The sequence below is a fragment of the Notamacropus eugenii genome, chromosome 6, assembly GCF_028372415.1.
Source record: "Notamacropus eugenii isolate mMacEug1 chromosome 6, mMacEug1.pri_v2, whole genome shotgun sequence".
Taxonomy (NCBI): Eukaryota; Metazoa; Chordata; class Mammalia; order Diprotodontia; family Macropodidae; genus Notamacropus; species Notamacropus eugenii.
The window spans coordinates 164504270-164576358 of NC_092877.1; the positions used below are offsets into that span (position 1 = coordinate 164504270).

The 72089-nt window shown below is 37.7% G+C and overlaps 2 protein-coding genes across 6 annotated transcripts; one reads left to right on the top strand and one right to left on the bottom strand.

Annotated features, from left to right (window-relative positions):
- Window positions 1-16723: 16723 nt before the first annotated feature.
- On the bottom strand, window positions 16724-18131 carry NPY1R (neuropeptide Y receptor Y1). The gene is made up of 2 exons (XM_072621471.1): window positions 17351-18131; window positions 16724-17230 (listed from the first exon to the last, which is right to left on the bottom strand). Exons 1-2 carry the CDS (start codon window positions 18044-18046, stop codon window positions 16784-16786), a joined length of 1143 nt encoding a protein of 380 aa, XP_072477572.1. The 5' UTR covers window positions 18047-18131; the 3' UTR covers window positions 16724-16783.
- A 3697-nt stretch (window positions 18132-21828) lies between these two features.
- On the top strand, window positions 21829-46259 carry NPY5R (neuropeptide Y receptor Y5). Of its 5 annotated transcripts, XM_072621461.1 has the most exons (5): window positions 21829-22339; window positions 28520-28596; window positions 30154-30257; window positions 38169-38331; window positions 43011-46259. In XM_072621461.1, the coding sequence occupies exon 5, from the start codon at window positions 43020-43022 to the stop codon at window positions 45294-45296; it is 2277 nt and encodes a 758-aa protein (XP_072477562.1). In that variant the 5' UTR covers window positions 21829-22339; window positions 28520-28596; window positions 30154-30257; window positions 38169-38331; window positions 43011-43019; the 3' UTR covers window positions 45297-46259. The 5 variants fall into 5 exon arrangements, with proteins under 5 accessions (XP_072477562.1, XP_072477557.1, XP_072477558.1 ...); XM_072621456.1 differs by lacking the exon at window positions 38169-38331 and having other exon boundaries at window positions 21857-22339; XM_072621457.1 differs by lacking the exons at window positions 21829-22339; window positions 38169-38331 and having other exon boundaries at window positions 28490-28596.
- Window positions 46260-72089: the final 25830 nt, after the last annotated feature.

A 72089-nucleotide genomic window follows, 5' to 3' on the forward strand; every position in this document is an offset into this window, starting at 1 on the left:
TTTATATCAGATCACATGCGCTTTCCTCTGTCTGAATTATTCATATTTGTCATTTCTTAATGCCCAATAATATTCTATTACATATCCCATAATTTGTTCAGCCATTCCCCCAATCTGTAAGCACTTTATTTCTAGTTTTGTTTTTTTTTAACTACCACAAAAAGTGCTGCTAGGAATATTTTCGCTTATGTGGTTCTTTTCCTTTGCCTATGACCTCCTTAGGTTATGTGCCCAGTAATATGATCACTGGGTTGAAGGATATGATAAAGGATAGTGACTTTTTTCCATAATATTTAAATTGTTTTCTAGAAGTTGGATCAATCTATAGCCCCATCAATAGTATATTAGTGTGCCTATCTTCTTACAGCTCTTCCAACATTGACTTTTTCTGTCTTTTATCATCTTTACCAATTTGATCACCCCTGGAACTTTGTCTAATAGTTTGTCAACTATGGGATTTGCTGACCTGAGTTGTGGAGGTGGTCCAACTCCTGAACACAGGAAACCATGAAGAAGGATCTTTGGAGAACTTTTACTTTCTAGACCTGCCATGGATTTTACGGTATTTCTCCTCTTCTCTCCTCCTCACCTACCCCCCAAAATAAATAAAAATTCTACTTCATTGTTACCAAAAATTCAGAAAAATGCCATGGTTGGTCTTTTTTTCCCTCCCCTTCTTTTTTAAAAATCTATTTCAGAGAAATATTATTATTTTTTCTGCTCTTTTATGAAGTGTGAAATTGTTCACACAGCTTTGACTATGCTTCTTGGAGCTCTGGCCCATTTTTAAGCCAAATACGTAAGTATACCTGATGAGAACACCTAACCACAGAAATAATTGTTCCTTTTAGTCTGGGTCAAACTGAAATTTCTATAGAAGCAGATACGACTCTCTCAGACAAACTGATCCAACTCTCTTCCTTCTCCAAACAGGAATCCTCTGATATAGTTCACCTTGCATACCATCAAAATTGCTTGGGCTTCCAAAAGAGACAAGTTTTTTTTTTCTTTTCCATGCTGTCCACAGCCTCATATTCTTTCCATTTCATGCCAGATTCTCAGTTGGGGAAAATTCATTGTCACTACTCAGCTAATTACTTTGTTCACCCCACAGGACAGTGAGAATTCTCTCCTACATTTATGAAATAGGGTCATAAGTTCTGTGGACTTAGGTATTGACAGAGAATAATTCACATAGGAAAAGAGAAAAAAGTATGAGACTAAATCATCAAGATTTTTTTAAGGAGAATCATATGAGTCAAATAAAAGGTTAGTCAAATCACGGCTAGACTTTTTGTCTTATTGGGAAGAGAGTCTAACATCATAACTTTTGAATTAGAAGAAACCTTAAAGAACACTTAGTCCAACTCCCTTGTTTTAAAGATGAAGAAACTGAGGCCTGAAGAAGTGAAAGAAATTGCCCAAGGTCATACAGATGTTGTGTCGAAGCAAGGATTTGAACCCAGGCAGCCTTCTTTGCAGATAGAAGAACAGAGAGGTTATTTTTAATGTACTTCTAGGCTCATGGAATTAAACCTGACAGGGATCTTAGAATTCCAGCTCCCTCATTTTACAAACGAGGAAACTGAAGCCAATAAATGTTAAATGACTTCTCCAGGGCAATACAAGCAGCAAATGCAGAGCCAGGGTTCGGTTCTGATGCCAACCACGGTGATCTGCTGACTGCCCGAGAAATTCTGAAAGTTTTCCTCTGGACACAAAGCTTTCCAAATGAAGTATTTCTTTGGTGGCAGAAAAATTATGTGCTTTCAGATGCTGTATGATTGTATTCAAGCCAACCTAGCAAATATTTATTGTGTCTACTGAATGCTGGGTACTGTACTAGGCACTGGTGGTGACGAAGCCAAAAATTAAAGTCTCTTTCTTTAAGAAATTCCCAGATAAGCAAATGCAGCTGCTGCACAAAGTAATACAAAGCAATATCAAGAGAAAGAACGTTAACTGATGGGGAAGGAAGAGGGGAGAATCAGGAACCAATTGATGATAATAATAGCATTTTATAGCATTTTAAAGTTTGGGAAGCACTTTATAGTTTTAATTCATTTCATTTTCACAGTTACTCTAGCAGTAGGTACAATTATTATCCTCTGTTTATAGATGAAGAAATTGAGACTTACAGAGGTTAAGAAATTGGCCCAGAATTATGCAAATAAGTGTCTAAGGCAGGATTAGAACTCAGATCTTTCTGACTCCAAGTCCCGCACACTCTACCTACTGAGTCACCTAGCCACCTCAAAACATGTCTTGATGATTTACTTATAGTCCTGAGAGCATATATAATGACAGATGGCCACAGAGTTCAAGGCTGTCCATTGGCCAGGAGAAATATGCTTTTAATTTTGCTTGGTAACTTCAAAGTAGGTGGGCATTAAGCAGAAAAAGGTAAGTCTATCTCTTTACCAAAATAAAAGGAGAAATCTCAAGATATCAAAAAGGATGTTTCTATTTGTTTCTGCTTTTCTATTCCTTTTCTGAGTAAAAGGGTATAGGATTCTGTAAGGATACCCATGATGAGCTAAATTAGATAAGGGCAGGTCTTCACTTATATTGTTTTTAATAAATCTATTTTCAATGTGCTTATTTGAAAAGTTCTCATTTAATGTGTAAATACATTTCAATCTTGATATTGAGTACTCCTAGTTTTATGGACAGCTCTGTTGCCATACCATGCCACATTGTCATGGTTTTAAATTTTAAAAGAATTTAATAATAAGTCACTCAGATTCTTTCTATGAAATGGTTCATGAAAGAATTAGGCTAAGTCAAGTGATAAGCCTCTTCCTGAATACCTAAAACATTAAGAAGAACGGAGAGCTAGAAAGGGTAGACTTCATTCATAAAAATATTAATAATAGAATCTGAACAAGGGAAGTTGTGGGAGTAGAATTTACTCTAAACACTCTAATTAAATAAAAAATTCAGCTCACTATAATCTAGATCAAGTCCCTCCATCACTGGTTTTGGTCACAGAGAGTCTATGATATGATTGATTCTTCTTGCTTCAGAATTCCAAAGGAGTCATTATTTCATGTTGATAGGCCCTCCCTCCAGTGATGGAGATCAATTGCAATTCCTTCCATACCTTAGTGAATGGTCTTCATGATTTGAGACAAAGCAATAATAATTTAAAAATGAAAGAAAGCAAACAAACAAAAAAAGGAAACGAGGTCTCCAGCTTGACAGGAATGACTAGGGCTTATGATTTGCTGGACTAGCCTTTAATGAAGTGGTCCACCTCCACATAAGAGGAGGACTGCAGTGGATGCAAGAGTTTCTCATGATTGAGATTTGAGGATCCATTCATGACTGAAATCAAAAATCCTGCTATATCACCACCATACCCCCTCCTATGATAGTGGAGGGGAAAATAAATGATACAGAGCCCATATTTTCCACAAAGAAGAATGCTCTTAACAAGAGAATGGAAAATAAAATTGCAAATTCACATATCATTCCATCATTAATTCAGAGTTCTATGATCTCTTCACTTCCCTTATTGTGTCTGGGAGTTTGGTTTGAATCAACTTCACAGGCAGCCCAGGCAAATATATTTGACTCCAGGTTGATAGAGGAATAAACACCTCCTGTGAGATTTGGCGCCAAGATAATTGAGTGAATGATGATGATTTCAAAGCTCATTGAGGGAGTCAGGGAGTGGACAACATAAGACTGGATCAAATTTATTATTAATCACATTTTATAGATAATAAATGGCCTAGCTGCCAGTCAAAATCCACTTAAGACTTTCAGAAGGAGTGACAACAAGAACAGGAGGTCATTGAAAAATGATGACCTGTTTGTTCTTTTTGGTAATTTTGTTTGGAATCAGACCAAACACATTATCAGAAGAAACCAATAACTTAAAGTAAAGTGTAAGTAAAGCATTGAGGCAGATATATGAAGGGTATCAGGGAATGATACTAACAATGATAATAACCATTACTCACATTATAGTGCACAAAGGTGTACAAAGTGCTTTCTGCACAGCAGCCTAGTGAAATGGATAGTACAAATATTATTCTTCCACTTTGCAAAGAAAGAAAAAAAGGCTTAGGGTGGGCAGGTGAGTTGGGAAATCCAACAGTGAGTTAAGTGTAAGAAAATATTCTTTCCATTACCACATATTCTGCTACTATAGTCTGGTGTGCTTCCTTTGAGTGACATTCAATTCCTTAGGAATAGCCTCTTGTTGGGGAATGTGGGTGAGTAGTCCATAAAGCAATTGGGAAAGAAGAAAGAATGACCATTTCTACAATTTGCCCCCATTGGATACCTGTTCACTCTAATCCTAATTAAATTCCAATCTCATCATTAGCCTTTCCCAGAAAACATCAGGGGCATGTCCTGTGTGTTGATTTTGTCTCTCCCATCTCTCCTACCATTGCAAATGGAAACACAATTTAAAATATGTTTCTTAAGCTACAGAACCATCTATGAACCAAAAGGATCAGACAGGCCTATTTGTTGGGTGGAAGATGCACTGGGGGGCTTGGGAGGTTGGGAACTTTATTTTATTAAAATGTGTTCATGCATTTTGTTTTGATACAACAGGGTTTTTTATCTAGGGTTAATGAATTTTTAAAACGTGATAATTTTATTTCACTATAATTAGTTTTTTGTATTTTACTTTGTGCATTTAAAAAACGTTATTCTGAGAATGTGTTCATAGCCTTCATCAGACTGCCAAAGGGAATCTGTGATACAAAAAGTTTTGGGAACCCCTGCCCTAGAATCCCTTGTTATCTCTGTTCTCAACCTGCTAATCTCCATTCCTGGGTGATGCCCAGGATCTGATTTCTTAGCTCCTCTAGAGTCACTGAGCACCACTGGAGAAAGTCAGGAAATGGATGCTGATTTCAATTAATACAAATTTCTGGTTCACAATTTCTTTTGGGTCCTTACTTCAGCAAGGCAATCTTTTTATTAGACTCTTACTGACCCTTTATCTAGTTCTTTGCAGCAGTTGCTCCAACCCTTTTCCAGTGTTCTCAATGCCCCAACTATACCATCACCTCTTCCTATTTCACTTAGAAGAAAAAACACTATATTTAAAGTCAAGGGGCTTGAATCTGAAAGCAAGTTGTGCTATTTACTCTCTTGTGTAAACTTAGACAAGTAAGTAAATGAGTGCTTGGACTCCATGATCCTAAGTATCCTTTTCTGGCTCTAAATATAAATCTATGGTTGAGGTAGGAATATTCTTAATTCCCCCATTCCTTAAAATTTCTCTCTGCTAATACCAGTTTTCTTCTAGTTACAGAAAATCAAATATCTCTATTCTATTTACCATAGAGAGACAACAGAACAACTGCTATTCAGAGGTAAACAATAGAGGATCAGTAAGGTTTTGTTGCTGGTCAATAAACATCATGAAGGCAAAGATGTGGACCATGACTGCTTCATCTAAATTCATTTGCATGCCAAAGGTGACCTTAAGAGGGAAGTTTTATTATCTTAGTCTCCACACAGCAACTAATAGGTTTGGGGAGCATAGAATCCCAATTATGGAAGTGACAAGAATTACAAGGAATTTTCTTACCCTAAATAAATAGCTGTCTGAAACTTTAATCAACTAGACACAGTTTGTAATATAATATAGAATATCATATATTACAATATTCTATATTATACACAACATAATATAGAATATAGAATATAGAACAAACAATTTTAGCCTGTTTCATTCTGTTAGTTTTAGTTGGCTGCTGCCTGACTGGGATTAGGTAGCTCATAACACCAGTTACATGTTGAAGGAGAACGAGCTATTAGATCCTATTAATCCACAGTCAGGATTAGATGTTCTGGCCATTGTAACCCAGATAGTGGTAAAAGAGTGCAGCAACTGGCCCCAAAGAGCCTAGATAACTGGTACTTATTGAATATGATAGCAGTGTATATATCCAGAGATTCCTAACAAGGAAGTGCTATCTTTCCAAATCACTAAATTAATCTGTCTCCTTGTATCTTTGATCCTCTTTGTTCTCACCTTTTTCCAGGACCTCCCTCCAATAAATATCTTTCTCATACACCTGCAATTTCTCCTTCTTGGGTAGTTCTTCCCCAACTATGCTATTATGAACCATGTATTTTATTCCTTTACAAGACTATAAGTCTATCTGAAGGCACAAACTGTCTTTTTGTCTGAATTTTATTTTTCCCACCACGTAGAACCATGTCATGCAGAGAGTTCTTGTTAAATATGTTGACTGAATTAAAGCTACAGGTAGGGACTTGGAAGTTGCCTGCATGGAGGTGACAGATGAATCCCTGGGATTAAGTGTTTCTGCCCGTAATAAATGAAAGTGTGTTTGAATTTCATAAGTTTTATCTTCTGCAAAGGCAATCGAGGTTCAATAAGTATACTTTTATCAATCAATAAACAAGTATTTATTGAACTCAACTCTATTTCCATAGTTACATTAGTCTGCTCATTATAAGCTAACAGATGAAAGACAGAAGCCAAGCTATTAGCTCCAAGAATGGGAGGCTAAACAGATGTATGTAATGTAAACAAATCTGTGAATTTGATGAGTTTTTTACTATTGACCATTGGCTAGTACTTCCTTTAATTGACGGGTATCAGTCCAGTAGTATATAAACTCCTTGAGGGCAAGAACAATGTTTCATTTTGTCTTTGTATTATCAGTACATAATACATTGCCTTATGCATAGCAAGTACTTAGAAAATGCTTATTGGATTGGAATTCCCAATCTTTCCTCAGCTAGGATCATATTGAATGAATCAAGGGAGATGTTAGTTTAAAAACAATGTACTTAGAGGTTAAAGTAAGGGAATAATAAACTGACACAGAATTAAGATGGAAGATGGATTCAAGGGCAAGTACTAAAGAATTAATACAAAAGTATAGCAGGCTGTGGTTAAGAGGAGTGTCAAGAGTATGAAATTTCTGATTGAACAGAGACAAGCCAATTTAGGGATAACAAAAGGTTTTGTTATAGTTGTTGCCGTTATTCTTGGCCATTCTGGTGTTAAGAGAAGGATTCATTAGGAGAAAGGATTGTTACTTGGGGTAGATAGAATGATAAATGCTAAAGAAAAGGCAGATGCCTTGTTGAATCTCAGCTCTGGGTTACTTATTGTTTGTGCTGTTTGATGAGGTTGGAGAAAGCCATCCATCCATGATGATTGTGTCTACTATTTATTTCAGTTATCAGATATCAGCTAGATCCTCATTTCATCATGGCAACGCTTTTATGATGCCCTGATTAACTCTCTCACATGTTCTTCACAGAGGCTCAGCCTTGTTATGCCATTTTATCTCCCTTCCCACTCATCTGAAGATCTTGCCTCCTACTTTAATGAGAAAAGAGATCTGCCATGAGCATCTTCTTTTCTTTTACTCCACATTTCAAAGTCCCTCTACATATATTGCCCTTACCCCCTGTACCCACACTTCTTTTCTTTCTTTTTTTCCAAACTTTAAGGAAATGGTGTTCCTTCTTGTCAAGATAAATTCACCTCTATGTGTGTTCTTGATATTTTACCCCTTCTGCCTCCCCCTTCTCTATCTTTCCCTCATCCCTCTTCTCTCCCTTTTGCTTCCTCCTTCACACACATACCCCCATCTGCAATATTTCTCCTTATCCATTAGTTCTTTCCCTGCTGTCTAGAAACATGCCCAGATACTCTCATTCTAAACAAAAAAAAGTCATTTCCCTTAACTTCCATCATCTCTGAAAGCAAGCATCCTATATCTCATCTCACTACCGCAAACAAATTCTTACAAAGGATGATCTAAACTCATGGTCTCCATTGCCTTACCTCCTTTTATGTCTTTTGATTTCTGACTCCAACCACTCTAATGAAAATTACCCTTTGTTACAATGGCATTTTATTTGCTAAAGCCAATGATCTTTTGCTTCCAGCCCTTATTCTGCTTGACTACTCTTCAGTCTTAGGACACTATTGATAAACTCCTTTTCCTAGGTACTCCATCTTCCTTTGATCTCACCTATTCTCATGATTTTCCTGATACTTCTGACTCTTTTCAGTTCTCTTTCCTGGCTCATCTTCTTTCTCTGACCCATTTATCATGAGTGGTCCCTAAAGCTCTGTCCTGAGTCCTCAAACTTTCTTTCTCTATACCTCCTGATCTTATCAACTCCCATGGGTTCAACTGTCATCTCTTTGTAGATGATAACTAAATCTATATATGAAGGCATAATCTCTCTGCTGAACTGTAGTCTCTTATATACAGCCATTTGCTGGACCTCTAGTTGGATGCTCCACTGACATCTCAAGCTGAATCCATGTTTCAAAAAAAAAGGAAAAGTAAAACAATTCATCTTCTTCCCTCTACCCACCCTTACTCCAATCTTCCTCATTTTTGTTGAAGATGCTACCATCCTTCCATTTACCTAGGTTTCTATCCTTAGTGTCATCCGTGACACTTGTCTTTCCCTCACTCTCACATTTGATAACTTATAGAGTCTCATAAATAAAAGATTTGGTTGATGAATGGATGGATGAATACTCAGCATTTTCAGACAATTAGCAACTTCTTTTGACTATCTTTTATTCAAAGAGCTGTAAAGACACTGTGGGGAAAATATAAAGGATTGAAAATAAGATTCTTGCCTTTGATGAATTTATGATCTTGATTCAGAAATTATATATCCACACACTGTTCAAGAGTATTTAAAGAGCAATGGAATTACATTTCCTTATGGAAAGAATGAGATAATATGAAGGACTGGATTATATCATTTGCAGGGTTCAGTCAGAGTGGTGAAGGAGAAAAAAAGAGCATTTATCTGTATCAGTGTGGGACTATACTCAAACTTTCTTAGCATGAAAGCCATTTTCCCCCTCTTTTTTCTTTTTACCACCTCAGAAAAGGTATTCTCTATATACAAGAGCTAAAATGTAAATGTAAATGAAAATGCAGTGGTCCTATATTATAAAGATAACCCTGAAATCTTAAAAGGGACTTCTGGCTTTCATTTATATTCTTGAGAGAATATGTTTATTTCAAGAAACTGAAATACAAGATAAATGATTGGATAGCAAGAATGCACTTGAGTTACCTAAATGACTTTGAGTCATCTATTCTGGATAAATTATATCCTAGTGGTTTTCAAGAACTTAAATACACTGGCTATATTTAAAGAATCATGTAGATTAGAAGAAGCACTTCAGAATTAGAGATTTCCCCAACTTTCAAAAAGGAAAAACAAGTAGATTCTACAAACAATAAGTCCATGATGTTGATGTTGAGTCCTAGAAAAATTCTGGAATAGATAAATGGCTTGTGAGACCTTAGGGAAAAAGAAATAAAAGAGATGATTGTTAGGAACCAGTGTAGTTTCATTAACAAAAAGTGGTAACAGACAATTCACATTTCATTTTAGACAGGGTTACTAGACTGGCATGTCAAGGTTCTTAGAAGCTTAATGAATGTCTGTTAAATGACTAAATGAATTAACTCAGTCATGGTAGAATCCCAAAGACAGGGCATCAGAGTTCACAGAGTACCCCAGAGAGCAGTGAATCTACTCTAAGAAGAGTAATAGAGACAACTAGCAATTCACAAATGACAACATTCAAGTGTAAATCAACAATAAAACCCATTAAAAGTTCAAACGTACATGCACAAAATACAGGTAACAGGCATATCAACTGGAGGTTTTAACGTAAGGAGGTAAATTTGACCTCAGGTATCTCTGAGACTTGATGAAATAGGATTCATGACTGAAATACGATTCTGGAAGGGTGTGACTTTGGAAGGGTATGAAATGGTGTTTTATGATGTGCAGAATGACCTGAGAATAACATGGAATTTGAAGGAGGAACCTTGCAAATAGAAATAAAAGTAATGTCGTCATGGAGATATGCTAAAGATTACCCAGATAGATGGAGAAAATAGATGAGGAATTCAAGAACTACATTATAAGCCTCCTTTGGAAGTATGATATAATAGTAAAGGGGGACTTTAGATATATGAGACAGCTAGGTGGATTAATACAATGGTATCAAACTCAAATAGAAATTGATCCTATATATTACCTTAGAAAACCAAAAATTAGCATTATCTGTTATACTGTATTTTTACTTATTTTGTTAAACATCTCTCAATTATGTTTTAATCTGGTTTAGCTGCACTGGAGAGTTTAGATCATACTTCTGGTTTAGTGGATAGTGTTGTTTGTCCTTTGTTCTTGAAGACCAATGACAGCATGAAGGTGATAGCTTGACTTACAAGTGAATAAGATTTAAGTGAGACAGAGACATGCAAAGTCATCAGCCTCACTCTCTCCTCTAGGGACATCTGAGTCCAGTGGCAAGACATAGGTCAGGATGACTGGAGATGACCCCAGATGCAGTGGGAGATTTTGAACTTTTTAAGCTAATGTTTTTCTCAGATCTCAATTTGTCTGAGGCAACAAATCATTATTCAGTGATTTAAGCCTAGGTTAGAAATGAGTCAAAAGACAATAATGAGAAGGTAGAACTATTCAAATCCCATTTTGCTTCTGTTTTCTCTTCCAAGGAAAATAACCTTTTAACTAGGAAGGGTAGAGTAAAAAAGGTTAATAGGACATCCATATCCCAAGTAAAGGAAATGGTAAGAGAATTCCTAGTAACTCTCCATAAGTTTGTCCTAGAATATGGAAATAATTGACAGATATCATTGCTGAATGATTTGGAAAGCTTGTGGAGAATGGAAGATGTATCACAGAACTGGAAGGTCTTAATTTGCAGAAAAGGGAAGGAGTCAGAAAACTAAAAACAGCAAGATTTACTTCAATTTTTTGGCAAAATTCTGTAGCATAGTATTAAATGAACAGTTTATGAAAAATGGAAGCAGTAATCTCTAACAAGCCAGCATGGCTTGGTCAAGACTATCATAACAGAATAACCTCATTTTCTATCTGAATTACTAGACTAATAGATCAGGGAAATACTGCAGATATGCCTAGATTTTGATAAAGAATTTAATGACTTTCATTCTATTCTTATGTATGAGATGAAAGGATATAGGCTAGATATAGTTAGATGGGTCCAGAACCCAATTCACACCCAAAGAGAAATTAATAATGGGTTGATGCTACCTTGGAGATGAATTTCTTGAGAAATATAACTGGAATTAGTTCTTGATCCTAGCTGATAAAACAGGTTCTTTAAAAAAAAAATCAGTCACTTTGTATAAATAACATGTAGCTCAAATGTGCAGATTAAATGAAATTGGAAGAGATAGCCAAAAGAAGACACAAAATTAGTATCCAAAAAGATCCCCACCATATATGATAGAAATTGGTAAAGATAAATACAAAGTCATTACATATCAAGAAATAGAAGAAAGTTCAGAGGCCATGTCAGTCACTCTCTTTCCCCATTATACAGCTGATGAGACTGAGATCTAAGGAGGTTATATGAGTTACCTAAGAGTCACAAAGTAGTAAAACTCAGAGATGTGAATTTGAACCCAGGTTCTCTGGCTCCAGAGCCATTGAACTTTCTGCTACACCCTAATTTCTTATTTGTGTCAAAAAATCAACTCACAAATAGAGTATTTGAGAGGATGGGCTACAGAACTAATGATAGGAAAAAGACCTAGGAATTATAATAGACTAGACTGGAGGAGTCAACTGTGTGATATGTTGACTCATGACCATATGATATGTGATATGAGTCCAATCCAATCTGGTCCGCACTAGGAGAAGTCTAGGACTCAGAATTAGGTAAGCAACTGTCCTTGACTATACTTTATCTTTCTGAGACCACCTCAGGAGTTTGTATTAAGTTCTGTGTGTCCCCTTTTAGGAAAGACATTGACAAGCTAGAGTACATTCAGAGGAGGGCAAGTAGAATAATGAGATAGGCAATGATTTATCACAGGAGGATCAATTTTAGAAACTAGAGATAGTTAGCCTAGAAAAGAGAAGGCATATGAGGGACAGGATTGTGATCCTCAAATATGAAAAAGGTTGTCAGGATTAGACTTATTCTGCTTAGTTTCAAAGGGTAGAACAAGGAGCAAATGCAAAAGTTCCAAGGAGGGAGATTTTAGCTTAACACAAGCAACAAACTGCTAACAATTAAAGTCATGCCAAGATGGAATGAGTTGTTTTGAGAAGTGGTTACTTTCTTATCACTGATAGTCATAATAGTAATATAAATTACAATAGCAATAAAAAAGAATATAGACTTTTTCTGAAATGTACACACACATACACATGTGTGTGCACACATGCACACATACACACATGCACATACAAATATATGCGTTTTTTTCTTAGCTGTTACACTAGATAGTATAGGGTGATACACAGGTAGAGTGCTGAGTCTGGAGTCAGGAAGACCTGAGTTCAAATCTAGCCTCAAACATGTGCTAGTTGTGTGACCCTAGGCAAATCACTGGATTCCTACTTACTTCAGTTTCGTCATCTATAAAATGCGAATAATAACAATATCTATCTCACAAGGTTGTTATGAGGATTAAATGAGGTAGTACTCTTAAAGCGCTTAGCACAGTGCCTGGCACATAGTAGACACAACAAATGCTTGTTTCCTCCTTTCCTGTAAGCCCCAACATGCCTCTCTCTAAAATGTCTTATCATAAGACTTGTCCCACCATAATCCACCCTCCACACAGTTGCCTAAACTGAATTTCCTAAAGTGCAGCTGTGATCATGTGTCTCTTGCACACAAACACATACATAGACACACCATTCCACAAACTCCAGTAGCTCCCCTTTACCTTAAGGATCAAATATAATTTTCTTTGTTTGACCTTTAGAGTTCTTCACAAGCCAGCCCCTTCCTCTTTTCCCAGTCTTCTGCCCCTTCATCCCCTGCCTCACATTTTGTGATACAGACATAGTGGCCTCCCTGCTGTTCCACACACAGGACACTCCATCTCCTATCATATCCCATCTCTGTGCCTTGGTACTGATTGTTTCTCAAGCCTGGAAAGAACTCTCTCCTCACCTCTGCCTTCTGGAATCAAGACTCAGCTCAAGTGCCACCTTCTTCAAGAAGTCTTTCCTGATCGTCCTAGCTATTAGCTCACCCCCTGCGAAAACCACCTTGGATTTTGAATGTATTCAATATGTGCTTGTGTGCGTGCTTGTGTGTGTGTATGTGTGTGTGTGTGTGTGTGCCCATTATTCTTCTATTAGAATGTAAGCTCCTTGAAGGCAGGAACTGTTTGATTTCTATCTTTGTATTCGCAATATTTAGCACAGTGCCTGGCACATAGTACACATTTAATAAATGTTTGTTGATTGAACAATTGATTGATTGATAGATTTCACTGATTTTTTTGGACTGAACCAAACAGCAAACTCCATTGAACAGAAGCTTCCAGGGCTTTATAAGGACTCCTTGTTGCATTTAGAATTGTACTCATGCTACCTTGGGAAACTAGAAATGAATGACAAACTGAATTTTCTAAGCAAGCAACTGGGAGAATGAACATTTCAAGACAATATCCTATCACATTTTTTTTTTCTGGTTAAGCTATTAGAAGAGGCAGTATCATATAGGGTATAAAGAACCAGCCTTGGAATCAGGAAAACCAGGATCCAAATGAATTAGCCTCTGACATAAACTTATTGTGTGACCTCAGGCAACTTTCTAGAAAGGAGTTGCTTATCAGTATTTGTGGAGGAAGTTTCCACAATGAGAGTTCCCCATAGGGTTGGACAAAAAGAAAAATATGTCTATATCTATCTACATCTATATATCATATGGAAGGAAACCAGTATCAGTCCCTAGCTGTTTTTTAATATTATTAATGAATGTTGTTGGCCAAATCATGCAGAGAAATCTCAGTAAACTTTTTTTTGACTTACTGGATCTCAGTTCATAAACTTGACATTGGTCTTTTGGCATGCTCTTGGGCAAAGAGGGGTCAAAGGGAATGGAGTGTACCAGTGAACAAAAAAGGTGTAGGGATAGGACATGATGCTACTCTAAAGAATTCAAGGATCACCCTTGCTTATGACAGAAAACCTGGGTCAGGAAAGCATATAGAAACCCAATGCTACCTTTCCACTGAGGATGCCAACTATGGCCTTGATTACTCAGCTGTAAATTAATGAAAAGCAAATTCGAATTCAGAGAGCCCCCAAATATCATTAGCACAAAGAAGCAGCAGTATTAACTCTAAAAATCTTTTCCATTTGTCAGCCTAAATTAGACCCTTACTATTTTTATATAAACATAAATGTAAGCACGAACATTTATTTTGACAACCTTTTATTGCAATCAAAGTATAAATTGCATTACTTTTTGGTGTATTGCCTAAGACCCATAAACATTAGTGTAAAGGAGAGTTTTGTTAAAGAAAATGCAGCACACTTTTACACATACTGTACAATAGGTTTTCCCACTGAGAATGTACTTCAAACCTACTGTGAATAGCTAGTAATGATTATTATAGAATCACAGTATTGGAAAATTATAAGGGACTTCAATGACCAACCAACCCATATCATATTAAAGTGAGGCGAATGTGAGTATTCCAAAACTTTTTTATTCAAATCTTCTAATTTGGGAAGGCATTGCTAATATAATTGATTATTACTGAAGTTTGATATTTTCTTCTTTGCCTCCCATAACCCATGATTAGTGGGGTATAGTGAAAAGAATAAAGATGAAAAATCGGCCATTAGTCTTCACTCTCTTGAGTAGGTCACATATAGGATACCTTACTTGGGTAAGCCACTGTTCTTATTTCTTCCCTGCTTCACAGGCTTATTGTGAATGAAATGTCTTCCAACTGTGAAGTGTGCTCATAACAGTGAGCTGATGATAATATTGATCATATTTAATTTTTCCTAAGTACATTGATGAATCTGCTAAGTCCTTTCACTTTGTTACTGGGTAATCAACAGCTATTGAACTACAGAGAAGTATTTGGTAGTTAATTGTTCAAAATTAAGCAACTAACTGACTACAGAGTGTAACTAGGAATGAGAATCCTAGAAGTGATCATCCCTACAAATGAGCTAACAAAGAAATAGCCACATTGTAAGTGCCACACTCAAGTAGCAACTTGTTACCAGAGAAAAGAAAGGAATTCCTTATTAGTACTTTAAATTAGAACTATATTAAGTACTTTCAAATTCTAGGCTTTGATAGGGAAAAATCCTAGCATGCTCCACCAGAATCAGCATGTCCAAGTCAGTACTGGGTTTTAATATCAAATTAGTCAATGTTTTATCGGAAGGCGAGATTTTGATTATTCTCTATGGGGTAAGAAAGTTTCCAGTCATTATGAAACAAAGGGATATAAAGTTTCTCCAAACTACTACAGCTATGTTGTTTAGAATGAAAATGAATGCTGTATAATAAAACAGACAGTTGACTCAGATAAAGATAAAGGCAAGGGCTTATGGAAACGTCAGAAAATAAGATTAGTGTGTTTCTGAGAAAAGAAAATTGTGTGTTCCTTAGTTAGGGAAAGAAAAAAATGCCATCAGAACAAAAGAGACAAACTACTAAGTCAATGCAACACCAATTTTATTAGAAGAACTGTCCAAGATTTTTAAACCAACACTCTGATGTTTCATAGGTTGGCTATAGAATTAACATAGGACATGTTGTGTTCTTCCAAATAAATGTTTCTTGGTTTCTTGGCATGCTAGTTTCTTAGATTCTTTATTTCTTAGTTTTAATAATCATTGCAACATAGAGATACATCAATTAGGTATATATTAATTAGATATACATCCATTAAGTATATATATTTATCAGTTGTTAACATAGTCACTTTAATATTTAATAGAGATGTTGTTTATAAGTGCATACAAGATAAGATGAATTTCAATGGATTTTATCTAACTATCATATACCCTCAATTGAATTATTGTATCAGGGGTCCTTTACTTGTCCCTTGGTGTTACATGATACTTGGTGTTTCGATGTAATATAGGCACCCTTTCATACAATTTTTTAACATTCTAGGCTGTTTAGCAAAAACTGAACAGATTCTACTGGAGAAAATCTCTTCAATTCAAATATATAAGCTTGTATATTATTTATAGTTACAATAATTTAGGTATTCTAATTCTCTGAAGAACTTTTGTAACCATGTTCCAAAATAGTCTTGAGTCATGGAAACAGTTTTTCATTTAATATGTTTATGTCTTAATTTTCTAGGTTAACAGCTAAGAAATGGTTTTGTTTTCTTTTACATGCAATGTTACATCATGTTCTAATCAATTAGTGGCAAATTACATCCTCCCTTAAAGTCATGGATATTTAGGTGGGTACTAAGACCAGTCTGAACTGGCAAGAAATAATTTATCTCCCCCCCCAAAAAAAAACACCTCACATTCTTAATGCTGATTTTGTATCTCCTCTGCAGTAATCTATTTTATATGGTTCCAAAGTCAATGAACTCTTTTTAGGTTGGCTCTCCTCTCCTTTACAGGGTGCAGAATCACTAATGAAAGTACTATATTATTAGTATATAAGCTGATAATCAAGTTTTTGTTAAATATTCCATTGAAGTAAATATAATCTATGTCTTATATATTCCTATATTTGTTTCATAAATGTTGTACAACTGTAATACTGAGACTTTGGAAAGAAACAGGTGACATAAGTAAATCCAAAGTCTGTATGATCTGATCTTACTGCAGTCACAGCCACAACTAAAACAGCAAGACAATATAGGCAAGCCATCCATCCTAGAGGAGGAGAGGGTTACAGAATTGTGTGACAGGTTGTGCTTGTTTTTAAAACAGCTGTCACCTGGGTTCTGTAACCCTCACCCACTTCAGATCCTCTTCAGACTTCTTCTTCCTCCCCAGGAGCCTGGGAGGCCTCACCACGGGCTTGCCTACGAGATGTCTTGGAGTCATCGGTATTCATGGTGGACATAGCGATGGTCTCGTAGTCTTCATTACGGGACCTGAAATCACAGAAACGAAAGAGAGCCTGCAAATCTTTCTGGAAATTCTTGTTAAGGAATCCATAGAAGACAGGGTTGACACAGGTGGAAATCATTGCTGTCAGATGGCACAGGAGGAACAGCAGGTTGTGGTGGCAGATGGAGATCAACTTGTGGTTCCAGTCAAATACCGTGTTAAAGATGGTCAGAGGCATCCAGCAGATGGCAAAGGCCACCACAATGGAGAAAAGCATCACATTGATCCGGCGGGCTTCCTGGGCTCTATGCTTGTTCTCTCTGAGCCTGTCCATCATGTCATTCCTCTTCTTCAGTCGAATATAGATCTGTAGAAAACAAAACGAAAACATACCACTGTTTACTAGCTCAGGCTAAAAATCCATTTAGTGTAATTAAGGGAAAATGTAGATTAAAATAAATGTTAAGAGAATAAAAGTATTTGTTACCTTGAGGTAGCAGACAAGAATGAACACCAGAGGCCCAAAGTACTGCAGCACCAAGAGAATTGTGGTGTAAGATAGCCTGTGCACATTGGAAGGGAACAGATCGAAACAAACATACTTGTCCTTGAAGGTTGGGACAGTGACATTATGGAATGGCTCATCAGTCAGCACCTGATAAATCACAAAAGGCAGGGAGGCAGCCACAGAGAGGAACCAGATCAGGGCAACTGCTAAAAATGCATGGACATTAGTTGGTCTCCATCCTCGGGGGTTGACTATAAGCTGATGGCGCTCCAAGGCAATGAGAACCAGAGAAAAAATAGAGACAGTGATTGAGACACATTGCACGAAAGGATTTAGTTTGCACATGGCCTCACCAAAGATCCAGTGATCCATTAAAGTGTAGACAAAAGTGAAGGGCAGGCATACAAATGATACCAGAAGGTCAGAAAGGGATAGATTAACAATTAGAATATTGGTCACATTTCTCAGCTCCTTTTGCTTTAGGATGATTCCTATCAAGGCCAGATTTCCAGAGACCCCCAGGAGTATGACAATGCCATAAGCTAATGCCATTGTGAATACCATGGTTACTGGTACACGGCATTTATTCTCTTCAATGGGTGCATATGGGGGGTGGGTGTCTGTATGGTTAAGAAATGATTCATTGAAAAAAGAGGGAAACCATGTGTAATTCATTTTCAGTTAATTGGTTATCTTTTTTAAAGAAGGTCAATCTTCATGTAAAGTGTGTTTACAAAAACTGGCTGTGAGCTCTTCATTTTCCTTGATAACTTTGCATAACCTGTAAAGAGAAAGTGTATAATTTTGTTAATAATTTAGATTTTATGCCTGATAGTCATGCCAAAGAGTGTCTTCTGCTTTTTTCCCCCTCTTTTTGGAGTCTGTGTTTAAGTAAACCAAGACCATGTAAATATCTGTACCCATATTCTTTCAAACAGAAGTTTACCTTTTGTACACTAATTGTTTGTGGGTTATTTTTTTTTTTTGCAAAGGCCATAATTCTACCATTTCTTTTTGTTTGTTTGTTAGGTTTTATTAGGTATGGGTTACTTTAATGGTTGATACAGTAGATTCTGGAATCTGGGTTCAAATCCCATTTCTACCATTTATATCCTGTGTAACTTGGGCAAGTCACTAAACTTCTGTGGTGCTTCATTTCCTCATTTGTAATGTGAGAGGGTTTTGACCTCTAAGGTATCTTTTTCCTAAATTTATGATCCTACATTTTAAGGGGAAAATGGTAAAGGTGAAAGAAATAAAGTGTATTATTACTTATTATGATTGTTGTCAGTAAAAGGGAAAGTTTATGTGGCATGCTTTGTCATAAATAACTATTGTTTTGTATTGAATGGAAGTGTATATCAATAAGAACATTTTTGCTCTACCATACCTTTTAGTACTTATCCATCTTGCTGATTAAATCAACACTGATATTGGGTTAAAGGTGAATCTTCAACTCAGGATAATTTCAGAGAGAATTATCAGGAAAAGCAGAAAGAGTGGGAGAGGGAGGGACATATTTGACCTTCCTGAAAGAAAACAACATATTCATTTAGGGGCAATTGAACAGCAAGAGAAATATGGACAGGGTGGGGAAATGGAGGGAGGTGGGAAGCTCTACGAATATCCATGACTTTAAATCAATTAAACTTCGTGATGTAATTAATACCTGGGAAATAAAATTTTAAAATTTTAAATTTTTAAAAAATAAAATTACATATGATCACATGTTGCTAAGTCATCCTGAATTTCACAGGAGCCATTTTTAATGACTACCCAAGCTGAACAGTTTGCCATTTACTTGGTTAGGAAAGGAAAGATAACAGCAAAAATAAATTAATGTGAAAAATTGGGGCTACTTTATTAGTTACAAAATACTCTGTTTCTTCCCTGTAGAAGGGAGAATTAGCTCAGCTGACAGTTGGTTATGAACAACCAAAACAGACAAGTATTTATTGTAGCAGTCAAAAAAACCCAAATAGATAGACAGTCATGATCCTTTGCAGCTGAAATTTGAGGAGACTTAAAAAAAATACCAACTGAACTTTATCTAACAAATTATAATTCTCCATCTGGGAACCCTGAACTCTATAAACTCCAGGCATATTGCCTGTATGCTCACCCCACAAATTAAATTGTTTCACCAGAACTGTAAATTTGTCAATTCATTTTCAAACCATAAAATTAAGGAAAATATCTCTTACAGTACCAACTTCCCGATCCTTCACATTATTCTCTTTCCTCATGATCCCTTTAAGCAAAAAGCGCAAACATGTAGAGCACAAATAATTCACTCACCCATCAAAAGATAAAAAGAGGTGAAAATATACCTGAGAGATTGTTTTCTGGTTGTTTTTGGAGAGCTCAGGTTTCTGTGATGACAGGGATGACACTGATGACAACAGAATAATCAGCAGGGGTGTCTGATCTGGGAAGAAGGAAAGTTAAATTCTCTCTATATGGCCAAGATTTACCCTGAAAACACCTCTGGCCCACCAGCCCATCTAGGAAGGAACACCACTGGACTGAATATTCCTGTTACATCACTCCTTAATGCCAATGCTAACTTGGACCATTCAGGAGGACACAGTTTTTCGGGGGGGGGGGGGGTAGGGGGAGGAAGGAATGGAGCTATACAGAAGCACTGGCCTTCAGGAAAACCTCTAAAAACATCAACACACTTCTCAACCAAACTCTAAGTCAACTACAGATGTCAGGTGACCAGACTTGTTCCACCCCAACACAAACACCTGCTAAATTCCTTAGAAGGGGAAGGCTCACATACTCAGTTTCTCTAGAAGAAATCAGGAGATGCTACCCTTGGGTCTTAGAGAAACGAAAGAGAAATTGGGGCAAAGTGAAGTGCAAACTAAGAGCCACGTTTAATCGCTCTAGACAGTGTTCCTAAAGTCCTGTCACCCCTCATTCCCCTCCCTCATCTGCCCCATCCGCCAGAGATTAGAAGAGGTTTGGAATAACTTGAACAAACCTTCAGGCTGGACAGCTCAGGTCCCAGCCGGGACCAAGAGCAGCGTCGGGAACCCCCGAGCTCGGGAGTCAGCAACGCACAACTAAAGGCAATAAAGCAGAAAGACCTTTAGGTTAAGGCTCTAAGAGATCCCAACTCCCAACTTCATCCTACTTTAGCTATCCTGAGGCTGTTCTATTCTCCTTCCCTCTCACCGCACCCCTTGCCTTTGTCTATCCACCCCGTCCGCCCCGCTCTCCATCAATCCCTTTTCAAGGGAGAGAGGAGGGTTACCTCCTTTTGAAGAAGATCTGTCCAGCTCTTTCCAAGAGAAGAAGATGGTGAGGACTGGAGAAGGGAGTAGGGAGCCCGGGGTATTTCTTCAGTTCGGGAGCCTAAGAGAAATTGATGGACAGGTTTTTGGGAACGCCCCCTTAAAGCTGAACTCCTCCTTAGCCAAAGAATCGCAAGCTGCTGCGCCCAACAGAGTGGTGCCAGAAGATCCCGCAACAAACACCCCACTTTAAAGTCCATATCTGGGAGGGGGAGGGTTGCCTAAAAAGGCAATCAAGTAGAGAAACTATGTTGTCAAGATATGAACATATATGAATACACGTAGGAGAAATGGGCACAAACCATCAACATCCCCTGACTCAGAGACAGCCAGGCAATTATTAGGAAGAAAATTTATGATTTTAATCAATTTTACTGTATTTCCATTTTGTTTGCAGGTCGATGCCACCTTGTGGCCGAAATTATGAAGAGCTGGGCAGCTTGATGCGCATAGTAGAGTGTTTACCGACCGCAAAATCCAGGGGAATTGTCAGACGGATAATAGTAAATCAGATTTCTTTGCTTGCAATCGCACCTCTACTTACCGTACTTCCCCTCGGCTGTCAAGCCCCAAACGCCTTTGGCTCTCCGAGGCTACCTCTCGGTCAAGGTCAGTAAGGCGCTCACACACACTGTGACCGCCGCTTCCTAGCCGAGAAAAAAAACGGACCCTGAAAAGTAAGGGCAGTGGATCCAGGACAAGACACTTCTCTTTCCCTTAGACCAAGAAGGCCGAATTGACCCTAGGGCACATTCTTAGCTGCAAAGATAGGGCACCGACTTGATTTTTGTCCTTTAGAACGGGTGTTTTATTTGGGGGGAGGAAGGGGTAGAACTGTAAATAGAAGGGGTCCCTCCCTGGACAGGAAGGGTTAACACGCTCCTCCTGGGGTCTATAATTACCAAGTATTGAGGAGAACCGAGCCGATTGTACTTTGAAGACACTTGAATCGGCAAGACCCTCCTAGGGTTAAGACCTCTTTGACTCATCTCACTGAAGCAAGGCAGACTTCTGACAAGTCTTGATTCCAGTAGGAAGTCAAAATATCTGTGTCTGCCTTGCCGAAAATGAAGCTCTAATGCCCGATGACTAAAACAAACTGCTAGGAAACCGAATTGTCAGAAAGGCTGGCTGATAAAGACATTGTAGCCCAGAGTAGCTTTCCAGGCTCTGAGAGTGAAGGGCTGGCTCTGTTATAAAAATCCTTCCAATTTTAGTGGTTCTCTAACACCAAGTTTCCACTTCTATCTTCAAATCAGAAAAAAAAAAAAAAAAGTTTCCGAGAGACATAGGACTCTTACAGCTTTGCATTGCTAAGACATCCTACTTATCTTTTTAAGTGCAGTTCATAATTAAACAACTCTCTGAGTTTCACAGCGTGTGTATATATTTTCAAAGACCAACTTAGTGTAGTGCAAAATCAGCCAGGTCCTTCCAAGGTAGAAAGGCTTGTGGTCCCAGTCCCGGACTCTGGATCTCTCTTAGGAGGACCAGCCTACCTAACTAACAGAGTTCATAAAGGCTCTTCAACAGAAGGTTCATAACCCCTGGGTGATGACCTTTCTTATCCAAAGCATCTCATGATATTCATTATTAACGCATGGAGGAACTTCAATTTGTGCTCACCTGGAAAAAGCTCCCATCCTTGATGTACTGAAGATTTTCAGTAAGTAAATCTTTTTATGTAGATAATGATGTGTATGCATGCATGGACATATATGTATGTGTTTTTCACAAGAATCTTTCTCAGATACAACAAATGCATTTTCAATTGGACAAATCTGTCATGTAGTAGAAAAATAGAATTATGAACAAGAACAGCAATAGTGTTATATATATGAGTATAAAAAATATAAATCTAGAGATAAAATAGGAACTTTAGAAATCCAGGCAAGGGTTAAACAGGTAAAAATTCCTAGCTACAGCCACAGAAGCCTTCATAGTTAATGAAAACACAGGGTACATTTGGGTACCCTTTAAGTTTTCTAAGCCCAGATGCTCCACTTTTACTTTTCCATTTAATTTTTCTTCTCAATTCATAGTCTCTGGATTTTTGAAGCAGTCTTACACCAAATTTCTATCATTAAAAGGCAAGCATGTTTCAATGGTAATTTTCAGCTCCAAGGTATAAGTTTCAAAGAAAGTAATTTACTTATTCATTAAAAATGTAACATTTTTATTATTTGTTGTCATTTCTGTAAATATTTGGGGTTCAAAAAGACAGTTTGATGATTATTTGACTTTCTAGATATTCCAATGTTGTTGAGAGGAACAGAAAACTCATTGCAGCACTGCTCTTATTCTGCCATTTCACTGAAAGTAAATTTCTAAATTCCATTGACAACTAAACAAAATGGATAAGTCTCTGATTCCTGTAGTATTAATGTTAGAGATTGGTTCTATCACTAAACTTTGGAAGCAATATAACTAGTACCAAAATGTGATTTTCTACGAATGAAATTCTGTGGTGGAAATGGAGATACTGATATAATAAACCAAAAAAATTATTAATGAGAAATTTAGTCTTTTGAAGTACTTTAGAATCCATTTTTCTTTCTCCATTGGCAATATTATCTTCAAGAGAAATTAGTCACCTAAGATTTCTCATTAGCCAAGTAATAATAATTCAATAATCGGATGCCGAAAACACAACATATCTATAACATGAGGTGGAATGGGAGAGTTAACACAAATAAAGGACTTTGAGCTCAGAAACAACAGGCTACTAAATAGATCCTCTCTTTCTAGAGCCAAATTATTCACTTCTTTAAAACTAAGGAAACATTCAGGTAAACCTTCCATCAGACTCTGGAACACCACAGGGTATAGCAACATACATTCTGGAGCTATATACTAAATAAAAACCTCTCCTGGTGCTTCTGTAAAGGGAAGGAAAAAACCTTAAAACCTCTGCATAAACCTATAGATCATTTCCTTTTGAAAGTTTATAAGAGTCTGACCACCAAACCTTGTAAAACAGAATTAGGCTGAATTAGGCCAAAGAAGTCATTGGTACCCTTAATTAAGAAGGGTTTTTTATTCCTTTTTCTATTAACTTCAGGTTCTACTGGTCTATCCTCTGTGAAAATTTCTTTTGCTGGCCATTTTTAAACTGAATCAGGATCTGCCTGAATGTCCTTTCTTGGGCAAGAATCTAACTAATTTTTATTTATCCTGACAATGGGCTTTGCCCCCTTTAATTGAAAGTTTGCCCCTGTACTCACAGCCATTATTTCTCCCTTCAACTTTTTTTTAATGTCTCAGTGATGGATCTCTGCAGCAGAAATGAAAGACTACAATAGTGTTGGACTTTGATACAGGAGCATGATTAGTCAAGGGACCTACACAGTAAAAAGCACACATGAAAAAGCTACTGATGACAGCTATATCAGTATACCTGAAGATGGTCAATGAGTCTCTCTAGACTGCTTTTGCGTGAATTGATTGTGTTGCTTCGGTCAAAAACTGCTTTGACTGACTTTCTAACTAACTTTATTTATAATGGTTAAACCGATCAGTTAGTTGATTCAAAATGATACACCAAGCACATCCATGCTCACATATTTAATCTTATGTACATGGGAGATCAAATAGTATTCACTGGTTTTATTTATAGTTGAAATGATGAAAGGAGGCTTTACTTTAACAAAATATATGGCTAAATATTTTAATATCTCACAACCATACATTTGATTATCCCCTATTCTCTTCTTTATGAGCCTGAATTAGAACTTTCAATTTTAGAATGGGTGGCAAAAGAAGACCCTGAGTTTTATTCAATAGCCTCAGCACATATTTTCTCTTTATCAAATATCTAGTCTAGCACTAGTCGCCTTGAAGAAGTCTCAACAGATATAGATATATAGATACTGTCTCCTAGGGTATCTATTTAAATAGTATGCAGAAACTAATCCTTGACTGGGGGATGGACAATCTTGTGTACTAATAGAATAAAGTCCCAAAAGGGACTAGATGTAGCATTGGGACAGACTAAAGTTAACCTCTCTCCAGTTATTTGACTTTGCTGCTTTTTTCTGTTTAAGGAAAATATCACTTAACCCTTCTTATTGAAGCAAAGCAGCAAAGAAAGTTACCTCTAGCTATCATGGAGATCTCACCTGTGGCTATATAACGGACTGGCCAGGGAGAAGCTTCCAAGGTAGTCACTTAAAATTTAGTGTTCAATGAAAAGAGGAAAGTAATAATAAAAACCTACATCTCTATAGCATTTTGCTACATTTGTAAAACATTATTTATACAATACTTAGCCTATCCCATATGATCCTTGCAACCACTTTGCAAGTACAAGTATTAACTCCATTTGAAAAAGCCTAGATTCTGAAAGGTCAGACAACTTAACTATCCAAGGGTATATCTTCTGACAAGAAAAAGTCAGATCCCATCCCAAAACTCATCTCTAGATTCCAATGCTCTGTTTATTGTAACAAACTACTTCTCCAAAAATGCAATATAATTTTGACTAGATAGTTTTTCAAAATCCCAGATTAATCTGACCTGTTTGCATTGCTTATTCAAGGACCTCGTTCTGAATGTCTTCACAGCAGTATTTTCTCCTGTGTTTATAATACAATATATCTCACATATATTTTCATTATTGTGGCTTTTGAGCTTCTCCATTTTTATGTTTCTCCTATTTCCCCCCATTACACTTGGAAACTCCTCAAACCCAGGGACCATGTTTTCTGTTTGTTTTTAATTAAGTGTACAACCTGCTGTAAAGTAAGAGAACTAAACCAGTTGATTTCCAAGGTCCCTTCCAGTTCTAAATATGTGATCTTAGCCTGATATGAGTAAACATATGTACTCAATATATTTCTGGAAGTGCAAATTGTTTTAAACAATATCAAGCTTTGGACTCTGACTTATCTTTTCAACAGTTCTTCTCTCTCTCTGACCAGGAATTTTTTTTTTAGTACTCTAATCAAAACTAAAAAAGGAAGAAAAAAGGTAAGAAAGGAAGGAAGAAAGAAAGAAAGAAAGAAAGAAAGGAAGGAAGGAAGGAAGGAAGGAAGGAAGGAAGGAAGAAGGAAAGAAAGAAAGAAAAAGGAAGGAAAAATTAATTATCTTGTCCCTTAAAATGGTTACTATTTTTAGGCTGGCAGAAATATTTAGACTTGCAAACAAATTTTTAAAATATGTGCAAATAGCAATCTTGAAAAACTAATGGGCTAAGAAAACTGATAAAAACATCTGAAAAATAGATGTTTTGATTGCTCAGTGGCAGGAATTTTTCAAGGCAATTTTGGATTTCATCTAAGAGAAATACCTTCCAAAAGCAGAGAAGGGGAGGAAAGGGGTAAAGCATAGAAATCAAAGCCAATAAGTAATTTTTTTCTTCATCAAACAACTAGTCTAGTGGCAATCCCAAACTCTAGAGAAGAAAGTATTACAATGATTCATCTTATATACATGGGCATATGTTGATATACTTTTGTATGAAATGTATAGGAAATACATGCATGTATCTTAACATATAGAGACATATGAGTAATATGATAATACAAGGCTTAATTACCTACATACAGATTATTCCTCTCCCCAATCTCTTTTATTGCACATGTATGTATATACATATATACCTATGTATATACATTGGTATATATTATGTAATATATACCAATAATGTGTCCTTTGGGGAGGGGATTGCAGAATGAAAATATTTGTAAATTGTATGTGGGAATCTTTAATGCTTTGTTTTTAAATTTTTATGGTGTTGTAAAAAGATTGACTAAGACTCACTTTTTCTGGGTTATTACTTTTTTGGGGAATATAATGCAACATATAGAGTGCCCAGTTAGATCCATAGAATTGACACTGAATTATTTAGAAAAATAATAATTCTAGGCACATAAGGGATTTTTTTTTTGGAGTTCTTTAAAAAATTCTATCCATTCCATAAAACTAGAGTAGTTGCCAATTTTAGAGGTTACATATATATGTTTATAAGATAGATTGCATATATAAGATAGGTTACATATATGTTTATAAGATAGATTGTTATGTCTCCTAGGAGTAAGTACAGCAAAATGTCTCATAAAAAACCATCTTTTGATTATGTATTGCATTGGCCTTTTCCTCACTTTTTAAAAATATTGAGGATATTTGGCAATAATAGAATTATTGGATAATGGTAGAAGTTTAATTTATATGCCTTTTAAAATACCCTTCATATTATGTGAATAGTTTGACTTTTTATCCCTTATTTTACATATTAGAAAACTCAGTCTAAGAAATTAACTAACTTTTTCAAGGTTATGAGGCTGGTAAGTGTTGAAGCTGGGATTGGAACTCATATTTCTATTATCCATTGCTCCTTTTCATTATTCTAGACTTTCCCTCCAGGAACAGTTCTTAGCCGACCAAATAATTTTCAGAGTACCATATTGTTCTGTCCAGTTTTGGTCACATAATCTCCCTAAACTAAGAGGGTCTTCTTTCTTTTTCTTCAAGTTGTGTTAAAATGCAATAAAATATTTGACAAAATTGTGGGCACTGTAACTCATAATTTTAATCCAGACATAGATTTTGAGTATATTTTCCTGAATAGCAATGTAAAAATACTGAGAATATTTTCTACTTTTCTTAAGGGTCCAAAGCTATCTTCAAAGGTAATAAGAGATCTTCCAAGTTAATTTTCCTATCTCGGGAGAAATCAGAACATCTGGAAAAGGGCTATCTACTTTTTTTTTTCTTGCAGGACAAACAAGATTCAACTTAATTTTCCAAATAAGAATTTTCTGAGCCTTGAGTGGACATAAAGGACAGAAAAAGTGAATAGTATTAGTTCTTAACTTTTTCTCTCATTTGAATTTTACTATATAAAACTTTTCCAAAATGAATTCTTCAAATGCCGAAGGTTTCCCTCAAGGAAACACAGGGGAAAAGCAAAGAAAAAAAGTTATTTGGCATGTTCTTGAAATTCACAAATTTTAAGTTTCTTTGAAAAAAAATTCTTAACAGTTTGATTCATTATATACAATAAACAAACTATACTATAGTGTCTATTTAAAGATTTAATTTGGAACCACAACTTAGATAATTTCAATTATTCAAAAGTATGTTTCTCTTTTGGGAAAAGTAGGTAAGTTAATTTATATTTTCATTATATTGACCTTTTCCTTTGAATGCTCTAATTAGCACAGAGTCGGGCATATACTAGGCACTTAATATTAATTGATTTGAATTGAATTAATTAATAACAGTTGCTTTATCTTGCAAGTTCATACCAACAAAATAAAAGTTGCATGAGAAAGGGGAATGTTAGCTTATAGATTTAATATTCTAATTTCTATGACAGAGAGTATTTTCTTTAGGTGATTATGATGAAATTGGGAAGTGAGTGGGATTAAAAAAATTTCAAATGGATGTTAAAGAGTGTTTGTTGCATATGAAGATATTTTAGAGCAGAAGAAGACATAAAGATTTCCAATTAGATTCCAGACCCCCCCCAAAAAAAAAATCTATGTGAAAGGGAAAGCAGTAGTATGCTGAGACCATGCATAGACAGGTTGCAAGCTGAATCCCCGGTCTAATCTAGTAAGAGTCTACCGGTGCTCTGTTTCTCTTTGAATATATTTCAAGCACTGATGCTGCAGATGGTTTTATCAATGCCAGCCCCCAAACCCCAATTCTCATTGCCAATTCTGATCTATGACTGTTAAGATTGTGGGAGACAGGGGGTTTAGTAGGAATAAAACTTTATAAAAGGGGGGGGGGGATGGGAGCGTCACTCAGAGATGTTTAAAAGTTCACTCCCACACTTTTGGTTTGATCAGATAGATACCAAATCATAAAGTTGGATTTTTCTGCGTGGTTTATCTAACAGGTCCCCACAGATGACCTGGGGAATGGTAACCACTTAACCAAGCAACAAGAGACTCCTTATGCTGCGACGACTCTTTGGTAAGAACGCGTAGCCGAAGCAGTTTATTTTGCCCCCAAACGTTTTGGACTTTGCATTTGTCCCCAGGGGACTTTTCTCTCGGGGTTGACAGCACGCCAGCAAGACCTCCCTACCGGAGGTTATAAACACTTGGCATATGCGTACGCTGCATAGCATGCTTTAAAACTAAAGTACCATATAGCATTCATCACTGAGTAAAAGCTAACGGGGAAAGCAACCCATCCTTTCTCATTGGAACTAAGGGTCTTCACACTCTGATGCCCGCTACTTGGGGGAGGGCAGCAAGTCACTTCAGTTCTCTGGCCTCAGTTTCCTGAAGTGTAGAATGAGGGATAGAAGAGAAGATCTCCGGTGTCCCTTCCAGCTAGAAATCCTATGGTCCCAGGATACCCACCCGAGACCCCTGTCCTCATTTTGCGCACTGACACACAGACGCACGTAAACATTATTCAAAGTTCCCGGACAAGTTCGGGCTCGCCGAAACAGCGAACCCTCACAGAGGAAAGAGTTTTCAAAGTCGGCGGACCCCTGCGAAACCCCCAGCTACAATTTTTGGTCCTTTTGCTTTGTGGAGGTTTTCCTATCCTGAAACTTGCACTTGGAAATAGTCCCGGCAAGCTTCCATCCCACCTTGGAGGCACTTTCTGCTGGACTACGCTAATGTGAGAGGTCTGCCAACAATTTGACAACAATCTGACCCCGGACCCTCATCAGAGCATGAATTATGCACCCCCGCACCCCATCTCAGTGTGTTCTAGCCGAGGCCCGGGCACTTAAATGAGAAAGCTGGGTCCCCCCATTGATGCGCTTTGAAAATTAAGAGAAAACATCTGAATCACGAGCGTTCGCTCTCGACGCCTGAAGGCAGTAGGGGATCCCGTCTTGGCCTGAGTAGTTGAGGGTATTCCATGCAGAATGTGGGGAGGCAGGGGGCGTGTGGGGGCACACAACATCACCCTACTGCAAGTGCCGCGAAAAGTTAGGTTAGCTACACTACCTGGTGCGGCGATTGAGAGTCAGGTGAGCACCTGAAGGGTTTGAACTCCCCTTGCCCAAAAGTACCCTGTGAACCCCCCGAGTGGGATAAGTGAACCATCAGCTCCTCCAAGAGCCCCAAGATTTAGGAGGAGGCTGCCGCTGCGGCTACAGCCGCAAGATGCTGGGATTTGGAAAGTGACTATTGCAAAGCGCCAGCTCCGCGGAGGGTCTCTGGGGGTCCCAGGCAGGGCAGCGAGATCGCGCCCGCAGAGACACCTTTCCAAATCGTGCGTCTCTCCCCTCCTCCTCCCTCCTCTCCTCCTCCCCCCCTCCCCTCTGCCTCCTCCTTCCCTCCTCCTGGTCCTCTCCTCCACTCCGCTTGTCCCTCCCCCCTCCCATCCTCCCTCTTCCCCCCTCCCTTCCTCCCCCTACTCTTTATCATCCCCTGCTCCTCGTCTTTCTCCCCACATCCTTCTCCCTCTCTTACCATCACCACCAATACCACTCCTCTCCTTCTTCCCCTTTCCCTTCCCCTTCCCCTCCCCTTCCACTACCTATTTCTCCGGCTTCTTTTCCAGCTGTCTCCGCTCCTGGAGAGCGCGGGAGCGAAGGCGCATTGGCCACGCTGGATCCCGTACCCGGGCAGCTGGAAGACCTCTCGAGCGGCTGGGGGCGCTTCGAGGTACAGTCTCCTGTGAGTCCCAACCAGCCAACAGGCAGGCAGGAGGCTGGGGAGATGGGCTCTGGGAAGGTGGTATAATTGGGAGTTCGGGACCACTGGGGGAGAAAGCAGGCACTGCAGCCAGGGGAAAAAACGGCTTTTGGTCGGGGAGGGGCAGAAGGAGCTCCCCACCCCTCTGCCGGTTCGGGAGCTGGTGTTTGGGCTCTGGAAGGAGGAAAGATCAGGATAGAAGGAGAACTGGGGGAAAAGAGGGATGCGACTGCCCGAGGCAAACGGGGAAAAAGCGAGAGACGGCTGGAGAAGTAACCAGTTCGCAGATCTCCCTGTATGGGAAGATCGCACCAGCCCTCAAACTCACCAATTGAGATAGCGGGGCGGGAGCGTCAGAGTTCCAAGAACATTATTAGCGCCGGTAGCAATTTTTCCGCAAGGAAGAAAGGGAGGGTTGACAGAAGTCGCCTCAGTGATAGCGGCCCCTCTTTGCAGTATAAATGCAAAATCCCAGTAAAAAAGGCCCAGGGGGGCATCAGCGGCAAGAGCGCTATCTGTAGAACCAGAAGATGGGGTGTTTTGTTTTGTTTTGTTTTTACCACCTCTGTGACCTTGGGCAAGTCATTTAACTTGAGGCTCAGTTTCCTTATCATAAAATAAACGGGTTGGACTGGATGACCCCTAAGATTCCGTCCAGCTCTTAATCCGATGACAGCCTGTATTTATTTAGCTGCCCCCCACCCTCCAGGATGACTCTGTCACATAAACTGAAAAAGCCATCCTATGCCCCTGTGCCAAGGCTCCAGGGTTTAGTCTCTAGTAGGTCCAGCTGAAAACCTGTCCAGCATCTGGATCAGGATAAGGAAGGGGCTTTCACAAGATGTCTGTCCTGCTTTACAAAGCAGCTGACAAGTGGGTCCACACGAATTCACAAGAAAATTGTGAAACAGGGAGGTAACTCGAACCAAAAACTTCAGAGCTTTTCAGCATTTCTTTAAATGGAATTAGGCAATAGCCTGTAAAAATAAGGCACACTGAAAGTAGTCCAAGGTCTTCCAGTAGAAAATGCTGCCGCCTCCAAATAAGATTGAAATGTCAAATATCATTTAAAATATGGAAGGATATACTGTTAGAAGTGGGGTGGGGGTAAAAGGGGAAGAGGAGGTGGTGACTGGTAATCCTAATTGTATAAAAATCTTTTCCAGTTTAAATGTCATCAGTTTTACCTTTTAAAAAATCTCGGCATAAGGATTTGGGGATTTCTGTATACAGATAAAGTAAAATGCTAATGTTTGGTGTTTTTATTAATAAGGGTAATTATCAGAAGGGAAATAATGAAGTATATTTTATTACTCTTGCATGTTTGACATTCTCTATGATAATAAATAATTATATCTAGCAAATAATTATCTTAATCACAGGAACCCACTTAATCAGAGTTTCTGAGTAAATTCAAGTCTGATTCTTTTCTGTGCTAACTTCTCTTGTGATATACTTGAAGCTTTTTCAGGTTCTGATCAGGAAAACCCCATTCATCTCAGTATCATATATATATTCATTCATAAATATTGAACTACAACTGTGGGAAGCCACAGTTTAAAGGTGATTTTAAAATATTTCTTTCACTTTCATTCATTCATCAACTATGTATTGATCTCTTCCTATGCCTGAGACTTTTTTTTTCTCCTCAATATCTAAAGATCTATGTAAACTGAGCAATGTTCTGGTACTAAGCTAGAATGTGAAGACTGTCGGAAGATTAAAATGATAGTGTCTGATTGTCTTGACTTTGTTTTCTCAGGCTGGTGATTGTGAATGTAGGGAATAAAAAGACATAAATGAGAAGGGAAATTGAAAATTGTATGTCAATATACATGAAGGTACTGGTATTTGTGACAAATAGCTGTTGAAGTGATATTTCATGTGTTTAAATCCCAAATTGTACAGAAAAGTTCATATATTCATCACAATATTTTAATTATCTATAAAATATCTGTATCATCATAGTTGTATTAATATATGGCAAAAATGCCCCCCACTCCAATAATTGTGACACTTCCTGGTGGTAATATAGCAGTAGGGAAGATTTTGTTTAAAAAAATTATCGGAATGACTTTTCCCTTGTTGATTTTCTAAGTTGTAATTTTCAGGAGGAAAAAGTCATGGGGTAAATTTAAAGGAAAATTTAAAATTAAAGGAAAAGCCTTTAGGTTTTTCTAAGTTAAAAGAGCAAATGAAAAACTTGTCTTTTCTATTATGATATGGTTTCCCTTGTTTAAAATGCCAACTTACAAGAAGAGGAACTTTACAATCACAAACTTTCATGAAAAGATTAATCAAAAAAATTCATGATAAAAACCTTATAAATTGAACAAAGTTCCTATTGAACAACACACAGACTTAAAAAATTATTTGGGTGGGGCTAATCAGGGAAGCCTTCCAGGAAGAGGTAAAATTGTTGAACATGTGATATTCTAGTTTCTCTATCTTTTGGGACAGATAATCCCAAGGATCTGAAGGATATGTCTTCCAAAACATGAAGGACTTGATATGAGCCTTTTCCAGTATTATAATTACTTCACCTAGAGCATTACAATGCAAATTAACGCAATTAATACAAAAATGTATTAAGCACCTACTGTGTTCAAGGTGCCAGCTATGTGTTCTGCACACAAAGATGAAATATAGCCCCTGCTCTCAAGGAGATGACAGTCTCTTAGGGGGTCATGAACACATACAAAAAGGTAATATAAAGTAAAATGTGAAGAGTGATTGGCAGGTCAATCAAAGAAAAAAGATAAACAAAGAACATGATATAAGAGTTTCCAAAAGTTCACGTCCAACAGGGGTAATCATGGAAGACTTGAGAAATGGAAAAAAAGATACTGACCGTGGGGTCAGGAGACTTGTTCCAGGCATTAGCTGTGTGACCCTGGATAAGTCATGTTAGCTCTTAGATCCTCAGTTTCCCTATCTTTAAAATGGAAATAATAACATATGAAATATCTAGCTCACAGATTTGAGAGGAAAGAGCTATGTAAAACCTGAAGCATTGTACAAGTGTGAGCTGTCGTTGTAAAGTTGCATACATTGTGCCAAATTAATCTTGGGTAAGCCATTTGATACTTTGTACCCCAGTCTCTTCATGTGTAAAATGAAGGAGTTTGGCTAGATTTTCTTTAACATTGCTTCTAGCTCTAGAGTCTATTATCTAGAATGAAAAGGATTGCTCATATGTATACATACATACATACATATATGTATGTATGTATATATATATCACTATATTATATTGATAAGGAAGCTATTAGTAACCTCAAAGAGAGCACTTGGTTCAGTAACTATCAAGCTATTGACTGTAATGAGTTAATAGAGCATGAAAAATCCCTGATTTTTACCGAGGAGTCATTTATAATTTGGAATAATCCAGTTTCATTTCCCATTATTAATTAAAAATTCCATGCACTAGTTGACATAAAAGGAATTGGTTTGGTTTAATAGTAATATTGATTTAATGTTAGCTCTCTTCAGTTGGCACCAGGGTTCTCAACCTGGCATTTAAGAAATTGTGTTTTTTTTTAATATTTTGGTAACTATATTTTAGTAGAATTTGTTATCTTTATAATCCTATGGATTTAATTGCATTTAAAAACATTCTGAGAAGTGGTCCATAGACTTCAATAAACTACTAAAGCAGACCAAAACTTTATCATGGGTTTCTTGCCCATATCTTACGGATTTAAAAAAATTTTTAAAAAAAATTTTAATTTAAGGAACTGAAACTGAGTTTGACAATGAACCCTTGATTGTGTATATATGTGTATGTAGATATATAGATATAGATGTGTGTACACACATACACACAATGCATTTGTTTTTATATTTCTTGAATTATTCCACAAGCATCTACTATGTGACAGGTATTGCATTAGTAAGTGGTCTTACAAATTAAAAACCGAGATGATCTCTTTGATTGATGAGTTTATATCCTATTAGGGCAGGTATTCATAAACTAGAGTCAGTGAACTTGGTTTTTAAAAATATTTTGGTAACTGTATTTCAATACGATTGATTTCCTTGTAATTTTATGTATTTAATTTTGTGCACTTAAAAATACTATTTGGAGAAGGGGCTCATAGGCTTCACCAGATGGACAAAGGAATACACATGTAGACACTGTACTACAGGGAAGTATTCACATTGTATAGTAATGGCCATGGGGGGGGGGGGTGCGATCAGGACATAATGCTCACTCTAATTCTTTAAGTATCTGATTTTGGAGGTGTGCGCCCTACCACCTCTGAGCAGATTGTCACTCCTCTAGACATTAGCAGGTGTTGCGAATTGTTGTGGCCTGAGAAATTCATCCCCCTATGTCCTTCCCGGTGATGAGCCTCTTCCAACTTTGCTAGGCTGGTCATTGGACAAGAGCCATACAGTCCTTTCCGTAGTGGAAACCTTTGAGGTTTAGTAGGATTTATGCTTTCCAGTTTGTGCTCTACTGGTATGATCTTTTGAAGTACATCACACATCCGGGCCACAATGAGGCCCTAGAACAGTACTTTAGTGGAGAATATTCCTCATTCCCAATTTTCTAGTATTCATCTTTAAAAGGAAATCTTAGAAAACCTCAAATAACATATGATGCTAGGATTTAGGGTAGGAAGGGACTACCTTCAATATTGGTGATTTGTCAAAGGTCATTCACCTAACAAGCAGCAAAACCAGGTTTCAAACCCAGGTTTTCTACTGATAAAAAAAAATTCAGTGCTCTTTTCTACACCATTGCAAACTGAAATAGAAGACAAGCTATTAAAATAATCATTTTAATATAAAATATATTATTCCAAATAAAAACTTGTATTGCATTCACTTGTACAAGGCACACCTAAGTTTTGAACCAGAAGTGGGTCCAAAATGGGGCAACATAACAGCCTACATTCACATAGCATTCCAGGGGTCACAAAACTCTTTCCTTAGAACCACCCTCTGAGATACATGGGTGGTGGTAATGAAGAGTTGGAAAGATGATTAAAGTAAATAATTCAGATAATGTACCTTTTAATGCTTTATATGCTTTAAAGCAACATGTGAAAGGTACCTAAAATCTGGTTTAGCCCCATAATTATGTTTCAGAAGATATATGACAGCATACTGGATCATACAGTTTATATTTGAAAATTTAAACTTATACCATTTGTTTAATAATTGTTTAATTTTCAATGTTAACATTTTGTTAATGCAGATTTTGAGGAATATAAAGCATTTCCCTTACAACAATTCTGTGATATAGATAGTGCAAGTATTATTATCCCTATTTTACAGATGTGGAAACTGAGGATCATAGAGGTAAGTGGCTTGTCATAGGTCACTCAGCTTATAGATGTCAAATTAGAATTTGTATCTACATCTTCATTCCTCAAAACACAAAGCTTTTTTTTTACTACACCATGCTAATACAAGGGAGGGGGAGGAGAGAAAGAAAGTTGAGTAGGATTGTCTTATATTTCTAAATTTTTAAAAAATAATCTGAATTTTGTAGTCATTTCAAAATAGCTATTGTCAGCCTAATTTGGGATGGCTGAGAAGCAACAATAACCATAGCTTTCATTTGTATAGTGCATTGTGGTTTTTAAAGCACACTGTTACACATTATCTCATTTGATCCTTTCAGAAATTCTGAGGCAGGCAGAAATGGCTGTTATTCATATTTTTTACAGGTGAAGAAACTGAGGTTCAGAGAGATTAACTATCAAAATTCAACAACTTGCAAGTGGTGCCCCTGAGACTACAGTCCAGGGCTTCTGGCTTGATAGGTTTTTATTTTTCAAGTCAATAAAACTAACATGCTTGCTTTTGCGTTTTGTGAAAAAAAAATTTATTTGATATATATATATAAACATATATGTATATCTATATCTATGCACATATACACACTATATATATGGACAGAGTTTCTCCATTTTTCTCCTCCATATATTAAAGCGATTGGAGCAAATAAGTTATATTCTATTATTCAAATTATTTCATTGAAAACAAAGACAGATGTATTGAAAGGCTTTTCCTGTAATAGAAAATAGCTATGTTTTACAAACTAGAGTAAAAAAAAAATAACTAGAATTCTTAACTATGAAGTTAACCATTTGAAGGGAGAGGATCCTAAGCTGGACTCTCTCCTGGACCACATTCATCAATGATAGTCTGTGCTTTAAGCCAAATTGTTATGATTACAGCCACCTTTCATTTTAATCTCCCTCCTCTACCTTAGTTATGGTGGCCATTAATGTTTCTGTGTCTGTATGAGAAACACCACTAAATCACACAACCCAAGCAGTCTATAAGTAACATCAGCAATTACAGAAATATTCACCCCACTTCTCTCTTGCTTGGCTTGGTACAAAAAAGATCACTATTGACTATTCTAGGTAATAGCTCATTTCTTTAGTGTTTTAAAAGCTAGGAAAATAGTATAAATTCATTCTATATAGTGAATTAAGAAAAGAAAAAAGGAGCAATAACCCTGTTAAAAGGAGAATTTAAGCAAAGATTGAATATCAAGCAGATCATAAATTAGTTCAAGTCCAGACTATCAGATGAATTTAGGAAATGAAGTTAAAATAGTATTCAATTCATTACTATTTATAAATTCATTGATGATCAATTAATTATGCTATCAAAAGAAACATAGAATGTTTAGAGTCTGAAAACACTTCAGATTAATAGCAAAGCAAAACACTTTTGAGATCATCTTATCCAGCTACATCATTTTATAGATGAGGAAACTGAGGCCCAGAGAGCTTAAGAGAACAGTGTGTCTAAGTTTGCAAAGTGAATTCAAGGGAGTCTACTTCAACAGAAGCAATCAATTTCTCATTTTATTCTTTTTATAGAAATAAATAACATCAGACACATGGGGGATTTAATGTTAAGTATAAACACGTTTAAAGTTGGTGTGCAGAATAAAGCCAGACCTAGTTGGTAAAAAAAAAAAAAAAGTACAGAAATAGGAATTATTCAATGAATTTGATTATATAATTTAAGATAAATATCCAGTTTTGTCTTTTGCATGACAAGGACTTGGGTTATCTTAAAACTCAAAAAAGTGAGAGTATTAATCTTTACACTAGATTAGACATATGTGGATAGAAATGTGCTTCCAAAAAATAAAATTTAAGAAATATTTAGTGTTTTAAGTTTATTTCGGCATGAGAATCAATCATACCTTTTTTTTTATACATTGAAGCAATGACAATGAGTCTAGGAGTTAATATGTCTCTGACCAGTGAGAAATTTACTTCAAGAAGGTAATTCATTATAGAATCAGTACATATAGTGTGATATCTATTACACTATTAGAAGTTTCCAAACTAACTTCTCCCAATATCCTTCTCTCCAAATGATTTCTCTTATGTTATATGTGGCAATTTTCCTGATTGCTATAGGGACTCAGACTAACTAGTTCCACACAGGCTCATCACAAGAATGCTGGTCATTGGGAAATGAATTCCTTGGCCACAAGTTGGCCCATGAAATTTTAAAAACATACAAAATAGTCTTTAGTCTGTGCAACCCACTTTTTATTCTGCAGTGATTATGGTAGAATAGTAGAGAAGGAAGAAAGAGTGCTCAGTTTTCACAGTTTTTAGACCCTTTACATAATTTAACTTTTGGTACTCTAATTGTGAAGTCTTTGTCTAAAACCCACGAGTTAATATACTATGGAGGAATTGAAACACTAATGTTGTCATTTTCACTATAAATAAAATCATGTGATGAAAAGAAATTTCAACTAAATGGAAGGATGATTTACAGGTTTTCCTTGGACAGGAAAATAAAGGAGTTGGTGGAGTTGGTTTCTTTGTGCACCACAGGCCATAAGCAACACCATTTCATGGGAAACTTGGTCGTCTTGCCTTGCAGTGCTCATGATGAGTGTAAACAAGAACACCGTGAAGATAATTGCATCTCCTGCACCAACATCTGTTGCAGAGGATGAAGAGGTAGAGAAATTCTATGAAGAGCTTGACAGGACCCTCCAAACCAAGTCACATATACCTTGATACTTGGTAAAGTCAGTGGGAAGGTAGGCACAGGGGAGGATGGTGGCAAAATAGGCTAGAAAATGTGGTTCAGGATTAGGAAACTGAAAAGCCCAGAGACTGCAAAACATGACAATAAAAATCAGCTACATGTGTGCAGTCAACCAGCAACCAATTGGAGTAAAGGTCACTATCCATGCCAAATTAAATTTTGGTTGGTGAAGGGATAAAAAGGATGAGAAGACAGTGCATGCAAATATAACAGCTCTAACCTGATCTATTCCAGAGTGTTTGACTCTGAAAACTAGGAAATGGATAGAGGTAAAAACATAGACTCTGATAATGACCGTTTCTTACAGAAGTTTAACCCATCTAACACAGTAACTACAATGAAGGACCCAAAATGCCCAGAAATTATCTGAGCCTCTTATTATCAGTGTGACCTTGGGTAAATTACCTAAACTTTCTGGATCTCAGTTTCCTCATTTATAAAATGAGTGAGTTGGACTATTTCAAGTCCCTTTTAATCTCTAAATCTATGATCCCCTTGTCTTTGCCAAGTGGAAAAACATGGTAGCCAAGGGCAATACCAGTTTAGCATACAGATTCATTTGTAAAACATTACAAGAAGGAAGGCCCAAGGTTATAAGGAGTATCACCTCGTAAAAAAAATGAAAAGCAGTGAAGAAGAAACCAAGATTGCAGAAAGCTGGTGATGAGTACCAGTTAAGACATCCAACTCCAGAGCATTTGTAGATGGAATGGGAAGGACAACACCATCTAGAAAATGGAACCAATTTATCAGTGTTTCCATAGTGACTTGTTATTATCAATGACAGTGAGGACACCACAAGGGAACTCTAAACACATCAGTACTCGAAGGACTATGTAAAGAAGTAGAAATGGTTCCTAAGAAGATGAATTCAGGAAGTGACTGGACCAGATTCAGGTCCTAATACAAATGAAATCTGTGCTGGAGGCAAAGAGTACTTGACTCAATTTTCAAGGTGTTGCATAGGATGAAAAAGAGCAAACCACTAAAAAGTATCCAACACAGGTAGTATTATTACCTCCTTTCCCCAAACAGTGGTCAGGAGCACATCAGCAGCTGATCCATATGCCTAATTTCTCATCTTTCTAAAATCCTTATGAGGATGAGCTCATAAAATTATAGAATCTCAGTTAGAAGAGGCCTCAGGGATGATCTAATCCCAGAGTTGTTAATCTGGGGTCCATGAAATTGTATTGTTAAATATAATGACATTTCAATATGATCTTTCTCTTTTGTAATCTTATACATTTTGTGCATTTACAAACATGATGCCGAAAGAAGTCCGTTGACTTCACCAGACTGTCAATGGGGTCCATGACACACGCTCAAAAAAGTTAAGAACCCCTGATCTGACCCAATCTATACCTGATTGAAAACCCCTTTGGAGCATCCCCAACAAATTATAGTTTGTAGATTTTCCTTCAAATTTGTATCAGGGAAACTCATTCCACTTTTGAATCACTCTGTCTGGAAATTTTTCCTTAGATCAAGCCTAATCCTTCCCCACTGACACTTCTACTCATTGCTCCTAGTTCTGTTCAGTGGGGTCAAGCAGATATACTTTTAATATCTCATGTATATGTTAACCTTTCAAATGTTAAAGATAGCCATTGGGACTATCTGGCCTTCCTTCCTCCCCACACCCTCAATTTTTTTTCTCCACCAGGTTAAACATCATAGGTGATTTCTGTTTATTATGAGAAATTACAGTATCAAGTTTTTACGTCTGTGTTCCATTCTCTGAATACTTTCCAGTTTTTAAATGTTCTTCCTATCAGAACCGTATACAATATTCCAGATGCAATACAAGCAGGTCACAACTGTTACCTCCCTATGCTCTCCTTAAGATTAGTTTTGACATTGCATTAGCTTTTTAGTCACCTTTTGTGCCCTATTGATGTATACAGAACTTTCAGTTCATGAAAACCCCAGATCTTGTCTTAGATGAATGAAAATGTTTATAGCATAACTCCCAGATGTTATACTTAGGAAGTTGAGTTCTTGAATGTAAGTGTAGACTTTGCATTCACCCATATGAAATTTCCTCTTTGGCCCAACAATCTAGCCTCTTACAATTTTTTGAACCTGATTATTATTCAGTGCAGTAATGAGATGCCCCAGCTTGGTGTCAATCTAAATACATATTGAAGGGATGCTTCAGAAAAAATATGAAATAGAAGCAGGCAGATTTTGCAGAGGATTAGTTACCACATTGTCTATCTTCATGGTCACACCTTTAGCTAAAATGTGACAAGATCACATTTTGTTTATTGTTTGTTGATCATTTTTTAAAAAAGCATTTGGCATAATAGTACAAAAACAGAAATTTTAAGCCTCTACTATAAGAGTATCTACTATGAATATGATAAAATCATGCAAGATTCCTTGGTAGATACAACTATAGATATAACTTTGTTTAATGATCCTCTAAAGAGCAATCTGAAGTGAGACATAAAATAGGAAGACTATATTGTGCTCCCTAAAGGTGTTCACTGTCATGGAGGATGCCTTGGAAAATCCAAATGGAAGAGGAATTACTTAAATGTGGTGAAGTCCACCAAATACTTCTGCCTGCAGGTAATGTTCTAACTGCAACAATTCACAGATGGCAGAGAAGGGCTATCTGTTCAAGAAAGAAAGAGAGAGGGATACAAGATAGATAGCCCAGGTGCTGTGCTGATACCCACAGATGGTTAAAAAGCTTACAAAAAAGTCTCTTACCTATTTTGGAGATTCTCTATGGAGGATTTCCAGGAGATCATAGACTTAGAGTTGGGAGAGCCTTTGAAAGTCTTTAAAAGTTCAACCCTCTCATGTTACAGATGAGGAAACTGAGGCCCAGAACAAGTAAGTGATTTACCCAAGGTACACAGGTAGTAAGTGGTAAAGCCAGATTTCGAACTCAGTTCCTCCAATCCAGTGCACCCAATGGACAAGAATCATACAGGATAAGAAGGCGTGGATAGGTTACCATCTTCACGATTGAAGGGAGTATCCACACTGATGAAACCCTGGATCCACTGAAGTTTGAAAGTAATGTGTGCAACACAGAAGTCTATGTCATTTGTTTATGGATATACCTATGCATCAGGGCCTAGGAGCGGAGACTTTATTGGACTAAGACTTCCGTTCTCTTTTTGGATGCATCACCGGCTTGCTTTATAACCTGAGCAAGGCCATTTACATTGGTAGACTCAGAAGTCTCTTCTTTTACAATGTTCTTGCTAGCTATATGTATCAAAATGTTATAAAAGGCAAATCACTCATCCATTTGTTTGTTCAATGTTTACTGAGTGACTTCAGTGTAAATAACGTGGAGAACCTTGGAGATGAACGCTAGCAAGGTGGTGGTGTTATAAAAAGAGAATTGTCCTTCTCCCTCTGACTCTCATTCACATTGGAATGATATGTTTTATGAAGTTTTAGTTCTCCACTTGTCAGGATTACTTATATGAACAATGTATACAAAAATCAAAAAATATATTTTAATAATGTACCATTATTAACTTAACTTGGAATCTTAAAAAAAGTATTGGAATCTCATATTGATGGTAATTTTGTATCCAGTTTTGTGATGGCCTGGTTTTCTTATACCAAGTTCAAATGAAAAGCATAGGAATACAGCTTAGGAATATGCAGAGTTTGTTAAAGGCCCACTAAGGCCTCAGATTTAACTTAGTAATCTTTTAACTGATTGAAATTGATATATAGACAACAAAAAGACTACTATATTACAAAACTATCGTTTATGGATCATACTAACACATGATGTGATTACAACAAATCAAGATGGATTGAGTAGACCAGTCATGGAATGGTTTTGCCATCTTGCAATCTGTTTTTCAGGCCTTATTACTGACATAGCCTAAATCTGATATTGTTTATGTTATTGGTATTTTTATGTGATTCCATCCATCCATCTACCCATCCATTCATCCATTTGTTGCACAAGACATTGTTGGGCACTGGGGGAAACAAAGATGAACAAGACTCTGTTCCTACCCTCAAAGTGCTTATATATTTTAGTAAGGGGTCGAAGACAAGCACATGAAAAAGCTATAATACAATGTAGAATGTGATCAATGTCATATAAGAAACACCAAGTGTTATGAGTTCAATGGAGAGAAAGATCATATCTGATTTGGGAGGATAACAGAAGGTTTCATGAATTCAGTGCAATAAACATTTGCCAAGCATCAATTGTGTGCAAGGAGGTGACATCTGAGTGAGGTCCTGATTTAAATAGATATTTGCTGATTTTCTATAAGTCAGTTTCTCTATCAGGGACCTATAAGTGTGGGTTCTGTTGACCATGGAACTATCTTAATGAGTTTCTGAAAAATCTCTTTTTGTATTACCTTCCTGCATATATGCACACACACATAGACTCAGAATCATTTCCTGTATAATTCAAAAGACAACAAAGTATCTTACAGTGTCACACATTAGAAAAGATGAAAGACTTGAACTTACTATAATTTTTCTTGGCATAGTAGTTCTACACTTAGAATGAGTTAAAAGTTGTCAGCGATTTTGCCTGCAAATTTAACAAAGCAATTGAAGGAGAACTGAACTAAAAAGTTTTGCTTCACTCTGTGGATTTAGATTTGTAGTCCCATAAGCTTTTATCTTGTCCACATTACTAATTAATATCTTTCTGGTTTTAAGCAGGGCTACGCCATGGATTTAGAACCCGAGGACTATGATAATCGAACTCTCACAAGTGAGAACGGCACCGAGATGGCCACGGCATCCTACGATCCTGATTGGGGTGGTGGTGATAATAAGACACGCATAGATGATGTACAGGTCTTTGTGATTGGGCTGTACTCGACCATAAGTTTGCTTGGTTTTATGGGAAACATGCTTATCCTTATGGCTCTTATGAAAAAATGCAAACAAAAGACGATTGTAAATTTCTTCATTGGAAACTTGGCCTTCTCTGATATCTTGGTCGTGCTATTTTGTTCACCTTTCACACTGTCTGCTCTCTTGCTAGATCAGTGGGTGCTCGGTGAACTCATGTGCCGTCTTATGCCTTTTCTCCAATGTACATCGGTGCTGGTTTCCACTTTAATCTTAATCTCAATTGCTATTGTCAGGTACCAAAGGATAAAATATCCCCTTTCCAAAAGCTTGAGCATCAGACAAGGCTGTTATTTAGTTGGCCTCTCTTGGGCCATTGGCTTTGTGATTTGTTCCCCTCTTCCCATCTTCTACAGGCTTGTAGAACCCAATGGGAATAATGGCACAAACACTACAGCCCCTAAGTATGTGTGTATTGAGGCATGGCCAAAGGAGTCATACAGAATTGCCTTTTCTCTGTGTTTGCTGGTGGTTCAGTACATACTGCCCTTGATTTGTCTGATTGTGAGTCATACTAGTGTTTGCCGGAGTATTACTTGCAAGATGTCTACTAGGGAGATGAAAAGGAGGCTTGAGGAGAAGGAGAAGAGGGAGAGGAAGGAGAAGAAGGAGAAGGAGAAGAAGGAGAAGAAGGAGAGGAAGGAGAGGGAGAAAAGGGAGAAGAAGGGGAAGAAGGATATGGTTGAGTCAATGGAGATGAAGGACATGAGAGAGACAGGAGAGATGATGGGCAGTGATATGAGAGAACGGAGTGACATGGAAGATGACTTCGATGATGACTTGGATGACATAGAAGACTTAGAAAGAACGATGGATGCAAATGAGATAATGGAATTAAGGCAACTGAAGAAAGAATTGAGAGAGAGAAGAGACAGAAGAGAGAGGATGGGTAGGAGAGGGAGGAGGAAAATAAGAGAACTGGAGAACATGGATGATGTTGAAGAAGTGATGGACTTAACTGAAATGATAGAAATGAGAGAGATTAGTACCCCAAGGAATGTGAGGAATATGAGAGACATGAGGAACCCGGAGGAGATAGAGGACATGATAGAAATGAGAGAGGTGAGAGACATGGAGGACATAGAGGACACGAATGAAACAATGGAAATGAGAGACATGGGGTACACCAGAGGCATGAGAGACATGAGGCACCCGAGAGACATGAGGAACCTGAGAGACATGAGGGACCCGAGAGACATGAGGGACCCAAGAGAGATGAGGGGCAGGAGAGACCCGAGAGAGATGAGGGGCATGAGAGACCCAAGAGAGATAAGGGGCATGAGAGACCCGAGGGATGAGATGAGAGACACCAAGGAAAGGAGAGGGAGGAGTTGGAAAAGGGGAAGAAGGGGAAAAAAGGGGATGAGGGAAATGGAGATTGAGGAGATTGAGGAGATTGAGGAGCTGGGTTCAATGTACGGGATGTATGAGATGGAGGAGATGGAGGAGATGAATGAGCTGAGTGAGCTGAGTGATCCAAACAATGGAGATGATGATTTGGATGACATGCAAGGCTACGCAGCCAAGAACAGTGGACACCATATTCAGCTCCCCAAGTTCCAAAGATGGAGCTACACATTAAGCCGAAAACACCGCAAGATGTACAACAAGAAGTCATGCGTCGTACCTGTTTTGCGCCATCCTCCTCCTCCTCCAGAAGTACCGCCCAAAGAGATCGAAGAAGAAGAAGAAGAAGAAGCAGAACCTGAGAGGTGTAAGCTGACCAATGCCAGTAAGATCATACCAGGAGTGCCCATCTGCTTTGTGATTAAACCTGAAGAAAAGCAATTAGAAGAGCCGGAAATGCTGACCATATCCCGCTCCATCTCGAGGATCAGAAAGAGATCTCGGCGAGTCGTCTATCGTTTAACCATACTTATAATTGTATTTGCTGTCAGCTGGATGCCACTGCATCTTTTCCATGTTGTTACTGATTTTAATGCTGGCCTTCTGTCTAATAGGCATTTTCGACTGGTGTACTGTATTTGTCATTTGCTTGGTATGTTGTCTTGTTGCCTTAATCCTGTGCTGTATGGGTTCCTTAACAATGGCATAAAAGCAGATTTGATGGCTCTTCTGCGCTGTGTTTAAAATCTGCTATGTTTAGAATCTGCCATTCTAAAGATTTAAAAAGGAACAAACAAAAGCTACGCTTCTCTAAAATATACATATATATATATATATTTATGGCTGCTTTACAACAAATATATTTTATTGCATGCAGATTTATTTATGCAGGAGAAAAAGAAGCTCTGGATATGAATTCATTGGTGCCTAATGAGTAAAAGATCATTTATTGACCCGCTATATAATATGACCATTTCATGTAGATATCATGTGACAGAATCATGAATGTCAATCAAACTGCAACTTCATTGTAAACTGTTGTCCTATCGTGTATGATTTCATCTGTATCTTACAAGCAGCTGAATATAGTCATCATCCCAGGACTTGGAGAAGAAAGAAAACCTGCAAAATATTTAATGGACAAAAAAAATGAATTAATTATTATTGTGATGTTTAAATAAGACTTCTTGTTTGTGTGTTTCTTGATGTAATAGCTAAAGATTGTGTGTGTTTTTGTGTCTACTCTGTGGAAATGCAGAAACTATTCAACTTTTGCCAGTTGAATCATAGCTAAATGAGAAGTCCATGCTTTAAGAGATGGTACATTGTACTGACCTTTAGGGGGCCGCTGTGGAAACTTCGTTGTAGAAATACTAAAAAGAAAACATGTTTTCCCCACTAGAGTTATGCTTTAAATGATGGTACATTGTACTGACAGTTAGGGGCCACTGTGGAAACTCCTAAAAGGAAAAAATGTTTCCCCCCTCCCCAGAATTATGCTTTAAGCAATGGTACATTTTATTGACAGTTAGGGGACACTGTGGAAACTAAATGGAAAAAAATGTTTTTCCTCCCTGGAATTATGTTTGTGTCAGATGGTTAATTTGACCTTATGTTCTGAAACAATGATGTTATAACCTAAAGATGGACTAAAACTCTTTGGCTAAACTTGTACAGAAATATTATATTAAATGTTACTGCAATGAAGGTCATGGTTTCATGTGTGCCTTTTATTCTCCAAAGTCTCAGGGCCTACTACAATTTCATACTGAGTCAAGTAGTTCAAAGCATTAAACAACTGATATTCAAAAATCAAAGGGATCAGGAACATACGTTAACTCAAGCATTTTTCTTCCTAAGCCAAGACATATAGAGTCATTGCTACACTTCATACTCTCTTTATGTTGTACATTGAAAAAGTAGATTTTCTTCTTGGGAACATGATATTAGGTTACTTTTTAAAGGCAAAAGAATTTCCTTTGGTCCATGTCATCCAGTGTCCCAGTCAATTTCACTGCTCTTTGAAACAGAGATTACATTGGTCACTTTCAGAGATCCCCAAAGCAGGTAATTTCATGAAGAATGCCAGATAAGTTTCACTAGATTGGTAAAATTCATTGATCCGGAGGTCTTAAATTTTTTTAATATCAGAAACTTATTTAACTTCCATAACTGACAACACGTAAAATTTTTAAATATCCAAATATTGATGAGAAGAGGGTAGTGGGGCTCTTAGATAACATTAGGAATACTCAGGTCTCCCTCTACTCCTTCCAGCCAAGTCAGCTAAACAGCTAAGGGAGGAATTTCTTTACATTTTTTGTTTAAAATAGATAATTAAACAAACCCAGTTATTCAAGGATTTCCATTTCCTTTATGTTCTCCTGTTCCTTCAATTTTTGTTTATCCAAACTAGTCAACTTTATTCCTTTTGAACAACTGGTAAAAACTGGTTAATTAAGTATGAAGACCTAAATATCAGATAAATTGAAGTTTGGTGGTTATGTATATATTCACAATAGAATACCAACAAAATTTACTAAGTGACTATTATGTGCCAGGCACTGCTAAACATTAAGGATTCAAAGAAGGATAAAAGGCAGCCCCAGCCCTCAAAGAAGTTGTAATCTAATGGAGGAGTCAACATACGAAAAAGAAACTCTAAAGAGGAGAGGGGGCTTGAAGGCTTGATAAGAGACCTGATGCTGAATAGGAAATGATGAGACGGCTGCACCTCCTCAAGTAAAATCCAGGGGAAGAGCTCTCCAATGTCTATCCCCTACTCTTTCCAAAAAGAAGGAGAGAGGGGTCCCAGGACAAGGAGGGGGGTACTGAGAAGTGGATGAAACAGTGGTGAAGTCCAGGATATCAGCCAAATGGGAAATGATGAGGTGGATGCATTGGGTCCCCTTCTTAGATGTCAAATATTTTATTTATTTAATATTTAACTACTGCTCTCTTCTGTGATTTTGGATCACCAAGAACTAGTTGAAAACATAACATAACAAATCCAGAAAAAGGCTCCAGAATGATCAAGGGAATTGAGCAGTTTTCATGGGAACAGAGGCTGAAAGAAGCTTAGAACTCAAACCCTGTTAAAACTGAAGAAATATTATTAAAGCTCATAAAAATATGAAGGGTATGGGAAATAGGGTAAATACAAACTTGTTCAGCAAATGTATTGATACTAAACCAAGAAAGTATCACTTGAAGGTCTAAATAAGTAGTTTTGTGCATATGTTCAGGGATGATGACCCTATGGACCATAGAATGCCAATGCTGTCCATGGCGTTTTCTGGCCAATCATACTGGAGTGGTTTGCCATTTACTTCTCCAGTGGATTAAGGCAAACAGAGGCTAAGGAACTTGTCCAGGTTCACACAGCTAGTAAGTATCTGAGGCTGGATTTGAACTCAGGTCTTCCTGACTCTAGGCCCACTGCCTAGTAGCAGCAGCCTCAAAAGGTAGTTTTACAAGTTAAAAGGAAGTATGACATATAGATAAATGAGTGGGATAGCTAAAATGTTGGATGACACAATCTAAAGAGATCTTGCTAAGTTAGAATATTAGACTTAATTGGATGAGATCAAATTTAGTAGGGAAAAATATAAACTCTGTCTTTACACTTGAGCTTAAGAAAAATTAGCCTCACAAGTCTATGATGTGAGGAAAGGATAGCTGGAAATCATTTCATCTGCATTAAGCTGAAGGTTTTAGTAGACTGCAAATTCAGTATGAGGCAAATGTGTGATAGAACAGTGAAGAAAACATTCATCCTAACCTAAGCTCCATTCAAAGGCAAGAAGAAGGTAGTGATGATTCCTGCTTTTCTCTGACATGGTTAGATCATATGTGGACAAAATCATACTGTGTTCAATACTAGGCACCACATTTTAAGAAGAACATAAATAAGCGGGAGAGTATACAGATGAGGACAGCTGGGATAATGAAGAGCCACAAGTTCATGAAGACTGGTCAAAGAAATTTGGGATGTTTAGTCTAGAAATAAGAAAACTCCAGGAAAATGTGATAGATGTCTTCAAGAATTTGGAGGGTAGTGATGTTGAGAAGAGGGATTAGATCTACAATGTTTGCTCCTCAAGGGAAAGAATAAATGCAATGGGTGAACATTGCAAAGAAGTGGATTTAAGTTCCAGTGTCAGAAAAATTATACAAAACAGAATGGGTTGAAGTGGGAGGATTGGAAAGTAATGAGTTTCCCTTTCTCAGAGGTCTATATAAAAGGCATTGGACAGTGAGGTGGTGCAGTGGATAGAATACCAGTGCAGGAGTCAAGAGGACCTGAGTTCAAATCTCACCTCAGCACTTGACACTCACTAGTTGTGTGACCTTGGGCAAGTCACAACCCCAGTTGCCTCATCCTGGGTCATCTCCAGTCATCCTGATGAATATCTGGTCACTGGATTCAGATGGCTCTGGAGGAGAAGTGAGATTGGTGACCTGCACAGCCCTCCCCACTTAAAAAAACAGTCAAGTTCAGGTCATGTCATTATTTCTCTGATGTCATGGTCTTCTTTGCCAATGAAAGATGAACATACACACACTAAAGGTTGGTGGGTATGGCTAAGGAACTCCTGTTGAGTGGGGGTTGGACTACTCTATTTCTATCTACTTCTGTCTCTCTCTGTCTGCCTCTCTATCTATCTATCTCTCTCCACAAATAAGAGTGGACAAATACTTCATGGGGAATTCATACCTATGCTCAAAGCCATAGCACTTTTCTCCTTGCATCTGCTTAGCTGTTTCTCTTTACCCTTCCATACCAACGATTGTGATGAAAAGGGGACCTCTTAGGCCCCCTCCAACTCCTAGATTCTGTGATCCTGTGAAATATTATTTTGTAGATTGACTAGTAAATTGAATAAATGTTAAAACCCAAATAGTTTTAATAACCTGAAAAGTGGTAGAACAATTACAGGTTATTAAGGAAAATGTTCAAGTTTCATCCCTAAACTTTCAAAATCAACATCATAGATATATCACAAGGTAATTCTGGGGAGCAATGCTCAAACCTATTTAGTCATTAGACTACAAAACAAATGCTCACATTTGTCTATTATTGGCACCACTCGTTACCACAAGGTGCACCTGGAGGGAACACCAAACTTCCTCTGATTCTTAAAGAGCTAGTTTCCTCTCTCCCTTTACATTCACCAGTTCCCTGGGTGACTACTCTCTTCTCATGTCATCTAGGGGTTTGATGCAGCCTCCATCCTACTCCAGGGAAAACTCCACCCCTGGTCCTATCTCTGCTTCATTTCAATTAAGACTATGTACAAAGATATTACTGTGTTCAACTCTTTAATCACAGTATACCAAGGGAACAAAGAACATGGATCAATGCATTTTACCCTTCCACACCAGCCATTGTGATGACAAGGGGATTTTTAGTTTAAATGTACTAGTTCTCTCATTACTAGTTCTGAGAAAGAGAAGAATGTTCAGGCACCCTTAGTTAGGTATCATTATCCTCATTTCAATACTCACATTCAATTTAGTCTTCTATAAAAATTGTTCTCTCTGCATCCCCACAACACAGCAGTCTTCATCCTCTAGAGCAGGCCTACACAACCTGCAGTCCATTGGCCATAAGTAGCCTGAAGGCATGCCAAAGGATTTCAGGTGGCCCTCAAAAAATGTAAAGGATGTTTTCCTCTACATTTTTCATGGGCCTCCTGAAAATCTTTGGCTTGTTGCAAGCAGCCCATGGGCTGCAGGATGTGCAGGCCTACTCTAGGGGGAATGGAAGCATAGCCACTTCTTTTAATAACTACCAACACCCCGAGCCAGGGCTTCTTAACTTTTCATTAATGTTTATTGATTTATTTTTAGTTTTCAACATTCATTTCACAAAATTTTGAGTTCCAAATTTTCTCTCCATCTCTCCCCTCCCCCACCCCATAACACCTTGCATTCTGATTACCTCTTCCCTCAATATGCCCTCCTTTCTGTCACACCCCTCCCTTCCCTTATCTCCATCTTCTCTCTTTTCTCAGAGGGCAAGATAGATTTCTATAGCCCATTACTTGTATTTCTTATTTCCAAGTTGAATGCAAAAACAATTCTCAACACTCATTCCTAAAACTTTGAGTTCCAACTTCTCTCCCTTCCTCCCTCCCCACTCATCCCCACTGAGAAGGCAAGCAAATTCATTATAGGCTATATATGTGCAGTTTTGCAAAAGATTTCCATAGTAGTCATGTTGTGTAAAACTAACTATATTTCCCTCCATCCTATCCTGCCCCCCATTTATTCTATTCTTTCTTTTGACCTTGTCCCTTCTCAAAAGTGTTTATTTCTAATTACTCCCTCCTCACATTTGCCCTCCCTTCTATCATCTCCCCACCCCACTTTTCCCCTTCTCTCCTACTTTCCTGTAGTGTAAGATAGATTTTCATACCAAATTTAGTGAGCATGTTATTCCCTCCTTAAGCCATATGTGAAGAGAGTAAGCTTCATTTTTTTCCCTCTCATCTCCTCCCTTTTCCCTTCATTGAATAAGCTTATTCTTGCCTCTTTTGTGAGAGATAATTTGTCTCATTTCATTTTTCCCTTTCTCCTCCCAATATAGTCCTCTCTCACACTTTAATATTATTATTTTATATATCATCCCTTCTTATTCAACTCACCCTGTGCTCTTTATGTATCTATCTATCTATCTATCTATCTATCTATCTATCTATCTATCTATCTATCTATCTATCTATCTATCTATCTGTCTGTCTGTCTATCTACATATATATATATATAGATATGTGTGTGTGTTTATAATCCCTCCAACTACCCAAATATTGAGAAAAGTCTCAAGAGTTACAAATGTTAACTTCCTATGTAGAAATGTAAACAGTTCAACTTCAGAAAGTCCCTTATGATTTCTCTTTCCTATTTACCTTTTCATTCTTCTCTTGATTCTTGTATTTGAAAGTCAAACTTTCTTTTCAGTTCTGGTCTTTTCATCAAGAATGCTTGAAAGTCCTCTATTTCACTGAATGACCATTTTTTTTCCCTGAAGTATTATACTCAGTTTTGCTGGGCAGGTGATTCTTGCTTTTAAACCTAGTTCCTTTGACTTCTGGAATATTATATTCCAAACCCTTCAATCCCTTAATGTAGCAGCTGCTAGATCTTTTGTTATCCTGATTGTATTTCCACAATACTCATTTCTTTCTAGCTGCTTGTAATATTTTCTCCTTGACCAGGGAACTCTGGAATTTGGCCACAATGTTCATAGGAGTTTCTCTTTTTGGATCTCTTTCAGGAGGTGATAGGTGGATTCCTTGGATACTTATTTTGCCCTCTAGTTCTAGAATATCAGGACAATTTTCCTTGATAATTTCATGAAAGATGATGTCTAGACTCTTTTTTTATCATGGCTTACAGGTAGTCCCATAATTTTTAAATTGTCTGTCCTGGATCTATTTTTCAGGTCAGTTGTTTTTCCAATGAGATATTTCACATTTTCTTCTATTTTTCATTCTTTTGGTTTTGTTTTGTGATTTCTTGGTTTCTCCTAAAGTCATTAGCTTCCATCTGCTCCTTTCTAATTTTTAAAGAACTATTTTCTTCAGTGAACTTTTGAACTTCTTTTTCCTTTTGGCTAATTCTGCTTTTTAAAGCATTCTTCTCCTCATTGGATTTTTGGAATTCTTTTGCCAATTGAGTTATCCTATTTTTAAAGTTGTTATTTTCTTCAGCATTTTTTTGGCTCTCCTTGAGGAAGTTGTTGACTCACTTGTCGTACTTTTCTTGCATCTCTCTCATTTTTCTTCCCAATTTTTCTCCACTTCTCTTATTTGATTTTCAAAATCCTCTTAGAGCTCTTCCATGACATGAAACTATTGCATATTTATTTTGGAGGTTTTGGATGCAGAAACCTCTGGGGGTATGCATTGTTCTTCCTCATCTGAATGGATTGAAGAAAGTACTTGTTCACCAAGAAAGTAACCTTCTATAGCCTTATTTTTTCCCCTTTTTGGGCATTTTGTTAAGTAGTTAATTGACTTTTGAGTCCTTTGTCAAGAGGAGGGTATACTCTGGGGACTCTAACTTCTTCCAAGGTGGTACAATCAAGGGAGAGGAGTTTAGTCCTCTCCTGGTCTGTGCACTGGTCTGGGAACAACCAAAAATTTTCTGCCCATTATCTGAGAGTAGAATTCCCTCTCCACAACTACCTCCAGCTCCACTGCACCAGTGCTCCTCCTCACCTCAGGGCTGAGATTCAGATTAGCTTCTCAATTCCCCCAGGGTCTTTAAGCTGAGAGCTCCAAAAAATGGACTCTGTCACTGCAGTGGCTGCTGTTGGCAGTTCAGACTGCATTCCTGTTGGCCTTCTAGGCTGTCTTTGGCTGGAAATCTCTTTCACTCTGTAGTTTTGTGTCTTCTGATGCTCTAGAATTTGTTTAGAGTCATTTCTACAGGTATTTTATAGGCTCTGTGGGGGAGCTTCTAGAGGTCCTTCTTTCTACTCTGCCATCTTGGTTCTGCCCCCCAATACATCTTCTTAACTTTTTTTGTATGTCTTGAACCCCTTGATAATCTGGTGAAGTCTATGGAGCCCTTCTCAGAAGAATGCTTTAAAATGTATTTTTTAAAAAGTATTTCAAAGAAAACAAAAAATGTTTTAAATTATTTTTAAAAAATATTTATAGAACCCAGGTTAAGAACTCCTGGCATAAGGCAACTTTTCTGAAAATGAGGAGTTACTTATGTATTCAGTGCCTTTGCCACTATCATTAACTATAGCAGATTTGAAACTCCCATGAAAAGAATTACAGAATTTCAGAACTTGAAGGAAACTTAGAGATTGTTATCCAACTGATTTCATTTTTCAGATGAAGAAACTGAGGCCTAGGTAAATAAAATGATTGGCTTACTATCAGCCTGTTGGTGGCCAGACTGAGATGCCTAATGATCACATTAGGGATTCTTGAATCCCAGTCCTATTGTATTTCTAATACAAATACATTGAGTTGCTAAGATATTACCACTAGCTATTAACCATGTCAGGATCCCCATGCCAAGACCACCCCTCTCTTTTTACTATTAGGACACACCTCCTTTTCCACAACTAAGGCCCAAAAAGCAAGCTGTGCCCTGAGCTTGGCATAACAACAATCCTTTACACATACTCTTTGGATAAATTCAGCCACAGCAAAATCCCATAATTGTTCCACATCAGCACCAGGTGATCTCTGAGACTGGACGAACACCTGTTGTACCCATGTTCTTGTCATGAAGTCCTGCTATAAATCAAATTTGTCTCATTTTTGTTGCTCCCCCTCACTGTCAGGACTGCAGCTCTCTACATAGCCAATACATAGTATATGTATTGAGATTTGCTTCCACTAAAGTGGATCTCCTACTGGAGGGAGCCCCAGTACATATATCTAGTATCCCTCCTCCAAAGGAATAAAGGTTTTTGCTTACAACCACTGTTATCTTTTTGGTTTTATTTCATTTTAGAGTTAAATGTGGCTTTGATAACCTGTGTGAGCACTTTGAATATTTTTTAGAGCTAACAGTGGTTGTAAAATCTCTATGACTCAGGTAATTCGTTCTTAGGGTCAACAACCATTAACTTTTTTTTTAAAAGAGTTGTTATTTATGAGAGAAACTAACTGTTCAGCATGACTGCAGAGGGCAGAACTAGAACCACTATATGAAAGTTACAAAGAAGCAATTCACATATGATTTTAGAGTTATCTATCAATGGAAGATACCACACTTGGAGTTAGTGGTTTTCCTCTAACTGTCCATCTACAAGCAAAGGCTGGATGAGTATTGTCAGATATGTCATGAGGGAATCTTAAATGGTCTTATGATTCCCTTTCAGCTCCTGATCCCATAATTTACCAGATATATCTGAATGTGAATGAAATTTATACCTATTGAACCACCTGTGACTTGCAACAATGATCTGAAATTTTCAAGTCAGAAAGACTTTTTGCTTTTTCTTATATAATGGTCCTTCTCTCCAGACAGGATAAATGCCTTGAAGAGGGTTCTAAGTCACTAAAGACTCTTTGCATTGGATCTTTCCCCGGTTCAGGAAAAGAAGAAGCAAATGTTGATGATGTCTTCATTATCTTGGGTTGCTCCATAAGGCAGCTGATCCAAGTCTTAACAGAAGCACCATTCTTTTCAGAAGAGACTCAATAGTATGTTCCCCTAAGTTTCATCATCATTAAATACACAGAGTTGGCCTCAGTCATCTTTCTGTACCACTTACAAAATAATTCACATGTTAAGATGGAAAAGTTCACATCTCCAATAGACTAGAAAATGTCAATATATGTCTGTGAGAGAGATAGTGAAGTGGATCAACCTTGTGCAGTCAAGAAATCTTGTGTTCATATGAGGTTAATGTGGTAGACCAGAAATATTTTTAGATTTTGTTGGAATTCCAGCTCTCATCTTTATTTCTTTGTATAGTGGGGAGTAGGCACTTCAGAGGATTCATGACAGAGCTCAGAGGGATACTCTCAGTTGTTGAGCATGACCAGTAGAAAGATATAAAAAAAGAGATAGGAGGAGAGGGAGGGAGATAGAGGGGATAGAGAGAGAGAGAGAAAGAGAGAGAGAGAGAGAGAGAGAGAGAGAGAGAGAGAGAGAGAGAGAGAAAGAGAGAGAGAGAGAAAGAGAGAGAGAGAGAGAGAGAGAGAGAGAGAGAGAGAACATGAAAATTACAGAGAAGAGGGACATCAAGTGTCAAAGGTTGCAGAGAGTTCAAGATGAGGGTGGAGAAAAAAGCCATTAGATGTGGCAATTAAGAGGTGGTTAGTAACTTTAGACAGAGCACTCAATTGGATGCTGAGGTCAGAATCCAGACTGCAGATAAAAATTTCGGAAGAAGGTGAGAGAAAAGGGAATACAAGTACCTATTTCAGACTGCTTCCTCATAGATTTTGCAATCAAGGCAAGGAAAGATATGGGATGATAGCTAGTGGGCATGTGTAGTGCCAATTCGATATCCACAGGTCCTACAGCACTTATGAATATCCCAGCACAATTCTGAATCATGAAATACAACAGACTCTCCACATGGAAGACAGAACCAAAATATTTATTCAAATACCAAAAAACAGTAACAAAGAGACATACACAGTAACAATGCAGAGGACAACATCAGCCCCAAGCCTTCCCTCTGCTAGAGCCTTCCCACAAACCAGCTTCATTAAACAAATCACAAACAGGTTCTCCCACTCGTGCTAGCCAGCTGCCTTTTTTTATCTCTCTCCCTCAGTTCTGACAGCTCTAATCAATTTCCTCTCAGCTTTGCTCTAGCCCTGTCTCTTCTTGTTCCATCCTTCCTGCTCCACCTCTTCCTGTTCTATGTGACTTAGACTCATGTGACTCAGGCTTCCATGTGACTTAAGCAGGTCACATGGGTCTATTAATGGATGGGAAAGATCTTCCCTTAAGCAAAAATACATTAAAAATATAAAGTGAATGGATCAAGTGTGTGTGTGTGTGTGTGTGTGTGTGTGTGTGTGTGTGTGTGTGTGTGTGTTTTGAGGATGAGGAAGAGCTGTTGTAGAAAAGATGAAATGAAATCACCTATGCATAAAGAGGGATTACCTTTGGCAAGGAGAAAGGTCATCTCTTCATGTGAAATAGGAGTGAATGAGGAGATAGTGACAGGAGGCATCCAGATGATGTGAGATGAGAAAGAGATAAGAGGGAGCCTTTCATGAATGGCCTAAATTTTCAGGTTCTCAACTGAGAGGGTGGAGAAAGAGGAACTTTGGGAGGTTTGAGGAAGGATGGAAGTGTTTGGAAGAGCTGCTATGGTGAGTTAATTAGGAAGATATAAAAGGGTTGCCTTCTAACATGGAAAAACCCAGCTGAAGTTCTTTAGCATAAATTTGTAGTGGACCCAGTCAGCATGGTTCAATGATCTTTTCAGCTTTGCTTAGCAGCATGTGTGTACAATTAAACTGGGGTGGGGGGGGGGGGTGGAATAAATAAGTGGGGAATGGGCTCAAGAGAAAAGGATAGCATAGAGTGCTGAACTGGTGCCCCAAAAGGTAGAGATGGGGAAGGAAGAGAGTGTGGCCAGTTCCTGGTAGAGAAATGAGGGGTTGAGAGATGGGAAGTCATGGCTTCAAAGTAAGGACTAGAACCCACAACTTTCTGACTCTAAGGTCAACTCATTATTCAATCCTCTACACTATCTTTCATCCATTAAAAAATTAACACAGAAATCAAAATTAACCAAGGATAAGAATAAGATGAAATATTTTAAAAATAAATTTATCTTATCTATTAAGAGTATAAAACTTTTGTTCTCACCAAAACATTGTTTATTGTAATTAATAAATGATACTTATTAATAATCATTAATATTTCATGAGAGCATTTTGATTAAACATGCTTTGTTATTTTTGGACAATCTTAGTTTCACAGTTTGTAATATATCCTTTTGAAGAGCTGTTCTAAATTCAGTTTATTCCAATACTTGATTTTAATGACTAGCTGAAGAAGATTATCTCTTGAAGATCTATAGATTCAAATGGAATATGCATATCACTGAATCCATTCACCAAGTAGGGAAGATATTTTTTATACTTAAGGAGCAAATTACCATTTTCTATGAAGTCAATCAAGGTCACAAACTATTCAGAAGCTATTGTATTATATATATATATATATACATATATATGTATATGTATGTATGTATATATATATATATATATATATATATATATATATATATATTTATACAAATGGCCTCAAAACTCACTGAGGCTCTTCATTTGGCAGATTTTCAAACAAGTTATACAAATCATATTTTCAAGTTTTAAAAGCATTCAGATAGGAAAAGTTTTCACAAATGATACTTTACATCACAGAGGGCTGCTTAGGGGTAGAACAGGGGCAGACTGCAGGGTCCTCCCCTGCTTATTTTCCTTTGGCCTGTGAGTGTGGAGGAGCAGGGGAACAGAGAAAAGGATTACTCTTCCTGTCCCAGGTGATGTGGTGTGATTTCCCCCCAATCCCTGCCACCCATAACTGCTCTTTTTGGAGGAGAGAGGAAGAGGGAAGGTTATTCAAGACATATTACTTCCTAAGTAAAGCCCCCCTCCCACACACCCTTCTTGGTGAGTGTATTCTACCAGCCATCCCTTCTGTATCCCCATCTTGCATAAACTGAGGCACTTGAGTATATTACATACCAGAGGAACTCTTGAACTCCTCCCAAGTCTCCCTTCTCACTGATCCCTGTTCCCTTTAAAACAGCCAGGGGAGGGACCCTAATTGGTCTTAATGCTTTCAACATGAAGGATAGGAAGAACTGCTCCCAGTAAGACAGGAGTGAGTGAGGAAGTGAGACATCATACCTTTTAGAGTGCTTGTTTGCTTATTCATTCTTTAAGATCCTGGGATGGTAGGGAACATGGTAATAAATTCCCATGGCCCAACCCTGACTCATACCTTCCACAGCAAACTTTCTCACTCCAGTCCTTTGATTTCTCAGCCTTGGTTCAGGGTTTTCACTGTGGACGGCCTCTGGATGGGAGCTAGGCATTCCCCAAGTCTACTGGAAACACCTTCTGTGCATCATTCTATATGTCATCTGTGCCCTGGTGCCCATGGCTAGGTGGATGGAATGAATGTAGGAGAGTGGGGGTCCTGTTCAATTGAGGGGTAAGGGATGGGAAGTCCTCCATATGTGTCTTAGCATGCCCTAGATGTAGCTTTTATCCTGGAAGTGTGTATACTTGAGTTGCCAGAATCAGTATAGAGTCTCTACAGTTATTCTAGGACCTGCATGCTCTCCTGAAGAACTATTTTCATGTAGACATGTGAAAGGCTGAAAACCCAGGGGCCAGTAAATGTTTAACAACCAGTTCTTAGAGGGGGTAGAATGTGAGGATGGGATGCTTTTAAGTTTAATTTCATTATTAACATTTCCCTCATCACTTTTTAAAGTCTAGAACATCATCAAAACATTAAATCATGCCCTGATTTGTCCATTTTTGAGATGTAGATGTTCACACTGAAATTTAACAAGATCACCTGAGACTATGAGTTGACTCCAACACACTCTTGTCATTCTCTCCCTTCTTAGCTGCCCTTCCTCTATGAAGTAGGCATTTGCCCCTTTTTCTTGCCCTTGAATGATTGTTTCCTAAGCAGTCATGACCCCAGTGGACAGTGTCCCAAGCCTGAGTTTCTTCTGGAGCCCTGAGGCTGCTTGCTTGGGTCTTCAAAATAGCTTCCTGATTTGCACAGGATGGTAATGAGTGAATGCAAAAACAAATCAATAAGCCAGAAGATGAAAAGTTAATCAATAGAGGGGACAAAGAGCCTTGAGGAAAAAAGCCTACCCAACATCCAACTCAAAAACTAGAGTCCAAGGGGGAGGAGCCAAGATGGCAGAGTAAAAAGATACACATATGCTAGCTCCAAACCCACAGCCCATAAAATACCTGTAAAGAAGAACTCCCAACAAATTCTGGAGCAGCAGAAGCCACAGAACAACAGAGTGGAGGAGATTTCTGTTCCAGACAGACCAGAAAAACCAACACCAAAGGTCCCTCACGCACCAGACCCAGAGCCGAGCTCAGCCCTGCCTTGGCCCAAGAGGAGCAGATCTGAGCAGGCTTCAGGGACAGAATCTCCAGTGGTCACTCAGGTCCCTCCACCCACAGGTGCCAAAGTTCAGTGAGAGGGTCTTTTCAGCTCGCTGAGAGGGGAGTGATGTGTCCCCATAACTCAGGTCCCCTCGGGAGGCAGCAGCGGAGGCAGCAGCAGACAAGGGCTCCCAAAGCAGGCAGGAGCTCAGATCCATTGTTGAAGGTCTCAGCATAAACCCCCTGAAGGAACTGAGCCCCATGAGGTGGCCCTGCCTCCACCTGAGCACCTGAACTTAATCTAACATTGAATAGCAGCACTGCCCCCTCCAAAAGCCCTGAGACTGGGAAGCAGCATTTGAATATCAGACCCCAAGCGCTGGCTGGGCAGATCTGGAGGCAAGGTGGGGGTGGAGAGGACACTCAGAAGTCAAGTAACTGGCTGGGAAAATGCCCAGAAAGGGGGGGAAAAATAAGACCATAGAAGGTTACTTTCTTGGTGAACAGATATCTCCTCCCTTCCTTTTGGGTGAGGAAGAACAATGCTTACCATCAGGGAAAGACATAGAAATCAAGGTTTCTCTATCCCAAACATCCAAAATAAATATTCAATGGGCTCAGGCCATGGAAGAGCTTAAAAAGGATTTTGAAAATCAAGTTAGAGAGGTGGAGGAAAAACTGGGAAGAGAAATGAGAGACATGCAGTCAAAGCATGAACAGCAGGTCAGCATCCTGCTAAAGGAGACCCAAAAAAATGCTGAAGAAAATAACACCTTGAAAAATAGGCTAACTCAAATGGCAAAAGAGGTTCAAAAAACCAATGAGGAGAAGAATGCTTTCAAAAGCAGAATTAGCCAAATGGAAAAGGAGGTTCAAAAGCTCACTGAAGAAAATAGTTCTTTAAAAACTAGAGTCCAACTGAAGAATCATCAAGACAATTTGAGGATCAAAGAACTCAAGGAGACACATAGAGTAGTGAGGAGCAGGCTGACAGCTACAGGTCAGTTTTTAGTAACTCAACCCTGCTTTAATGGTGGACACCATTTAATGGCCAGCCTTGCATATTCCAGCCACATTTCCTTCAGTCCTTTAAAGGGACAAGGATGCCAAATATTAGGTCACATGCACCACCTTTCCCAATATCCATCTATTCACTCATTGAATTTAATTAAACTGACTTGTGTGTCTCTATTTAATGAATTCTCCAAAACCCCTTTTCCAACATACGAAGCAAGAGTTCCTTCTAATGGCTGAGCCGCTGGTCACTGTAGGATCAGCTCAATGACTTCTCTGGGAACATAACCAGATTTACAAAACAGTGTGTTTGAGTGTCACAAGAGAATCATACCAACCAAGAAATTGGTCTATTAGAATGATAGGGGGTGATAGAAAGGAGGAGTCCAGAAAGGATACATCCAACAAAAATGCCAAGAAAATTTCTGTTTGACTTCTTAAGCAGCAGAGAGATAGCCAAAGGACCCTATACAGATGTGGTTTTGGATTTGAGAGTGAGGGCAGAATTGGGAACCTTAAATCAGGAAAGGTCCTACTTTCTTCTCTATAGGTCAAAGTGCAAAAAGTATCTAGAGTCTCAGTGATTTGGAGCCCTTTCTGGACCTAGTGTTGGGTCTATGCCAGGAATCCATGAACTCCTCAGGGACTGAAGGAGGGTTCTATTCCAGGTGGATTCTAACACCTTCATTTATCTACTTATGCCCCAAAGTCTGGCACCAGGACTAAAGAAAGGGGCCATAGCATAAGATGGGGAACCTACAGCTTGTGGTCTTCTAGGTCCTCAAGTGCAGCCCTTTGGCTGAATCCAGACTTCACAGAACCAATCCCTTAGTGCTTTGGTAATAGCTCTGGATTAGGAATCAGAGGACCTGAGTTTGAATTCTGTTTCTGCTATTTGAACATAGGGACTGCTTAATTTTGATCATTGTATCCACATAGCAGTTGGCATGTATTATGTGCTTAATAATTGTTAAATTTAATTAAAGAACCTCAGTTACTTTGTTGTTGTTTCTTTAGGAAAAGTGCTTCTTACAAAAAGGCAGCTGAAAAATATAGAGGCATCTGCAACAATTACTTGCTTTCAATGCTCTTAGATATTCTACCCTCCCTTTGTGATGGTGAGAAAGCAAACTAACTTCTTTGGACCTAAGTTATGGATGGCTTCTTAGGATCCTACAAACAAGAAAAAGAGAGAAGATTCAGGTCAGCTCACTATGGATAAAATGGGATGGAGAAAGAAGAGCAATTGGTTCCCATTCCCTTCCCCTCCCCACAATAAAGACAAGATGAAAAAAGTGAGGGAGAAGGTAAAAAGGCAGAGTTGGCAAAGAAAGGAATATCAAAACAGCCAGCATAGTGATAGAAAAGCAGTGTAAGAGGCAATGAGTTTCTATATTCTGCAAAGACCTCATAAATCCTGGGCAAGAAAGTAAGCAACCCTGAATCTCATTTAAAAACCATCCTTGCAAGAACTCGCCTTTCAGGAATACGAGGATGTTGCTGTATTTTCAATAACTGCAGAATCATCTGAGAAATACATTTAGTTGATCCTTTAAAAAACATAAACAAATGAGCTTTTAAATAGGATGTCTTCAGGCCCTGACATATAAGATGCAGACATCTCTTTTCACACTTGCACTGAGTACTTAGCAGTACATAAATATTAAAAGGCCTTCTCGGGTTTGAGGCACGAAGGAACCAGAGGAAAATCTGCACAGGATCTTTAAAACCGACACAAAATCCATTAATGAGTAGATAAAGATAATATTCCCTAAAAACACCACTCTTTGAGGACTTCAAAGTATGAAACAAGCATAATCCATAGATTACCATTTGTGACAGCAGGATCATGTTCAGCTCCAATTCTAAGGGATCCATGAGCTTGTGTCCATTAGAGGAAATTGTCATCATTATTGTTATTGCTGTTTGGCAATTGCTTTTGTTGTTGGACTCATCATACTAAAGAATATTTGAACTCCGAAGGACATTAGAGATCCTCTAGTTCAACCCATTTATTTTCCAGTTGAGATCCACAGACCGGGAATGACTTGCCCAAGGTCCTACAGAGAGTTTTAGGACTTGAACCCTCCTATTTATTTTCACGCCATGTACTCTTTCTGCCATGTCTCTCTGCCTCCCTTAGGAGATGCTATTAGAGCCTGGGGATGGCTCAGAACCTAGAAAGTAGCATTCCTATGAACAATGAAGGGAGGATTTCCAACTCAATTCAATAAACTTTATTTTTAAAGCACCCTTTATGTGCCAAGTACTGTGTGGATACAATGACCAATACTGAGAAGTCCCTGTCCTCCAGGAATTCACAGTCTTCTATAGTTTCTCTGCACAGGACACATAGAGAATGAATGATGCTGAGATAAATCCAGCACTAACTGGCTGATAAATTGAAACATCAGAACTTCACATAGGGCACACAGAAGGAACTCTCTAAAGGTACAGAGAAACATGACAGAGATTAATGTGGTGCTATCTTGGAAGCTAAAAAAATCAGCAGGGATTAACAGATAAGCTTGGAAATTAGTAATTTGGAATGACATAGCAGAAATTTAAGATTACGTAACTCTTAAAGGCAAAGGTTGTAACCTGCATAAGGACCATGAACTCATGGACAGTGTCTCTGTGGATGAAATGTGGAAGGACCATTTATTGTATATCTAGGACTTTGTCTCACCCTGTACACAGTGTTATTATCATAGACAACAGAACAGCAGGGAGCTAGGCTCATAAATGGCAGTAAATAAAGACTTGGTTGAGTGATAATAATTTTATGTAGAATAAAGTAAAATTCATGTCTTATATCCTGTCTCTAGTAAAGGATTCATGAGACGATTCAGTTACTCATCAAAGAAATGGTCAATGGTTCTAGTAATTGTTGATAGCTAACGGTTAGAGTCTTCTCCATGATGAGAGCCAGAATTAGGGTGGGATGACTGGAGTTTTGAAGTAAAAGTGTGATGATAGCACTCTCAGTCTTTCAATGGTATAGAAACACAGAGCTTAATACTTAGCAAGAAAAATCAATGAAAATAGGAAGCTACCAGATGATGGGTTAGGGTGAACTCGTCTCCAGCCTATCTCTGCTCCTTCCACTTCCCACGTTGTGATACAAGGACCTCCGTAGGAGTACTCTTATTCTAATGTCCCAGCATCCTTATGCTCCTCCACAGGCAAGGATCCCTTCTCCTTGCCCTTACCTCCACACAACACTTGTAACCATATTTGCAGTACTTGCAGCAGGTACAAAAATTCCTAATTCACAGTTACGTCCCCTGTGCCGTCATTTCACTGACTATACAGAAGAGATGAGATGCCAGGATAGGAAAAATGTTTATTGTTTGCAAAAGATTGTCCCTGACTGAGTCCTCATCTCCTGTCAGGAGTCTGGTTATATAATGATAACTGACATTTATATAGTACTTAAAGGTCTTGAATCAAGGCAGCTATGTCCTAGATAGAGAGACGGCCTCAGAGTAAGACCTGACTTTAAAATCTGCTTCCAATACATATTGCAGGTGGCCTACAGTACAGCTGCCCTTAGTTCTCAGAGGACAGGGATGGAACCAGAAGCCTCTGCTCCACTGAAGTGGAATCCACGGGGCCCTTGGATAACATGGTTCTGTCTTTCCTTCCTTCCACACTCCAGGCCCATGTATTCCTTGTCTGGGGATTACTCTGGCCTGTGTCTGCCCTAAGGGGAAACATAACCAAGGCAGCAGGTCCAGTGAGTTGAGCCACCTCAGGCACTATGTGACCTTGGGACCTCAGCTCCCTCTTTGAGGGAGGTGGACCAGATAGTTTCCAATTGACTGTGAGATTCTAGGCAAGTCACTTAATCTCTCAGTGCCCCAGGTAAGAATACTAGAGAAAATGCCAGTCCATCTACATTTTTAGAGAGGATTTCCTCTGAGGCTTCCCTAAGCCAATGAAATCACATTGTACCCACACCCACTCCCCCCAAGAATGATAACCACCATGCTGACAGCAACCAGGAAACTGACAAGGTGATAAATGATTTGCTTATAACATATAATTTGTATATAATTTACTATGTTGCTATTATATTAGATATTTTATTGTCTTAATATGGATGTAATTTACTTATACACTAAGTAATTATAAGTGATTTACTAGTCTTTCTGTCTCCCAGTCCAGGGCTCTCTACCCATTGAGCCACATTGCACTTCTATCTACTAATGAACTGATCTGACTGCTCCTAGTCTCAGCTTCCAGGTCTTTTTCTTAGCTACTAGCTAGAATAAGGGCTGCTATGAAAGTACCTTAAGCTAAGGAGCTTGAAACCGTTCCCTTACATAATTTAACTTTCACTTCTGATTGCTTTCCATTTTATAGAAAACAGGTTACAGTTCATCCTCTCCACTTTCAATGATATACCAAGCTACAGAATACTTATTCATTGTGGAATATGGGCTGTCTTATTAATCTTTGTGATTACATTGCCTCACATTTTAAATAACTTTTCACTATTGTCACGTTTTTCCACATAATCATAATTTCCTCCAGTATCTCTTCCCCTTTCCTTCCCAGAGTATCTTTAAAGACAAAAAAAGAAGAGGAAAATGAAATCATCATAAAAAAATAAATATATCAAATTTATCAAAATATATAAAATAAGTTCAAATATTAATGTATATTAAAAATATCTGAAAATACGAATATTTCACAACTTGTCTGACCATCTAACCTCCACAAAGGGGTGACTTATTTTCTTTTGAATGATGCTTTAAAAATAATTTTGCAATATTCACTTATAATTTTTTTGTGATTATTCTTTCTGTGTACATCATAGTCCTTGTGTATATTGTTTTCTTAGGTTTGTTCATTGCAATTTGCCATGTACTAACGGGGTGTCATCTCATATTTCTCTTCTTTCAAGTCATTCCTGTTCTTTGCACTTTTGCAACATTTACTTAGGATTTTTTTGGTGATTGTTCTTTGTTTACATTGTAGTCAGTGTGGATATTGTTTTCTTGACTCTACTTACTTCATTCCCCATCCGTTTGTGTAAATCTTCCCATACTATTCTGTGTTTCTCATATCTGTCATTTGTTAGCTATAGCAAAATAATATTCCATTATATTCCTGTATCAAAATTTACTTAACCATTCCCCAGCTAATGTATTATGTCACATTTCTAGGGTACCGTCTTAAGAACAAACCTTTGAGATAGTGCTAGTATTGCACTTTCGTTTATATATAGGTAGACTGAGGCTTCTTTCCTCCTGGAACTGTGATTTCATCCATTTAGGGAACTCTCAAGTAAAGAACCACCCCAGATTGGTAGCTTTTTAAATTTTGGAGTTGCCAGGGTCATTGAGAGCTTACATACTTGCTGAGAGACATTGCTGTTGATTGTTCATCCTTCATTTTTGAAGAGGACCAGTGACATTAGGAGGGTGATGCCTTGACTTGCAAGTGAATTGGATTCAAGTGAGGCAGAGCAGTGCAGAGTCATCACTCTCACTCTTTCCTCTAGAGTCACTGAGTCCAGGGGCAAGACATAGGTCAAGACACCTGGTGAGAGACATACAGCCAGGATATGTCAAAGGTAAACTTGATTCCAAAATGCTCCCTTTTCACTCGAACTGAGGAATATAAAAGTTAAATGATACTTAATAGCTAAATAACCTTAGGAAAACTCAGCGTTTAGGGCTAGAAAGGAATTAGAGATTTTCTCATGGCAACTTTCTTATCTTGCAAAGGTGGCTAGGCCTAGAGAAGTTAATTGGCTGACTTAAGTTATTTAGTAAAGTAGTAGTAAATAGGTAAACTGAAGTTTGAGAGATATTATGGAGCAGTCAATAGAGTATGGAGTGTTGAAGAGTTGGGTTCAATTCATATCTTAGATATTTATCAACTGAGCAACCTTGGGAGAGTTATTTAACCTTTTGGGTTTCAATGTTCTTCAATTTTAAAACAATGGGAATAGACTTAATGATCTCTAAGCAGCTTGAGAGAAGGAGGGAACAGTGGATAGAGTACTGGATCTGTATTCAGGAAGATCTAAGTTAAAAAATAGCCTCAGAAACATACTGCCTGTGTGACCCTGGGCAAGTCACTTAACTGCTCTTTGTCTACTCAGTTTCCTCAACTGCAATGGAATCTATTTCCCAGAATTGTTATAAGAATCAAATGAAATAATATTTCTAAAGTATTTAGCACATTGCCTGACACATAGTAGGCTCTTATAAAATAAATACTTATTTCCTCCTTCGTTCTTTGTTTCCTTCTAGCTTTAATTCCATGACTCACATAAACCTAGCTCCTCTCACTCCAACTTGAGGGCTCTTGTGTCTACACCATCCTGAGGTGCTTTTTAGCACCTCATTTTTTTCTCCGTAAAATTATAGGATGTTCAGTCAGCTCTCTAAGGTGCCTAAGTACTTTCTGTGGTTTGTTCCCAGTCACAGTTACTGTCAGAGACCAGATTTAAAATTGACTCTGAGTTCTAAATCCAGTTTTCCCCACCCCCGCCATTATCACACTGTCTCTCAGTGCTTTGCACATAGTAGGAGCTTAATAATTATTTGTCCATTTGAATGTAATTAGCTAAGTTGCCATTAGCAGCTATTGATTAGGTGGCAAAATCTCTATAGTTAACAGTTCTTTGGATAGGTTCTCTGAATAATTTTATTATTAACATGTCTGACATAAAGAGCTAGAAATTTTAAAAGTAACTTGGGAATTGGGGAAGGGAGATTTGTCAAAAAAAAATTCTATTTTAAACTTGGACTTTCTGACAAGGCTTTTGCCTCCAGTCTTCCATCTTGTCCCTAGAACCTGTGGTTTCTCAGGTCTCATTGTAGGTTACTCTCCTTCTTACCAGGGAGTCAAACTGCATCACTGACAGTTTTCTTTTGATACTTTTCCTGCATCCTTTCCTTTCTTTTTATTTTTGCGTCTTGATTAAAAACTTGGACAGATTGCCCTCTGTCCTCATTTTGATGATTTTCCTCAAAAAAAATATATCAAGCCTCTCACTGGAGAGTACTCACTTCCCCGGTTCCTGAAAGAACATGGTAATGGAAAGATAGCAGTTTGTCCCTTGGTTGAACATGATAACCTTGCTTTCATTAGAAAGTCTTGACCAAAAGCAGTGGTAACTCTCACTAAAACACATAGTCCCATCTGAAGCTCACATAGAAGCTACTTGTCTTTTGAGAGCCCTCCCTCAATCTTTTTTTCTTTTAGAAATGACTTCCATCTTTTCAGTCCCCATCATGTCCAAGCCCAGGTCTAAACCCCCTGTCTCTCAGAGACCCACAACCTACTGAGAAGCAGAATAGTATGAAGGGAGACAGAAGAAGATCGATACAGTGTAAGAAGAAACTGTTTCAAGTCTCATCTATGAAACTATATGACCAGCATCATATAGATAGTATGTGTCAAACTCAGATCTGACTCCCAGACTGATCATAGTACTAAAATGTCACTTATTACATCAACTTTTTTGTTCATTTTGTTTGCTTTTTAATTGGATCTATGATTTTGTTATCCTAGGGAAATCTCATGGAGTTTGAACCAAAGTTGTGGAGTAGAGGCATCAACTCAGCCTAATTCTCCTAACATTCACTTCCAAACATCTTTAAAATAATGCCCCAGATCAGATAGTGGCAGAGTCAACAAAAGGCCAAGATGAGGCATTTTTTTCCCCTAAGAGAGCAGCAGGAGAAGTCTGTGACACCAGGGTGAGGGCTGGTCCAAAGTACCCATGGCAGAACACCAACAGTGGGCCTTGGAGGTGGCTGTGGTACCAATAGTAGTAGCTTTAGGAGCTCTCAGACCAGAGATGATAAGGGAGTTGAACATCTTGTCAGAAAGCAATTACAGGGGACCATTTTACTGCTAGGAGTTGTCACAGGGCCTGTGTTTGGCAACTCTATTGCCCACATACAGTTCTGACTGCACTTACAAGGTGGAGTGGGGTGCTAGAGGTCAGTCACAAGGTAGCAAGGGGCCTTGGTCTCAGTTCCAAGGCTAAGAGGAGTGCTAGTATGTCTGGCTGCTGGGGACCAGAAGACCAGGGGTCCTTCCTGAGTAAAGATTACAATGCAGACCAGGAGAACAGACCACAGCTCTCCCCAAATCACACCATCTTGGAAACATTGAAAGCTTGTAGACCCCCAGAACTAACTCTGAAAGTAGCAATCCAAAAATGCCTGAAGCTTGGAACAGTGCCTCCCCACCTCCAAGTGAGCAGAGCCCTGCTTTAACATAAAATACAAAGTCTGGAAAAATAAGCAAGTAACAAAAAAAGAACTTGACCATAAAAAGTTGCTATGGCAAAAGGAAAGATCAAGACACAAACTCAGGAAAAGATAATGAGTCAAACTAATGACAAAAAAAAATCTTAGAGAAAAATACTAATTGGACACAAGCCCAAAAAGAATTCCTAGAAGAGTTAAAGAAAGAGATGAGTAATAGAGAGAAATTGGGAAAAGAATTGAGAGTGATACAATAAAATTATGAAAAAATATTAAGAACTTGTTAAGAGAAACACAAATAATGATAAAGAAAAATAACACCTTACAAACAAAATTGGTCTAATGATAAAAGAGGCACAAAAATTCACTGATGAAAATAACTTTTTTAAAAACAGAATTGACCAAATGGAAAAAGAAGAATAAAAGTTCAATGAAGAGAATAATTTCTTAAAAATTAGAATTGGGCAAGTGGAAAGTAATGACTCCATGAGATACTCAGAAACAATAAAAAAAGTCAAAGAAAAAAAAAAAGAAGAAAAGGTGAACCATCATCAGAAAAACAATTGAACTAGAAAATAGATTGAGGAGAGATAATTTAAAAATCACTGGACTACCTGAAGGCTGTGATTAAAAATAAAGAGAGAGCCAAGATTAAAAACTATAAAGGAAAATTACCCTATTTTAGATCCAGAAGGTAAAATAGAAATTGAAACTACCTATCACCTCCTGAAAGATATCTCAAAACAAAAACTCCCAGGCATATTATAGCCAAATTTCAGAGCTCCCAGGTCAAGGAGAAAATATCGCAAGCAACCAAAAAGAAATAATTCAAATGTCATGGAGCCAACAGTCAGGATAACACAAGATTTAGCAGCTTCCACATTACAGGAGCAGAGGGTTTGTAATAGGATATTTTAGAAGGCAAAGGATCTGGGATTACACCCAAGATTGACCTACTCAACAAAACTGAGTGTAATCCTTCAAGGGAAAAAACATGTATGTTTAATGAAATAGAAGACTTTCAATCATTCTTGATGAAAAGCTAAATAGAAAATTTCACATTCAAACACATAAGTTAAGTATAAAAATGTAAACATGAAAGAGAAATCATGAAGAACTCATTAAGGCTAAACTGTTTGTATTCCTAAATGGGAAGATGGTACATGCAACTCCTAAGAACTTTGTCATAATTTGGACAATTAGAAGGAATCAACATAGGGCATGAATCAGTCATGTTGGAATAATATTTAAAAAGGGGGATGAGAAAGAGGGATGCACTGGGAGAAGGGAAAAGAGAAAGGAAAAGAAATGGAGGAAATTATCTCACAAAAAGTGGCATGTAAGAAAGAGCTTTAACAATAGAAGGGAAAGTGGAGGGGGAAAGGGCAATGCCTGAACCTTACTCTCATCAAAATTGTTCAAAGAGGGAAGAATACACACACACATATAACATATATACACATATGCATATGTACATGTATACATACATGCAAACAGATATTATATATGTGTACACAGACTTATGCATATATACACATACTCAATTATGTTGAAATCTATCTTACCTAACAGGCAAGTAGGAAGGGAAGGGGATAAAAGAAAGGAGGGGTGATAAAAAGGAGTATGGATTAAGGGAAGGAGCAAAACAGGTCAGAAGCAAAACAAACTCTTGATGAGGGACAGGGTAAAAAGACAGAAGGATAAATACAAGAAAATAAAATGGTTTCATGATCTTAGAAAGGCTTTATGAAAAGACTTGCATGAAATGATAAAGAGTGAGGTGAGCAAAACTAATAGAACATTGTATACAATAATGGCAATATTGTTTGAAGAACAGCTTTGAGTGACTAAATGATTTCGACTATTATAAATTAAAATTTTAATTTAATCAAATTTATTAATTATTTATTTTTATTAAATTATTTATTATTTATTAAATTAAAATTTTAATTTAATTAAAAATAAAAGACATGTGAAGAAAGACACTATCTGCATCCAGACAAAGGACTGATAAATTGAATTCTGTATAGAATAATTTTATGTATATATACTGATTTCTGTCTAAGGGTAGCCATCTCTAGGGCAGGGGAAACAGAGAAGGGAAGAAAAAGGAGAACAAAAGAAATTTATACAATAATTTTGTTGTAGATTTGGAGGGAATAGCAAATTGTACATGGCAGATTTACAGTTTCATGTGCAATTATTTTTTATTGTATATGTCATGAAAATGCTTATTTTGTTCCATGAATTGAGAATAAAATAAATTTAAAATCTAAAAAGGAAAATAGGATGGAAAATATACAGTAATCATAATGGTGAACATTATGTAAATGCGACAATGAAGCAATATTAAAAAATTTAAAAGCAAGTTTCTTTGATAAAGGCCTTATTTCTCAAATATGTTGGGAACTGAACTGAGTTTATAAAAAATAAGAGCCACTTCCCAATTGATAAATGATCAAATGACATGACTAGGCTGCTTCAGAAGAAATTAAAGGTATCTATAGTCATGTGAAAAAATGTTGTAAGCCCTATTGATTAGAGAAGTATATCAAAATAACTCTGAGGTACTACTTCACACCTATCAGGAATGACAGAGGCGATGTGAGAAAATAGGTACATTAATGAACTTTTGATGGAGTTGTGAACTCATCCAACCATTCTGGAGAGCAATTTGGAGCCATGCACAAAGAGCTATAAAACTCTGTATATTCTTTGACCCACCGATACCACTCTAGGTCTGTATCCCAAAGAGATGAAAGAAAAATGGAATTTGGAACTTTAAAATTCTTTTAAGGTTAAAAGTAAATAAATAATAAATTTGGGAGAGAGAGAGAAATACAGAGTATCATCCAATCCATAGCTTATAATCTTAGAGAGTCTCCTGGCACTAAGAACTTAAGTGACTTGTCCATGGTCCTATAATTAATTTGGGTCAAAGCCAGAACTTGAGCACAGGTCAGCTTTTTTATAAGTTACTTAAAATTGTCATTTTTGATATAAATGTTAGATATTAAAAATTGCAAACTCCAGTTGTTCTAAATGTGGCTAATGGTAGATTGTCTCCACATTGATAACAATTCACATTTGTATAGATTTTTAAGGTTTACAAAGAACTTTTCTCAGGAAAACCCCATAAGGTGGATGCTGCAAATATTACTCCTATTTTACAGATAATGAATCAAGTCTCATAGAGGTTAAATGACATTTCTAGGATCACAAACCTAATAAATATCAGAGGCAAGTCTTTCTCCTAACTGTTTGTGATTTAAAGTCTGGCACTCATCTCACTAGATCAATAATGATCTCATTCTTTTCAACATCACAATTAATTTTAAAACCTCAAATTTGTGAAGTCTCTCCCTGAGCAGCCTACTTCTCTACTCCTCTTTACTAGAGGAGCCAAGATTGACAAAATTTTTTAATGTGATATGTAAATGGGGAGATTTTGTGTTTGTGAGCACCCCTTCCACAATCATGGGTACTCTGTAATTTACCTAAGGTTTAAGGTATGCTTTGAACCAGCATCCACAAAAACAAATAAAACCAGTTCCCCAACACCTCCCCCTAGTTTTTCTTTTACCAATGCAATCAGAAGGCACATTGGTTCAAAGCAAAAGACATTTAATTGTATAGCAGTTAAATAGTATAGCAAAATAAAAAAGGAAAATTGCACCACAAAAATG

Coding starts and splice junctions, on each gene's coding strand:
- NPY1R (XM_072621471.1), bottom strand. CDS start 18,046: ATGAATTACACATGGTTTCCCTCTTTTTTCAATGAATCATTTCTTAAC. Junction 17,231..17,350: donor TTCTTGTCTGCTACCTCAAG/GTAACAAATACT, acceptor TGTTTTCTACAG/ATCTATATTCGACTGAAGAA.
- NPY5R (XM_072621456.1), top strand. Junction 30,258..43,010: donor GCGGCTGGGGGCGCTTCGAG/GTACAGTCTCCT, acceptor GGTTTTAAGCAG/GGCTACGCCATGGATTTAGA.